This window comes from Entelurus aequoreus, linkage group LG07 (assembly GCF_033978785.1).
Source record: "Entelurus aequoreus isolate RoL-2023_Sb linkage group LG07, RoL_Eaeq_v1.1, whole genome shotgun sequence".
Lineage (NCBI taxonomy): Eukaryota > Metazoa > Chordata > Actinopteri > Syngnathiformes > Syngnathidae > Entelurus > Entelurus aequoreus.
This window is the reverse complement of record NC_084737.1, coordinates 33,151,242-33,216,859: the sequence shown is the minus strand read 5'-3', so window position 1 is coordinate 33,216,859 and position 65,618 is coordinate 33,151,242. Positions and strand designations below refer to the sequence as shown.

Here is a 65,618-nt window from a genome sequence, read left to right as displayed (position 1 = left end):
GAGCCAGGAAGCTCTTGGTGACCTTTGAAGCGCAAGGGAGAGACTGATATCAAACAAACACCAAACAAACAAACAGTAAAACCTTTCACAGTTGCGCATTATGTATTTCAAGTCAGTATTTTGACAGTGTGCCAAGTGACAAACACAAAGATCATTGCAGTATGGAACTGCAACTTGTCTAAGGCAAACATGGCACAAACAGACCATGTCTCACTGGGAATTGAGATGTTGGACCAACATTTTTTTGGTAGTTTGTCTACGATTGATTTCTTAAATATTACTGTTCAATTTGTAACTATAACATAAAAATGCTATAACAGGTTGTATTGTTGCATTACACTGGTGGCATGAGACATCAGGTTTTTGTCAATTAGCACTCAATCATTCAACAAATATGGGTTAGGTGCACAAGTAGAATTACATTAGCTCTTAAAAAAGAGCACCTCTCCAAAAGGGGCCACAAAATAAATGTTCCACTAGAAAAACATTACTTGTATTTATTAGAATTTGAAAAGACCAAACTTTTAGCAACCCACCACAGTGGGAAAAAATACAACCGGTATATAATGTAAAAAACAACAAAAAGTCAAGAACAGTCTGCTCTGGAACTGGGAGAGGAACATGCTTGGTCTATTTGTTGAATAACTGAGTGCTGCCATGGCTACTGTAAACACAGGGGCCCTGGGTCTGTGTTTATGTGCAAACATATCTTCCTTCTGGAACAATTTACCATTAACCAGGTGGTGCGATAAACGGCCGTGTCAGGTAGTACAATGCACAAGGAGGCTTTTATGTGTACAGCTTGGGAGTGCTTGAGTCAAAAGCTAAGCAGCATAAACAAAAGTAAATAAAGTAAGCAAACAGATAGTGTTAGCAGATGACAAGCTCACATAAAACAGGCCGCAATGCCTGAAGGAGATTTTCAAGGTTCAAAAACGTATAAATCATACAATGAAAACAATCATTAGAATACGCCAATATTTTGTGCACCCCAGACTCCAAAGACCTTCACTGGTTCACTGGTATGATTATTTAGTTACCTTGAAGTTATACAGTACAGGTGCACTTAAGAAACAATACAAAAGTGCATTTCCTGCATGAGATGTATGTGTCAGAGCAGTATTATTCATAACACGGATATTGCAAAGACGGTTTCAAAAAAAAAAAGTGAAGTGATTCCTGCAAAGGAGAGCCTATCTAAATCATATCCGGCATTTGCAGGCGAGGTGTCCATTATTTTGTTCACGCTTTCAGGATCAGAGTTACTACTTCTAAAGACAAAGAGCTGTGTTTCCTGTTGTCATGTCTGAAGACGTAGGGGCGGGAGTCAACTTTCTGCTTGTAGAAACAGGGTTAATTATTGAAAATTCTGCACATTACTATTGTGCAATAAAAAAAAAAAAGTATCCAATGCATTTTGCTGAATAGATTAGATACTAAACCCGTGCTGGTGTGACGCATATCGATGAAATTACAATAACAATAGATAGTGTACTTATAGCACGTTGCTTCAACTTTCTCACTGCTGCAATGAGAACTAATGTTTAAATGTACGGTCTGCATTGCTCTGACAATCGATTCATGCTTAAGTGCGATTGTTCTGATCGGGCATTCTTATTCGTCGATGTTGAGTCTAGTTTCGCAAAAAAAAAAAAAAAAAAAAAAATCGGGAGCAAATTTCGGAAGTTGACTTGACTCTGAGCACCCAATGTCTGGCAACCAAATGGCCACAGCTCCAATTTAAATAAGCTTGATGAGATTCCATGCTATGTGTCGCCACTATTAATAGCAGTGCGATATGTTGCACACAAAATGAATGGACTCGACATCCGCTGAGAGCAGCCATTGCTGGTTCCTACTCGGACCCGAACCCCGAGCTATGTAGGCTTTAACAAATGAGGAACTCGGAGTTAGCATATTCGATGTTATTCAAATGTTATACTGACTCTCTCCGTGACGAGTCGCAATATGAACATGCGTGATCAAACTAACAACCTTGTATAGCACTACTAGCAATGGGACAACAAAAGCTAGCCGCTAACTGGAACAATCGTCTATTTCTCCCTAATGCCAATTGTGATAATTCGGTAAATAGGACCAATAGGTCAGCATTTGTATAGAGGTTTATGTGTACGCGGATAAATCAACTTTAACTCACCAGGTTGAGTACGCGTAGACAGTGTTGGACTCGGGGTGGTGGCTGGCGAATGAACCTCCGTGTGGCTGCGTTGGTAGCCGGGCTAGCCACAAGTTGCTAACAGAGGGCGTGGCTTCGGTAAAAGTAAACAATGGTGACGTCATGTCCACACGCGGGACCCGTCTTCCATCGCCATGGGGGGGAAAAATATATATTTTAATGTTAAGGACTTGTAAACCTATAGGCAAACGATATTATTATAATTAATTCATATTATTGAATTAACAGACCATAAGTAAAGCCTTAATAAATCCAATATAAGAGACAATCTGTATGATCTTCCTAAAATTCAAACATATAATATTGTAAATGTATAAATTATCATGTTGTATATAGTAAACTACTTTGCCACTGCAACCCAATGTACAGACATCAACAATTATAATAATAATAATAATACATGCACTAAGTAATAAACACAGCCTCAGTACATATGCTGCTGCTAGAATCCTGACTAGAACCAGGAAATATGAGCATATTAGTCCAGTGCACTGAGTTCCTGGTGCTCAGAGAATCGACTTTAAAACAACTCTGCTTGTCCCAAAGTACTTCTCTGACATGTTAGAGCTATATGAAAGCAAACCATTTCTCAAAGATCTTTGAGAACTATCACCGCTGCCACAGTTATCAAAGATCTTAGAGAAATGGTTTGCTTTCAGGTTAAATAAATGTATTAAAATGTATAACATTTTAAGTAGTAGTCAATACGGGTTTCGTCCCAATCACTCAACAACAACAGCAATAATTGATTTGGTAGAAGAATTTTCAACTGCAACAGATAGATAACAATATTTAGTAAGTATTTTTGTAGACCTTCAAAAGCATTTGATACGCTCGATCATAAGTTATTATTGGACAAACTGTACAAATATGGAACAAGAGGAGTGGCTGCTGAGTGGGTCAAAAGTTACCTGAAGGACAGAAAACAGTTTGTGGAAGTTAACAATTGGAAGTCTGCCTTACATAATATTAGTTGTGGAGTACCACAAGGATCAGTCCTTGGTCCAATACCGTTTCTTCTGTACATCAATGATATTACCATGTTTTCCAAACTGTTTAAATGTATTTTATTGGCGGACGACACAACCTTATTTTATTCAGGAAAAAATATTACAGATGTGTTAGAGGTGGTGGAAAATTAATTAATCAAAGTTAAAAGATGGTTTGATGTAAATAGATTATCCTTGAATACTAGTAAAACGAAATTTATGATTTTTTGCAGTAGTAGGAAAAGTGTGGATGGCTCATTATATGTCGAAGGAGTTGAGATTCAAAGCACACGCAACAATTATACCAAACAACATTCTAAACAGATTTGTAAAAAGAGAAAGTAATTATAATCTGAATGGAACTGAGATCTTTAGTAAATCTAGATTTAGAACAGTGATAATGGAAATAAGTATTTCAATCAGAGTTGTTAGTTTATGGAACAATCTTGACAGTGGCATACAACAATGTAAATCTCTTTCTGTATTAAAAAAAAAAGTAAAAAATCATGATAATGAAAAGATATGACTGAGTAGAATTATTTCTTCATTATTGGTTTAAAGGCCTACTGAAACCCACTACTACCGACCACGCAGTCTGATAGTTTATATATCAATGATGAAATCTTAACATAGCAACACATGCCAATACGGCCGGGTTAACTTATAAAGTGCAATTTTAAATTTCCTGCGAAACTTCCGGCTGAAAACGTCTTTGGATGATAATGAATGATAAATGGGTTATACTTGTATAGCGCTTTTCTACCTTCAAGGTACTCAAAGCGCTTTGACAGTATTTCCACATTCACCCATTCACACACACATTCACACACTGATGGCGGGAGCTGCCAAGCAAGGCGCTAACCAGCAGCCATCAGGGGCAAGGGTGAAGTGTCTTGCCCAACGACACAACGGACATGACTAGGATGGTAGAAGGTGGGGATTGAACCCCAGTAACCAGCAACCCTCCGATTGCTGACACGGCCACTCTACCAACTTTGCCACGCCGCCCCGTATGCGCGTGACGTAACCAGTGAAACAGAAGTATCGGTACCCCATTGTATCCAATACAAAATAGCTCTGTTTTCATCTCATAATTCCACAGTATTCTGGACATCTGTGTTGGTGAATCTTTTGCAATTTGTTTAATGAACAATGAAGACTGCAAAGAAGAAAGTTGTAGGTGGGATCGGTGTATTAGCGGCGGACTACAGCAACACAAGACTTTGACTCGGATAGCAGACGCGCTAGCCGACGCTAGCCACCGACCGCATCTATGATCGTGGTGAAGTCCTTCGTCCTTCCGTCGATCACTGGAACGCAGGTGAGCACGGGTGTTGATGAACAGATGAGGGCTGGCTGGCGTAGGTGGAGCGCTAATGTTTTTATCATAGCTCTGTGAGGTCCCGTTACTAAGTTAGCTTCAATGGCGTCGTTAGCAACAGCATTTTTAAGCTTCGCCAAGCTGGAAAGCATTAACCGTGTATTTACATGTTCATGGTTTAATAGTATTGTTGATTTTCTGTCTATCCTTCCAGTCAGGGGTTTATGTATTTTGTTTCTATCTGCATTTGAGCCCGATGCTATCACGTTAGCTCCCTAGCTAAGTTAGCTTCAATGGCGTCATTAGCAACAGCATTGTTAACCTTCGCCAGGCTGGAAAGCATTAACCGTGTATTTACATGTCCATGGTTTAATAGTATTGTTGATCTTCTGTCTATCCTTCCAGTCAGGGATTTATTTATTTTGTTTCTATATGCAGTTAAGCACGATGGGTTCACGCTGTGAACCTGTTTTTATGTTTTTATATTTTATTTATTTATTTTTTATCGTGTTCTGTTTGTGTTGTGTTGTGTTTGCTCGGTCTCGTATTATTTTTAACCTGCCCATTGTACAGCACTTTGGCTACCCCTGTGGTAAATTTTAAATGTGCTTTATAAATAAAGTTGATTTGATTTGATTTGATGCTATCACGTTAGCTCCGTAGCTAAAGTGTTTCCTCAATGTATTGTCGTGGAGATAAAAGTCACTGTGAATGTCCATTTCGCGTTCTCGACTCTCATTTTCAAGAGGATATAGTATCCGAGGTGGTTTAAAATACAAATCCGTGATCCACAATAGAAAAAGGAGAGAGTGTGGAATCCAATGAGCCAGCTTGTACCTAAGTTACAGTCAGAGCGAAAAAAGATATGTCTTGCACTGCATTCTAGTCCGTCACTCTAACGTTCCTCATCCACTAATCTTTCATCCTCGCTCAAATTAATGGGGTAATCGTCGCTTTCTCGGTTCGAATCGCTCTAGCTGCATTGAAAACAATAGGAAAATATGAGGAGGCGATCAACTGACTACGTCACGCTACTTCCGGTAGAGGCAAGGCTTTTTTTTTATCAGAGACCAAAAGTTGCAAACTTTATCGTCGTTGTTCTATACTAAATCCTTTCAGCAAAAATATGGCAATATCGCGAAATTATCAAGTATGACATAGAATGGATCTGCTATCCCCGTTTAAATAATAAAAAAAAAAATTTAGTAGGCCTTTAATTGTTGTAAAAAGAAAATATGGCTTTGTAGTCGCCAACTTTGAAATGTAACTGTTGTATTTGTGAAAATAGGGGGCAGATATAAGTTTTAAACTTATTTCTATTACTTTTCATTCATATTTTACTTTAATGTTATGTTCATTTATTTTAATTGTATTCCTTTGATTTTTTTATGAATGAAATAAATACATGAACTGAAACTGAACCATCTCAAGCTCTTAGAACATCAGAGAGTGGTCTCCTGCTGGTGCCCAGAGTCAGGACCAAACATGGTGAGACTGTGCTTCTGGAATAGTCTTCCTAAAGATGTGAGATAGGCCTCAACATTGGCAATGTTCAAATCCAAGCTGAAAACACTCCTTTTTAATTGTGCTTATGCAGCTAAATGTATTATATCTACACCCTTTGATTTGAATTATATTTTTTTATGATGATTTTATTTGTCTTTAATTTAAATTATAAATGTTTTAAATGTTGCCTTCTGTTATTTTGCTCTATAAATAAACTTGCCTGGCCTACGTATTACCAACTTTTGTATCAATGTTGTATAAAAATAATAATAATTGTTATATTAAATCATGCGTAATATTTTACAGAAATAATGAGGTGGCGACTTGTCCAGGGTGTACCCCGCCTTCCGCCCAATTGTAGCTGAGATAGGCTCCAGCGCCCCCCGCGACCCCGAAGGGAATAAGCGGTAGAAAAAGGATGGATGGATGGACATCTAGTGTGTGTGTGACAATCATTGGTAGTTTAATCTTTAAAAATAAAAAAATACAAAATGTTTTTATATTATTAATCACAGCCACAAGATGGTGACATTTTCCTTTGGTCCGCATTTCTCTAGTAGCAGGTGATATTCATTGATCATAAAGGGAAAATTGAGGGTTGATGTGGCCAGGCAACCTAATGACAAATGAATCCTGGAGACATGAGAAGTCACGTGTATTTTGGAAAGTTTTGCACTTTATTTTTCAAACACAGCTCAGACAAACAGACATGCAGAGCATATGACTACTAACATTCTTGTTTGCTGGTAAACACAAAGTACAGTCCAAGATCAACAGTTACAAAGGTCTGAGATCTTAAGAGTGAAAGGTCATCTGCATTTGTGCAAACATATGAAATTTCATCCTTGGAGATGTGAAAATAATATTTTTTTTAATTCTCATTTCAAAATCAAAGTGTCTTTAGTGTGATAGCCGTTGATTCTGCAATTAAACACATTCTAAAATGATTTAATGATCATACTAAAAAACCTGCAAAATGTTATATTAGAAGCAATCATGCTACATTCTAGGTTACAGAAAAGAAAGATTAATCTACCACAGTAAAACATACTGAGATTGTGCTTTAAAGTGTGTATTCAATCAGTAACTTTTAAAAGTTGTACAAAAACAAACATAATATAAAAACAGCACTGCCCTTTGTCAAAAAGTATGGTTTAGTTTGATCAGTTAAAGATAGTCTGACTAAAAACAAAAAAGTGCTTATTTAGGGCAGAGATTTAAACATTTCAACTAAGATCACATTTTTTTCATGTATTTTATTTTTTTGTAAATAGACTACAAATGATTGCACAATCATATTCTTTAGGAACTAGTATGTGTTGTACAGTATGTACTGAGGTCAGTGTAACAAGAACACACATATTTTTCATTCCTTATTTAACCAAAAGACGATTAAAAAAAACCCTGTGCAGTTAAAATCTGCTAAAGTTGTAGCGGTTAAGTATACCTGACTGCATTCAGTATAAAGAACATTACTTTGGCCTTATGGGAAACAAATGTGATTTTATCTTAGCTTTGTATGGGGTCCAGAAAATACACTGAACATACCACAACAAATAAAATCCCATACCTATACAAATGCTGTGATGTTTCGGTTACATTTTTGCACAGATGTTCAATATCAAAAGAAGTTACTAATAAACTAGGTGAATAAAGCAAGCAAAATATATGCAGACATAAATAATAACAGTAGTTTGGATGAGCAATACATTAGTGCCTACATTTTGATGACATTAAAACTACAGTAATACCTCAACTTACAAGCTCAATTTGTTCTATGACTGACCACTTAACTGGATACACTTTACATTATTATTATATTACTTTATAAAACTACTGTAGTTGTTTGTACTACTATTGTATTGTTTTTTTAAACAAAATGTATGAACTGGAAATGTGTTGTTCTTTTTAAAAGGCATAATACTTGTTAACATTTTGGTGTTTTTGGGCGGGCCAAGCAACGATTAAGTTGATTTCAATAAATTTCAATGGGCAGGGATGATTTAAAATTTGAGTGTTTTGAGTCACGAGCCTGGTCGTAGAACCAATACAGCTCATACGTTGAGGTACTACTGTACTGATGGGGCTCCTAACTGGAAATACCTGTATCTCAAATCAACGTCACCCATTGAAATCAATTTAATTGGCAATTGTCCACCCGTCCCCCATAAAACGCAACCTTTTGACATGTAAGATGCCTTTTAAAATTAAAAAAAACGTTTTTAAATAAGAAATATTGTATAAAAACAATACAATAGAATGCACTACAAACAATATAAAGTAAGGTAATGTGTCACATTTTCCTTGGAGAGTTGGCTTCTACAAGATACAAGGATTTATTTATAGTCAACCCATCCAACAGGACAAGGGGCAGATGGGTGACCACAATATTTGCTTCCAACTGTTTCTCCATTAAACACATCATCAGCAGCTTTTCCAAAATTTCATGGATAAATGTCCGCCGTTTAGATGATGTTCTAACATTGTTGGCTGGCGCTAGACTCATTTTGCTTCAGTATGATGCAGACTTGCTGTCATAGTCTGAAATTGCTTCGCCAGATTTGCTACACCTTTAGTCATGTTTTTGAAGATTTTTTTTCTTCTAAGATCTGTCCTTCACACTTAGTTTCTCACTTGGGACGGTATAGCTCGGTTGGTAGAGCGGCCGTGCCAGCAACTTGAGGGTTGCAGGTTCGATCCCCGCTTCCGCCATCCTAGTCACTGCCGTTGTGTCCTTGGGCAAAACACTTTACCCACCTGCTCCCAGTGCCACCCACGCTGGTTTAAATGTAACTTAGATATTGGGTTTCACTATGTAAAGCGCTTTGAGTCACTTGAGAAAAAGCGCTATATAAATGTAATTCACTTCACTTTACTTCACTACTTCCCATGGTTGAAAAAAAAAGTCATGTTCATCTCTAGCTATGAGCTAATGCTTATACACGAGATGTTTTGGGCGGATCTTGCTGGGTTCACTATGACGTTTACAACGCCAACTTATGGTGGAGATGTGTGTATCTCAAATTTTTGCTGGCAATTTAAACCATAACAATAAGCCGAGACAGTTGTTATCTCAAAACACTCTAAAGTTGTAATTGTAAGTTGAGGTACTCTTAAGTTGAAGTACCACGGTATATGAGATTCTGCTCAACTGCTTTCAAATGTGCCCAAGTATTATAATCCACAAATGTGCTTTAAAGTGTAAAATGTGCTAGTATCTTGATCGACCTCCTTCAAAAGCGTGATGCTCCTGATGAGCTGCAATGAAAGCATTTGTCAGCATTATTTACATGTATAAGCTCGACATCATTGTTGAAACACAAAATGGAAATACTCACGTTTGTAAAACACTGCTTTAAATTGCGTCTGTGGTAGGAGCTTGTGGATCCTCCCTAAAATGTTGGACTCATCAGCACGGGAAGCATTTCCATTCCAGACCTGAACGACATCTTCTCTGTCTCTTACACTGACGCTGACCCCGACCACTTCATCGTCTGTGAGTCACAGCGAATAAATTGAATATTGACTGCAGATTATTTTTGCCCTACGGCCACAGTTGTTTAAACAAAACATTTACTAATGAAGAACTTCACCTGCAGCACAATAATCGCTAAACTGTTCCCCAATAGTGGCCAAGAGCAATTCCTTCCACACGGCAGCCTGAAAACATGAAAGCAATGTTATTACCCTCTACAGACAATGGGAGTTATTTCATCATTTTATTAATTACATTACTCACAGTGCACTCTTTTGGTACTTTCAACCTCCAAACCCCACCTTTAGCATTGCTTTCTTCTTCCCTGCAGACAACATTGTAAATACGTAAATATAAGTATTCACTCCATAAATTTATAGTTAATTGTACACACCAGAGTGGTTTTCTTTCACCTCTCATAAGGTGATAGCTGCACCTCAGAGGCAAGATGGCGACACTGGGTATGTTGTTGAAAACTCTCCAAAAGTTCTAGAGGAAACAAATATTTTATTTGGCCCGTTTACTGGTCAAGGAAGTAGAAATCGTGTCAGCTTGTTAATATTTCACATTTTATTGTGTGGAAATCCCAGCTACAGGATTTTATTGTGCTTTATTGCACTGGGAACTTGGAATCTAAAAGATTATACTATTAATATATTTAGTCCTGGTTAGGGGTATTCAGATGAGGGATTTACAATGCGCTGCCTATTCTGATCATCCATGATACCAATACTGATCACATGTATTAACAGTGCATTTATCAACATACTTATGGTGAGTGCTATTGGCAATTTAACAATTTATCAGCACAATATTTGAAATAGTTTCTTATTCTGTTTTGTTACATACATTTGGTTGTTTGAGGAAAATAAATCAATAGTACACAATAACTAAACAAAACCAAAAACAACTATTACCCATTGAAATCATGTATGCCCTCAAAGCCCAGGGAATTATTTTCTGAATTTGTAAATATTAACAAAAATGATTAAAAAAAATATTTTGAAAAATTCTACATATTGATCTAATCATTCTAGTATCAATTACTGTTTATACTGATATTACTCTTTGTGTTGACACCATTAATTTATGGATCGATCCACCCTCCTTGTGTGTAGTGTACTGACTGTGACAATGCTGACACAGCAGCAGTTGTTATTCTATTATCCTCTTTCTATACCAGAGGTGTCCAAAGTGCGGCCCGGGGACATTTGCGGCACCCAGCTTGTTTTTTATTGGCATGAAACATATTTTAAAGACAGAACATTAATTGCACACACAAAAAAGAATATGCAATTTTGGGAGAAACTGCGTTTGAATGCTGAAATGTGTAAGCAGCTGAAATGCGCGAGTCAAACTTAAATGCTAACATTAGCATGTTAACAGTTGGAATGTATCATGTACTAGGTCATATGACTATGAAGCATACGCATGTAAAATTAGCTATAAAAGTTAGCGTGTCAAGTACCAAGTGATATGACTCTGAGGTGATCGGCTGCAAAATTACCTAAAATAGTTAGAATGCTGATGTTAGTATGCTAGAATGTTAACGTTAACATTTTAACAGTTAGCATATGTCAAGTACCAAGTTATATTACTCTGAGGTGTTCGACTTAAAAAATGGCTAGAAAAATTAGTATGCTCGAATGCTAATGTAGCATGTGTCAAGTACCAAATTAAATAAGTCTGAGGCTTTCGGATGCAAAATTGGCTAAAAACAGTTAGCACACTGTTAGCATGCTAGCATTCTAATAGCCTGTGTCAAGTACCAAGTTACACACTGGAAAAATGTCCCTCTTTAAAAGAGTATATAAAAAAAGAAGTCATTTTTGCTTGTTATGAGTAAAACAAATCTGTTAATGGAACAAGTCAAAATTTTGTTGGTAAGATTTCTTGAAATAAAACAATATATTTAAGCTTTAAAAAATTAAAAGTGATCTTGAAAAAAGCAACTAAAACTTATTATTAGCTATACATACCGTAATAGTATTGTGAAGTTTTGTGTCTTAAAACAAACTTGTGATGCTCAAAAGTAGTATTTTTTCCTCCGATGATCTATTGCCAAAAAACAATTCCTTACGTCGCACTGAAAAAATACTCTTCAAGGGATTGTGACTTGTATTAAGTTTGTTTAGATATTTTGACTAGAAATTAGAAATATATACAGTACTTGGAGAGATTATAATTATTTTTCAGGGTATGAGTCTTAGGCGTTCTGTTGCAAAACTGGCTAAAAAGTTAGCATGCTAATGTTAGTAACGCTGCCGGAGGCTGAGCCAATCATTGGCCACAATACTGAACAGCGCGGTCTGATTGTTTTGGTCTCGTCTAGTGGCCGATATAACTGTAACATTGATGTTTTTACTTCATTTAGCAATTTTTATGCTTAACAATGCTTAATGTAGGGCACAATTACCTAGAATATGCATTGTTACCGATAACACAAAGTTGTGTTTAGATAGTTTAGCATATTGAACGATATTGTATTGGTTTTAGTATCTTTAATGTACAATATGTATGGTGTACCCCGCCTTCCGCCCGGTTGTAGTTGAGATAGGCTCCAGCGCCCCCGCGACCCCGAAGGGAATAAGCTGTAGAAAATGGATGGATGGATGTATCAAAGTGGCCCCCGCATCCTTCAATTTTGATTTTAGCGGCACTAGCTGAAAAAAGTTTGGAAACGCCTGCTTTAGACTCATCTACTTGAAAGATTCCTGTTACCGGCAATAGCTTCTTACTTTCTGCTGTAAAGTTAAAGTCCCAATGATAGTCACACACACACTAGGTGTGGTGAAATTATCCTCTGCATTTGACACATCCCCTTGTTCATCCCCTGGGAGGTGAGGGGAGCAGTGAGCAGCAGCGAGCACCGCGCTCGGGAATCATTTTGGTGATTTAACCCCCAATTCCAATCCTTGATGCTGAGGGAGGCAATTTTTATAGTCTTTGGTATGACTCGGCCGGGGTTTGAACTCACGACCTTCCAGTCTCAGGGCGGACACTCTAACCACAAGGCCACTGAGCAGGTAAAGCAGTTCCATCTACATTTTTCAAAATGTACTAAGCACTTATTTCTTCTGTTGTTTCCATCTAGCTAACACTACATATTAGCCTACCTGCTCCTGCTTGCTCTCGGTGTGTAACATGTTTAGCCTCGTCCTAATACCTGATGATGATACTTAAGATACAAACAAAAAAAAAAGTGCTTTTTTTTTTTTTCAGTAATGGAGGTGATTATTATTAGTTTAGTGGAGCGGCGCCACACTGTGTATGGAGGTACACAATTAGCTGCTAGCTGTCAGCCAGGAGACTTAAAATATATACAATAATAGCCAGTAAGTGATCCCCATTGCCTTTAAATGGCGATCACATACTTTTTCATGAAAATCAGCAAATACTAATCGGTGGCCAATGACCTGCACATCCCTAGTCCTACTGCTTATACAATATGGACATGATGGTACGTTTGTAAATAGAGAAAGTGATCTCTTGTTGTGGTGCTGTAAACAGTGCTCATGATGGAGCCGGTTACTATAAAATGTTCTAAATCTTGCCTGGACGGTCCCCACTGTGTAGATTTTCTTCAGATTGGATTCACATTCAGCTGCTGTAGTTCCTGGTAGAGATCTGAAAAAAAATAGAGATTTATTAAATACCTTATGCATCTAAGACTAAATCACTTTGTTGACAGGGCGTGAGACACATGAACGGGCTATCAAAGAGACGGCGTGGCGGTGGGAATCAGATGACAAAACAGCAAGTAAACAACACTGACCTCATTAGACCACAGCAACCTCTAACATGTACATGACAGGGCTTGTGCAACACTTGCTGTTATTCAACATATTCGCTCTGAAATGACACGTTGACGTAGAAGTGGGGCCTAATAAGTGATCTTAAAGCATCACTACCCGGGAGTTCACCAAGTTTGCAACAATACAAAGTGATCCTAAGCAACAATAAAACGTGATCCTTAGCAATAATAAAAAAGTGATCCTAAACTAACATGTGAAGTGATAAATTATAATACCTAATCGCCTTAAATCAGGTCTAATGTGGCTGTGCTTTTATTTTTTCAGAATCCTAACAAGCAGGTGTCTTGTGAAAGTAGGTCAAAGAGAAAACCACACTCAAAGCATTTAGTTTCAATGTAATTTGTACACAGCATATTGGTAGGGTGTATTTGTTTCTTTTTAAGAAGTATCACATTTGTACGATTCAACATGTATGAAAAGGAGTAGGAAGAAGCAGATCTTATTTATCCTAGCCTTTCTCCATAATGTTTACAAATGTTGTTCATGTCCTATATGTACAAACAAATTAAGCAAAAAGGAGTTGTACAAATAAAAGGTTTATTAAGAAAAAAAAGGAATACAATGTAAATACATGTTGGTAGGATAAAAAATGAACATTGTCAGTAATAAATAGAAAATAAATAAGTTAGAACAGGCGGAGACATGTAATAAAAACAAGGAGATAATTTCAACAAAAGGCTGTTGCTATCTGTGTCATCCCCTGTCTTTGTTCTCAAATGGATAATGGCTGAATAATAACTTTAGCTTACTTGTCCAGCCAGAAGGTCCAAGCAGAATGCAAAGGTAGACTGTCGTTTTCTTTATTGTCTGAGCAACATCTCAAATCTGCTTCTCTGCCTCCGCTGTGAATGTTGGGCTCCAGGAGACTAACCGGGCTTGATGGAGAAGTCAAATGTAGCGTGGCAACGGGTACTGCTGCCATTGTTGCCTCTGTGAGAACTCCCGAGGTCTTTGTAACAACAAGACAATCACACACACAAAAAAGCAGGCAGTCTTCTAGTGACGTTGTTTCCAGCGCAGCTCCCGTGTTGCATGTGCAGGTTGTTGGGTTCAAATATCAGATGATCAGCTGCTGACTAATTGGCCGCTTTCCCCAGGTTTGTGCGTGTACAACAACAACAACAAAATATGTGAATACGCCAAACTAGAGAATTCCACGCCTGGCTTCCACAGAAAACCATACGTCGTGTACAATGTTGTGGTTGTTTCTAGTTCCAGTCCGAGTTTTCCCATTTAAAAAAAGGGCTATTTTGGACACATTGACACTTTCGTAAATGTATGACGTCACTGCGGACATGCGCAGTCTTCACCTAGGCCAGCTTTGTTGCGTTGCTACTTGCTATTGCTAACTAGCAAGTATTTCCTTCCTGTGAGCGGAGGCAGCGATGGACGCCGAAGCCTTGTCGAAAGCGTTTCAAGGCAAACTTTCCAGTTCCTACAAATACGTGATGATGATGCATTCGTGAGATTTTTTTTTTTACATTTATTTTGATACGTTCAACGGACGCGCTAATGGTTGCTAACTACGTGATCGCAACTTAGCTTACAAGCAGGCAGCAAGTGCACTGTGCACTATTCACACCCAGCAAGTTGACTCCCCCTTATTATGTGTCAGACGAATTATTGGAGACTTGACAGCAAATGGTTGTGCAAATTATAATAACAGATATGCACGCTACCAATGCAACAACTTTCAATTGAACCGCTAGTGTTTGCAATAGGTGTGTGACGATGTTATGGTGTGACGTTTACTTGTTTTTAACCCTGCCAGTCGACTCATCTTGGCCAGATCATAGTGTAAGACCACCAGTTGCCGCAAACAAGCATTTCAGCTATTTTTATTCGCACTGATTGTGTCCTAGCTGAACATCCAGTAAGAGTATTGTGGGCTTCAGTTAGAATTATAACATTTTCGAATATTGTAATTTGCAGATTTTGAGAAGAAAGCGAAAAGGGATGCCATGCCCGTGTTGGAGCAATTCATGTGTCAAGTTGCCAAGACGGGGGAATCAATGTGAGTTACTACGACCAACACTAATTTAATGTTGACAGTTTGACACATTTAGTTTCAGTTGTGTAAACAATCGGCCAGCTAGTCCAGTTTGCCATTATTCTTGTGCATTCTTCACCGGAGCAAATCTGTTCTGATCTCTCCTAGGATCCCATGGTCACAGTTCAAATCCTACTTCATGTTTAAATTAGAGAAGGTCATAGATGATTTTCATACATCCACGCCGGAGCAGAGAAACCCACACAATCCCAATGTAGAACACATTCCTTTCGAGGAGATGAAGAACAGGATCTTAAAAATTGTTGACAGCTACAATGGGTGAGTGAGGCTGCCGGATGATTGCCATTACTGTATGTTACACCCAAGTGTAACATGTGACAGGCTATACGGTATATTTTTATTTTATGGTCCTGTGATTCCACCTAAAACGATTATTACTTACAGGGTTCATATTATGTTTTTTTTCTAAATGTAAAATACCTCCTTGTGGTCTACATCAGTGGTCCCCAACCACCGGGCCATGGCCCGGTACCGGTCCGTGGATTAATTGGTACTGGGCCGCACAAGAAATGAAATTAAAAAAAAATAATAATGATTTATTTTTTTAAATTTTTTTTATTAAATCAACATAAAAAACACAAGATACACTTACAATTAGTGCACCAACCCAAAAAACCTCCCTCCCCATTTACACTCATTCACACTCATTCGCACAAAAGGGTTGTTTCTTTCTGTTATTAATATTTCTGGTTCTTACATTATATATCAATATAGATCAATACAATCTGCAGGGATACAGTCCGTAAGCACACATGATTGTATTTTTTTTAATGACAAAACAAGGTTTAAGCATTAGATACCATTTTACCTGTACGCTGCCTCCCGCTGTTGTCGAGTATTACAAATAGGTGAAATTACATCATCTCCCACGGCACACCAGACTGTATCTCACGGCACACTAGTGTGCGGCCCAGTGGTTGAAAAACACTGGTCTACATAACATGTAATGGTGGTTCTTTGGTCAAAATTTTGTATAGATTATGTTTTACAGACCATCTTCAAGCTGCTTTCTGACCGTCTCTTCAGGATGAGCCGTTTTGTAGGTGGTCTTATTCACGTGCCTCCACTTCAACTGCGCCTTTTCCCCGTCAGCCCTGTTGTAGTTTTTAGCGCTTCTATATCAAGTCCACTGACAGATATAATTTAGAACTACACACTACTTTGTATTAGAAATGGCAACAGCGGAGGATGCATGTGCATGTACGAGACAGTCTGCCCTAGAGGTGGGGGAAATAATAAATGTTTAGATGCATTGCAATTCGGACATAGACGATTACAAAATCGATTAGCAATTGTCAATAATCGATATTCGATGTATTTATTATAAATAAAGTAATGCAGACAGTTCTAAAATTTGGCTGACTGCAGCGAGCCACCTCACTGTGAGAGCTGACCAGCTCCTTTATTTTATGGCATTTATGTACCAGTTTTGCACACATTTCCATTAATTTAGTAAATATGAGAAATACTGTTTTTTATTACAAATGCACTGTTTTTTAAAGTTGCAAATGATGATCGCTTATATGGTGAAACGAAAAGAAATGTTAAACTGCATCAATATGTAGAAATTATTGATCCATCAATAATCGTTTTTTAATGGAATCATAGTTCCTAAATCATAATCGAATCGCGAGGTGCCCAAAGATTCCCACCTCTTGAGGATAGCGAAAAAGAAGGAGCTTATTGACTGCAGCGCAGAATACAATATTAGATGTGCGCAAGGCACTCTGGGTACATTTATACCATACATGGCTAATTTGCTGACTGTTCCAAACAGCTGGTTTGGATGAAGTATGAAGGAAGGCAATATTTTTTTTATGAATATCTTTGCAATGTCTCCCTGGTTTGATTTCAAATTTTCGGGACTTATGCATATCCCAAATACACAAAAACAGATACCAACCAACAGGTAAGAACATTTAGTTTTTCATGATAGAGCATAGCAGGGTTACTATTATGCAAAACCAACTTTTCTTACCTGTTGGTACCTATTTTTGTGTATTTGGGACCTCATAAGTCACGGAAATGTTACATCAAACCATGGAGGCATGGCGATTATAACAATACAACGATCTTGCTTTCTTCCAAATTTGAGACGATCGTGACATATTTGACCTTAGTTACATTAGCAGATAGCTCCATATATGGTCGAGGTTTACCGGAAGAGCTTTGAGTGAGTCTGCCATTTTTATTCAGTTGTATAGTCAATAAGCTCCTTTTTTTCTTCTCTATCTTCTTGCTGTGGGGCAGAATGGCTCGTAAATGCACATCCATGTTAAAATCCTACACTGTTGCCATTTCTAACAAAAAGTAGCATATCATTCTAACTCCATACTGAAGCGCTAAAAATTACATAATGGCGGACATGCAGAAGACTCAGTCGAAAAGGGGACTTGGCCTGGATGAGGGCTTCGACATGTAAATAAGACCACCCACAAAATGGCGCATTCTGAAGAGAAAGTCAGAAAGCGGCTTGAAGATGGTCTGTAAAACACAATCTATGCAAAGTTTTGTCCAAAGCACCACTAGTACGTCTTATGTATCCACAAAAAACTGTTTTAAATAGCACATTCATCCATCCATCCATTTTCTACCGCTTGTCGGGGAAGCTGGAGCCTATCTCATTCAGTCAAATGTAAACCCGTTTTTAACAAGATCATTATTATACTTTTAACACTGTATGTGTGACTAACGAGACAAGTGCAGTGTGTATGTTTGTGCATACAGGTTTGGCGACATTTACATCCTGTTTCGATGATGGAGATTAGATCATGGGTGTCAAACTCATTTTAGCTCAAAATCTTGGCATAATAACCTAGAAATACAACTACAACAACTTCAGATTGTTTTTTTGTTTTGCTTTTGGCCAAAATAGAACAAGCACATTCTGAAAATGTACATATCACAAATACCGGTAACCCTCTTCACAAAACACTTCAAGTTAGTTGATAATTCTCAGGAAAAAAATCAAGAATACAATCAACTTAGACTTTGTCCCATGTATCTACAAAGCCATTAAACTGTAAGTCAGTGTCTATCTGGGATTCAACACAATACTAAATAAATAATAAATAAAAACTCTTCTAGGTATCAAATACACCATTTGTCGTTTCCACGTATAATCCTGTGCAAACTTAACAAACCATACAATGATAGAATCTAGTCAAGATCGGTTCAGTTTCTCCCTGCCTCGTAGGCATCACTGTGTATTGATAGAAAAATAAAAGCTGTGCAATGCATAAACAATTTCAACAAACCAAACGTATTAACTTAAAAGACTGACAGTATTGCAGTAAATCACACATCGTTCACTTTCTTTAAATTTCCACACAAGACAATCGTTTTCACAGATCTATATCGAGGTGCAGTGTCTCATGCAGCGTTTTAAGTAAGGTTTCCAATTGTTTATTTTAGTCTTGAAACCTGGCATGTTTTAGCTTTCACAAAGGCATCTTTATCAGGTGTCACATCTTGAGTGGCAGACCATTTCAGGATGTTACGTCCCACTGGGGTGAGTTTTTCCTTGCCCGTATGTGGGCTCTGTACCGAGGATGTCGTTGTGGCTTGTACAGCCCTTTGAGACACTTGTGATTTAGGGCTATATAAATAAACATTGATTGATTGATTGAAGTGCTTGTGTGTGAGCCTTGAGCTTAGCTTTGTTTGATTGGTGTTCATTAAAGAGAAAACTTGCTCATGAAGATATGTGGTTTCCCATCCACTTCCATAAATAGGAGAATTATATTTTTTCTTGGAACACTCTGCGTCCACTTTTCTCTTTTTTAACAGAGACATTTTGTGGAAAATGAGGGTGCCAAAGCACGATTTGTTCAAAGCAGGTTTTTATGTTGGGTAGAGGGGGAGGAGCGCAGACCCGCTTTACTGTGTACCTAACAGAATTGATTTGCGACATCCAGTGGACACATTGAGAACAGCAGTTTATTTCATTTAAAAATGAAGCAAATTTTTACACCTATCAAATCCATCTCGCGGGCCGGATTAAACTGGTGAGCGGGCCAGGCCGCATGTTTGACATCCCTGGGTTAGAGGTTGTGACTTTTTTTTTCTTTCTAAACATATCTCTTGGTAACTTTCCCAGAATCCCATTCACCATTCAGCGTCTGTGTGAACTGCTCACTGACCCCAAGAGAAACTATTCTGGAACAGACAAGTTTCTCAGGGGTATTGAAAAGGTTGGTTTCAGTGCAGGTATCATTGATAAGTAGATGTGTATTAAGGTTCCTTTTTCTCCTCTAATTTACAGAATGTAATGGTGGTAAGCTGTGTGTACTCTACATCAGAGTAAGTACATCAGCTTTCGTGCATCACATTTCTGTTGAGCATTTGTGGCTAAACTGACAATTGTTTTGTTCCTTTGACATTTAAAGGAAAAATAGGGCATCCAGTTCAACCAGAATGAATGGAGTGATGTTTCCTGGCAACTCTTCTCTATGCTCAGACAGGTGGGAGCCATTAATAGAAGCTCCAAAACGTCCTCCATATAGTAGCAATAGGAACAATTGGTCACTATTTGTGAAATCATTTCATACTTCTCCATGTGTAATAATTGCTTTTTCTTTTGCAGTCGAAATGTAAATGGACCAGGCACGCCAAAACTGCTCAACAGGCCAAAGCTTTCATTATCGCCATCACTTTCCACCAATGGGCTACCTGAGTGTGAAGTCAGCAAGGAGTCAGAACCCATGGAAGAGGAAGAGACGGAGCACCGCATCAGGTAGGATGTTAGTGAAAGGCGATATGGCCTAAAATCTATATTACAATATATATTGTAGCCTTCTGCGATAACGATATATATCACAACATATTACAGGTGAATCTCAAAACATTTGAATATCATGCAAAAGTCTGTTAATGTCAGCAATTAAAGATAAAATATGAAACTAATAAAACTAATATGTGGTATAAGCCACATTTTTCATCACATTTATAATCAGACACAAAAACTAGATTGGATTTCATTGTACCAATATCAATTAAATGATTTCCTACTGTTGCTCTGATTTAAATAATTTGTTTTTTGCCCTTCAAGCCCTCCTGTGTCCAAGGACTTTTTCTGAGTTTGTAAACAATATAAAAAACGACAAAATATTTTTTGATAATGAGAATTATCATTCTGGGCGATTACATGATTAATTTGAGTTAGATCACGGTGATCAACTGTCTGCATATTTCCTTGATTAAATATGGCGGACATGTCTGTTAGAAGTTACCACAACAGGGAAGCCACGATGCTTGGTATAATCCTGCATGGAACAATCCACTATTATTGACCGTGATCCTATGCGTGTCTGTGAATGTGTGTGTTAGTGTACCTTTTGTGTGAAAGTGTGTCCGTGTGCGCAACCATCTCGTTCCACTGTCGTGAAAGTCAGTCTCCTCACGACGTAATCGTGTTGTGCCTCTTCCCCTTACCCAGCTGGAATTGCAGCCTAGAAGAACAAAATAAAGAAATATGACTAACACTAGCATAGAAGTTGAAACACAAAATTTATAAGGAGCAGCAACTTTAGTTTTACTATCTGCTGCAGCTCACCAGTAATCCGCCCCGAATGCGAACTTGCAGGCACTCAGACATCGTTTATGTCAGTGGTCCCCAACCACCTGGCCGCGGCTCGGTACCGGTCCGTGGATCGATTGGTACCGGACCGCACAAGACATAAAAAAGAAAAAAAATATATATATATAAATATATATTTTATTTTTTATTAAATCAACATAAAAACACAAGATACACTTACAATTAGTGCACCAACCCAAAAAACCTCCCTCCCCCATTCACACTCATTCACACTCATTCGCACAAAAGGGTTGTTTCTTTCTGTTATTAATATTTCTGGTTCCTACATTATATATCAATATAGATCAATACAGTCTGCAGGGATACAGTCCGTAAGCACACATGATTGTATTTTTTTATGACAAAAAAAAAAAAAAAAAAAACATACCCCCCTCCCGGTCCGTGGGACAAATTTTCAAGTGTTAACCGGTCCGCAGTTACAAAAAGGTTGGTAACCACTGGTCTATGTGACTGTATTGGTCCCGACTGGGAGAATCAACACACCCACTAATTTATTCAGAAAAGGCATTTTTATATTTTTATATTTTATTCAGACTTTTTGTTTGTGTCTGCAAAGATTCCACTGTTCTGATGTAACATGTACTAAAAAATGTATCCCTGCTGTTGAAGTAACAAGCACAATAGTAAGGCTGCAGCTAACGATTATTTTTCTATCGATTAATCTATAGATTATTTTTTTTTTCGATTAATTGGTTAATCTATAGATTATTTTTTTCGATTGATCTATAGATTATTTTTCCTTTTACCGATTATTTTTTTATTCAAAATGAAGATGAAAAAATAAATGTAGGCCAGTTTTTTCAAAAGGCATGGCTTTTATTTACAAAAAAAAAGAAGTATGGCCACTCAGTCAACATTGACAACAACATGACTAAATATTCTGTAACATTGTAAACATTTAAAACTTTTAACATTTAACAAAATTAAAAGTAGCTTATTTGCTTTTTAATGTGCAAATATAAAAGTCAACATCCAGTGCAAATCTTAATATTCTGCAATAGTATAAGCATTTCAAAAGTAAAAGTATTGCTTATTTTGCTTTAAAATGTGCAAAAATAAAGATAAACATCCAATACAAAAAAGTGCAAAACGAAATATTCTGTAACAACAGTGTAAACATTTCAACAAAAGTGAAAGTATTGCTTATTCGCTAAAATGTGCAAAAATAAAGATAACCATCCAACACAAAAAAGTGCCAATCTAAATATTCTGGAGCACTGTAAACATTAAGTATTGCTTTTAAAATGTGCAAAATAAAAATCCAGTCCAACACAGTAGACAATAACCAATTCTACTCATTCCAGTGAGTGTCTAACAGTTGTAATGAAGAAAGGTTAGCATGTCTACATGCTCTGGTTCTTTTCTTGTTTACAATATTCCCAGCAGCTGAAAATAGGCGCTCAGAAGGGGTCGATGTGGCTGGAACTGAGAGGTAATAAGCCTTCACCTCAAGCCAGGACTCCGAGTGAGCTGAGCTGCAGTTTATATTCCTAGAAGGTCAACGGGCTCATAGTGATGTTACTAGTAGTTGAGTGGGAGGTGTTTATTATCATTTGGGGAGAGTCCGCTGCCTGATGCTCACCTGCTAAACACCTATCTGCTCGACGCTGAAGCGCTGACTACATGCGCTCTGAATACGCACTGCTGATTGGCTGGTAACGTTTTGAATACGCACTGCTGATTGGCTGATAATGCTTTGTGTGTACCAATCAGATGGTTGTGTGGGTGGGACAATGCTGCGTGCTGAGACAGAGGCAGAAAGAGCAAAGCAGCTTGTTAAGACTTTAGCTTTAGCTTAGAAACTCGTTCGGTACACCCCTGTACCGAACCGAAAGCCCCGTACCGAAACGGTTCAATACAAAACACTAAGGCTGCAGCTAACGATTATTTTTCTATCGATTAATCTAGATTTTTTTCGATTAATCGGTTAATCTATAGATGCTTTTTTTTTCGATTAATCTATAGATTATTTTTCCTTTTACCGATTATTTTTTTATTCAAAATGAAGATGAAAAAATAAATGTAGGCCCGTTTTTTCAAAAGGCATGGCTTTTATTTACAAAAAAAAAGAAGTATGGCCACTCAGTCAACATTGACAACAACATGACTAAATATTCTGTAACAATGTATACATTTAAAACTTTTAACATTTAACAAAATTAAAAGTAGCTTATTTGCTTTTTAATGTGCAAAAATAAAGATAAACATCCAATACAAAAAAGTGCCAATCTAAATATTCTGGAGCACTGTAAACATTAAGTATTGCTTTTAAAATGTGCAAAATAAACATCCAGTCCAACACAGTACACAATAACCAATTCTACTCATTCCAGTGAGTGACTAACAGTTGTAATGAAGAAAGGTTAGCATGTGTACATGCTCTGCTTCTTTTCATGTTTACAATATTCCCAGCAGCTGAAAATAGGCGCTCAAAAGGGGTCGATGTGGCTGGAACTGAGAGGTAATTAGCCTTCACCTCAAGCCAGGACTGCGAGTGAGCTGAGCTGCAGTTTATATTTCTAGAAGGTCAACAGGCTCATAGTGATGTTACTAGTAGTTGACTGGGAGGTGTTTATTATCATTTGGGGAGAGTCCGCTGCCTGATGCTCACCTGCTAAACACCTATCTACTCCACGCTGAAGCGCTGACTACATGCGCTCTGAATATGATTGGCTGGTAATGCTATGTGTGTACCAATCAGATGGTTGTGTGGGTGGGACAATGCTGCGTGCTGAGACAGAGGCAGAAGGAGCAATGCAGCTTGTTAAGGCTTTAGCTTTAGCTTAGAAACTCGTTCGGTACACCCCCGTACCGAACCGAAAGCCCCGTACCGAAACGGTTCAATACAAAACACGTACCGTTACACCCCTAGCAGATACAAATGACACATTCATGTTTTTGTGTAATGATGACAACGCATGCTCGCGCGGATCGTCTGCTTTGATCGTCTGCTTTGCGCTTCGCCGTGACAGTAGTGTGACGTAAATATGCGACGCGTCGACGCACAAAAACGGCGTCGACGTATTTACGTAACCGATGACGTCGACTATGTCGACGTCTCGTTTCAGCCTTACAAAACACGTACCGTTACACCCCTAGCAGATACAAATGACACATTCATGTTTTTGTGTAATGATGACAACGTATGCTCGCGCGGACGATTGACTAGTTGATGGTTGATGGTTTTCTTTTCAAATGTTCGTTCATAGCCGTTGTGCTGCTATGATAGGCCATTTCCGCTCGACACAGTGTGCATACAACAACATTATTAGGCCGTTTATTGAAATACTCCCACACTTTTGACGACTTTTGGCGTGCTTTTTCCCCCTCGCTCGCACCGCTCGCATCGTCTGCTTTGATCGTCTGCTTTGATCGTCTGCTTTGAAAGTCTGCTTTGGGCTTCGCCATGACGGTTGTGTGACGTAAATATGTGACGCGTCGACGCACAAAAACGGCGTCGACGTATTTACGTAACCGATGACGTCGACTACGTCGACGCGTCGTTTCAGCCTTACACAATAGTACCGGTGTATATATAAAAAAAACCTCTGCAGACAGACACTTTGTTTTGTTTTTGTTTGTTTGTGGATGAAAAACGGTAAAAGTTTGTTTCATATAAGGAACATGTCTAGACCTTTTCTATATATGAGAAGGTATCCTTAAATTACTTGAAGGGGCTGTTTGCAACATTTACACAGATGCCTAGAGGGCGCTAATAGTTTTCCAATAAAGTTAAGTTAAAGTACCAATGATTGTAACACACACACTAGATGTGGCAAAATTATTTGTATTTTACACCGTAAATCCCACCCTCTTATGGCTTCTGGAACTATTGACTCGGGATGGGAATTGATAATATTTTTCTGGTTCCAATTCCACTTTCGATTCTGCTTAACGAACGATTTGGTTCTATAACGGTTCTCTTATCGATTTTTATTTGGTAAAAAAAAGAAAGCAAAAAGGTAGATTAGCATCAATTGTGTTTAGTTTAGATCTAACATGACTTTACAAAGCTAACAGTAAGGTCTTAAGAGGTACATAGCATTGAAAAAAATCACATTTTAAATAAATATTCTTCTGTAGAATTTAAAAAAATAAAACGTGGAAAATACTCAAGAATGTAACATATATTTGAATTTTTTTTTTTAATATTTAGTAATTTTTTGTCATCTCCCTAGACAATATATTGGTCAATTTAAAATATTACAATGGATTGTTTAGATTTACAAGATGAAACTATAATATATATAACATGCAACACAAGATATTGCAAGCCTTCTTTTGATTTAATTTTGATGATTATGGCTTACAGTTTATGAAAACCTTAAATTGAAAATCTCAGAAAATGGGGGGTCTTTAAAAGCTGTAAGCCATGATGATCAGTTATAATAAATACAAGCTTGACATATCTCACTTTGAATGCAATGAGATAATATCACATATTAGTTTCACATTTGAAGTTAAACTGCTGACATGAATTAACTTACATGATATTCTAATTTCATGAGTTTCACCTGAATAATGGAAATGACTAAGTGAAAATGTGGTTGCAGAAAAACATGCAACCTTTCGCCGACTACAATTGGAAAATTAACTTCTTGAAAATCAGTGGCACTGTGGCAAATGAGTGCAAGCTTTAACATACCAGTAGAGTATAAAAACAAGTTCCTTCTATATTGAAGCTATTATCATATGCAGGTATATCTGATGTATGACACCGAAAGACTTATGAAGTTTGCGAGTAAATATATATGATCAAAATAGTATCAATCTCAGAGATTCCCGAGCCATTTTGAGAGAGAATAAGCTAGCCAGTCACGTGGTCGAGAGACATAAAGGTAGGAATCGCAGATCCCATCAACATCAACAACAACAACATCAATGCTAATCATACAGACTCTGTGGGAGCCAATAACAATTACTTCTGGACAAATGACGGTCCTTATACTTTTATCCTGAATACAAGGAGGGTGAGCTACAAATTTTAGAAGCTGTGCCAAACAGATCCAACTTTAGTGAAACACTAAGCATCATGTAGCAGTATTGCTAAGTGCTAAACAGGAAATACAAACTACCAACATAATAAAACGATAGCTTACTGTACGATGTCTGCTTTCACTGTGATGACGACTGATAGGATATCCATATCTCCCCGTTTAGATGAAAAATGTATTTTAATCCACACAACAAAGCGTTAAAAAAGTTGCTGCAGAGTTGACAGTGTCTTCTGTTGTAGTGTGTTTGTGTCCTTCTCCGCGTGTTAACTGAATGTCATGGATGAAAAACTTTTAATTCATGGCTAAATCCTTGTAATATTCAGATGAGAGGCATAATCTAGAATAACATTGACAAGCCGAGACGCGATGATGCAGGAGCAGAAACGGCAACAAACAAGACATCGTGTTGCTCAGTGTTGCATAAGATTCTTCTTTACAGTTTTATGGCAGTTTGCATTACTGCCATTTTCAGTTTCATTTTATAATTACATTAAAGTCTCTAATTGAGCCCAGTACAGCATAAACGATAGTTAGCGCTCGGTTATCAATGCTAAAAATACTTTGTCTGCGTTAGCGCTTATAATAACAACATTACTAATATTTGATTGATATTTAGGTCACGAGAGGTAAATAGAGTACGGTATTGTTTGCAGGGTTGGAATGGTTATTTAGAGAGTTTTGTGGGTGAAATAGAGAGCCGTAGACTCCATTATTAGCAGACTTTTTGTTGATTATTTATTTACGACTTAGAATGCATAAAAAAACAAAGACATATGTGTACATGTCTTATATAAGGATTGTGAATGATAGATAGCAATTCTCTGTCTATTTTTGGCGTATTTCCAGTATGACTGATCTGATACTATGGTCAGAGTGCAGAAGCGTTACTACAGTGACGTCTATCTCCGTAAATAGCCGAAGGTACCGTATTTTTCGGAGTATAAGTCGCTCCAAAGTATAAGTCGCACCGGCCAAAAACGCATAATAAAGAACGAAAAAAACATATATAAGTCGCACTGGAGTATAAGTCGCATTTTTTGGGGAAATTTATTTGATAAAACCCAACACCAAGAATAGACAATTGAAAGGCAATTGAAAATAAATAAAGAATAGTGAACAACAGGCTGAATAAGTGTACGTTATATGACGCATAAATAACCAACTGAGAACGTGCCTGGTATGTTAACGTAACATATTATGGTAAGAGTCATTCAAATAACTATAACATATAGAACATGCTATACGTTTACCAAACAATCTGTCACTCCTAATCGCTAAATCCGATGAAATCTTATACGTCTAGTCTTTTACGTGAATGAACTAAATAATATTATTTGATATTTTACGGTAATGTGTTAATCATTTCACACATAAGTCGCTCCTGAGTATAAGTCGCACCCCCGGCCAAACTATGAAAAAAAACTGCAACTTATAGTCCGAAAAATACGGTATTCAGAGCGCAATATTCAAAATGGCTGACTGAATTTGTGGCATTTTGTGTATTTGCACATACTTTGCGCATTGTAAATACAATTAGATATGGTTCAATGGATACAATGAAAAATAATTAAGCATGTAAAGGTAACTTTTTTTCCCCACTCTACTGGTACTTTAAACCACAAACTTAGTCACTGCTTGTAAGTTGCCTGTTGCGATAAAAGGAGACGCTATAGCGCTGGGCGGCAGACATGAATATGGAGCTAGTACTTTCTGCCCACCACGGAGCCAATGAGAATCTGTCTCTCGTCTTGCTCATCTAAATGAGAAGGCATTCATTTAAATTTAACAGTTAATAGCACTAACATTATAGGCGGTGAGTTAGTACCTCTCGTATTTACAACAGATGACATGCTAGCGCTATTACTGCTGTGACGAGATCGACGCGGTTCAAAAACGCAACATTCATTTATAATTATTGCATGCTATGTGTTCAAATACTACAGCATATTGCTCGTATGTCCTGCCGCCCTTGATGAAGTACCAACCACGTAACATGTGCACGCGTATTAACTTTGGGTGTTGTTAGCTAATGATAGTGATTTGGAAAGCTAGTGTTAGCTGTTATTGAATGTATATTCTGTCATAACAACAACATAACTGCAAATTGTTAGTTGATTGTCTTGGATTGCTTTTGTGTGTGTGCACGTCCTCCCTGCGCATACATGTTGACGAGACAGGGTGAATGACCGTAAACACCCATTATTTTGTTCGGGCGGGTAAAATGTTTAAAAAAAAAAATTAACTTAGTAATTTTGAAAAATATAGACAATTTTAAAACAAAATAGTTCTGTTAAACCACTAATGATAACATAAGACAGCCAATGGTGATCATGCTGTATTTTTTGCTTTGAAAAATTTTACTGTGAGCATGGTGCAAACGGCCCCCTTAAGTGTAGCTATAGACAAAAATAAAAAAGTAATATTGAAATAGCTAGGGATGTGCCAATCAATCGGCCACCAATTTATGTTAACAAGTATGTGACAAGCGGCCAGTAGCTAATTATGAGCCTTATGAGCCCAATTACCTCCATTACGGCTAAAAAAACCTGCATTTGTTAGTATCTAAAGCAGGGGTCACCAATGTGGTGCCCGCGGGCACCAGGTCGCCCGTAAGGACCAGATGAGTCGCCCGCGGGCCTGTTCTAAAAAAAAATAAAAAAAAAAAAAAAAATTTTTTTTTTAAACTTTTTTTAAAAAAATTAAATCTACATAGAAAAAACACAAGATACACTTTCAATCAGTGCATCAACCCAAACAACCTCCCCCATGCACACTCATCCACACCCACTCACACAAAAGGGGTTATTTCTTTCTGCTACCAATATTCTGGTTCCCACAACATAGACAACACATCTGCAAGGGACACAGTCCCTGAAGCACACATGATTGTATAGGCTGCTGGTCCACTAACATTTTCATTAATTACTATTTTTTATGTAATTATTTTTATATTGTTTTACTTTCTTTTTTTATCCAAGAAAATGTTTTTTTAATTTATTTATCTTTTTTTTTAAAAAAAGGGCCTTATCTTCAACAGACCAGGTTGTCAATGAAATTAGATTTGTTTAAAGGGTTTTTTAAACTAGGCCCAGTCCAGATAATGTCCAAGTAGGACTCAGCAACACACACCTTCATTCATGTACACAGAAAAAAATTAGGGAACACAACAGATTGCATATAATTTATAAACAAAATTACATTTTCAAAATAAGCATTTATGTACAGTCCAGATTATGTCCAGGTCACTCAAATTAGGGAACACAACAACAGATATCATATAATCTATAAACATAATTATACTTTCAAAATAAGCCTTTGAGGACTTCTCATCTTTTTTTTTATGTTTTTTGGCATCATTATCGTTTTCAACCATGTAACTTTCTAAAGTTAGAAAATACTGAATAAATGTTTTAAAGAAAGTAATACTAAGTGAATATCTGTTTTTGGCCTTAAAAATAAACATTTTACCGAGTACTATAATTAAATTGACTAAATCATGATTGTCAATGAACTCTCCTAAAATAACAGAAACCACATTAAGCTTCATAAACAAACCAATCCTTAAACACATTTTTTCAACTTCCACCCAAAACAAAGACACAATATGACAATACCAAAACAAATGCAGGGTGGATTCAGGTTCCTGACAACAAAATCGGCAATCATCTGACTCTGTCATATTCCATAATTTTAACATTTTCCCTGTGGGTAAGAAGTTATAAATCATTTTAATTTGAAAATAACGATTTTGCACATCGATAGTGGTTTTATAGATTAGTTTGAATATGGCATCCCATGGCAACGGGCAGTCAAAAAAGTCCTCCCATTTTCCATTTGTGTTGTATGAGGCAGCCTTCAAAGATTTCTTTATTAAATAAAAATTATATATTTTTCTATTTATTTTAGTTCCTTTTTGCCAACTAGAATTTCGTATTAGAGGTTTACAAACTAATAATTTAGTAGTTCCATAATTAATTATTTGTTTCCATCTTTTCCCAATTACTCCAGTTAGTTGATAAAATGAAAAGCTTGAGCAAGCATCACCATACATAGCTCTAAATTCATCATACTTCATAATTTTACCATTCTCATTGATAATATCATTGCCAAAAATGATTCCTCTTTCAAACATATTTTTCCAAAAGAAAGGCTTTCCATCTATTACAATATTAGAGTTCATCCATATTAACTGCTGCAAAATATCGTCTCTTTTTTCTGGCACATAAAATTGAAAACACCACTATGAGTGGATTGTTTCCTTTATGAACCCCACCATGTTTCCCAGCAGACTCTCTGGGAGGGGATCACTTGTAAAAAAGGATACAATTTCTTTTGATACAGTACATGTTTTTTGTCCAACAGGACATTTGTGTACCACTCAATGTTTAAATACATCTTTGGAACAATTGATGCTTTTAAACACAGACACATAGCTTCAAGATTGAGAAGTTTCAGGCCCCCATATTCATACTCTTTGTACAAAACCTTTCTTTTAATCTTTTCTGGTTTGCCGTTCCAGACAAAATCGAAGACCCTCCGCTCATAAATCTTAAAAAAGTTTTGTGATGGAGCTGGTAATGACAAAAACAAATAAATAAATTGAGGAATAATTAACGAGTTGGCAATAGACATTTTACCATACAAGGTTAGGGATTTCCCTTTCCATAATTGCATAATTTTGTCCAGCTTTCTTAGTCGATTATCATAATTTACTGAGCCTAGATCTTCCAGATTTTCTGGGACAACAACACCAAGTATGTTAACTGGTCCATCTGTCCACAAAACAGGCACTTTGCATTCCATTCGAAAGGACGTTCTCGTTAGATTTCCGATCCTTAACATTTTACATTTATCATAATTAAGCTTAAGGCCAGATTGCTGTGAAAATATGTCCAAAAGATTAAGAAGGTTCCGCAAACAATGAGGAAAAATCTTATCTTTGTGAATCAGCCTTTTCTGACATGAACTTAATCAAGAACAAACACAGAACACGCCTCACTGATGCACATCTGCAAGACTCACTCAGAGTTGCAGTGTCAAGTTACACACCAGAGTACAACACACTAGTTAACAGCATGCAATGCCAGGCTTCCCACTAACTGACAAAGAAACAGATAACAGATTTGGTGTCCAGTTCAAAGTGTGACATGATTTAAAAATTTGAGAGTTTACTTTTGTATTTTACATGAGTTATTATTTGTACAAACATGGTGCAAAGTAATTCATGATTTGTTAAAAAATGTTAGTGGCTAGCTAGTTAAAATGGGATATTGTGATTTCACAAGACTGTCTTAGAAGTGATCATTTGAAAATGTTCAATTTGAAAAATGTGCACTTAGAGAAAATATAAAAATAAAGTGTTGCATATTGATATTTATCTGTTTCTATATATATTTATTGTGAGAAATCATTAAGATGATCAGTGTTTCCACAAAGATAAATATAATTAATTATTAATAATAACAGAGTTAAAGGTAAATTGAGCAAATTGGCTACTTCTGGCAATTTATTTAAGTGTGTATCTAACTAGTAGCCCTTCGCATTAATCAGTACCCAAGAAGTAGCCCTTGGTTTCAAAAAGGTTGGTGACCCCTGATCTAAAGTATCAATATCACGTACCATTATCACTGGAGGATGAGGCGAAACATGTTACTCACCGAGAGCAAGCCAGGAGCAGGCATGCTAATAGCTAGGCTAACTACTAAATAAGCAATAAGTGCTTAGTAAAGTTTAAGACGTGTAGATGGAACCACATTGAATCAGAAAGAGTCTAGAGAGAGGATAAAATAACAACAACTGTCGCTGTGTCAGCACTGTAGCAGTCAAGAGAAGTAGTATCAGTATATAATCGATACAAGAGTAAATAGATACATATTTTTAATTTCTCAGTAATTGTTTTGTCATTTTTGTTTATGTTTATAAATTCAGGTAATTAATTGCCTGGACACAGCAGGACTTTGAGGACAAAAAAACTAATAATTTAAATGAATAGTACATAGTAGTTTTTGCTTTTGTTTAGTTATTGTATACTATTGACTTTTTTTATTGACTTTTTTTTGGCCAAACAAAAAAAATACACAGTAATAAAAAAAACTAGGAACTAATATTGTGCTGATATTGTTAAACTGTCAATAGTACTCACCATACATATTTGGAACAATTTACAGTTAATACATGTTATTGGTATCGACTGATCTCACTCATAGATGATCGGTTTCAGAATTGGCAGCATAAAACCCTGATCGGAACATCCTTAATGATAGCATGAACTTCTTGGGCCGGTGTGGCAACCCTCCTAATGTATTGGTAGGGGAAACACTGGAAGTAATTATTTAATCTTGTACAATCTTTTTCTTAATTTACCCTTTGAGAAAGACAATTAAAGTCAGTGTTTTTATGGAATGTTTATTTTAACTGAGAGAGACTGAATATGAAGAAACAAACACAAACATTTCAGAATCAAAATCAGAATAGTTTTATTGCCGGATTCACAAACTAGGAATTTTTCTTGGTGCAATCGTGCAACATAAAACACATATAACACATATTTTGTAATAAAAAAGAGCTGTAACTGAGCTATCAGATCTTGTTAAAGACTTAGAAGAATTTATAACTTAAATACAAAACTGCACTTTTCTTGTATATTTTTTATGTATGATTTAAAAGCTGGTATTTCCAATTACTTTATTTTTTTAATCCAATAGCAATTCACATCACATTAAAATTTGTAATGACGTGTGAAGACTTTAGGTTGCTCTAGTTGTATCAAAACAGTGTACAATCAGGAATCCATCATATCGATATTTTGTCCCAAGCTTGGCGTAGTTTCACCTCGATATGGAGGTTAATTTGTGTCTTTATTACAAAAGCTTTTTTGACACTGGATTTATGTAACTGAATTTTTCGTGTTTGAATTTTGTGAACTGAATTTTTTTATATCAAATTATGCTAACAATTTCATTGAACAAAAATTTGCAAAATGTGTGTGTTTAAAAAATGTGTTCATAAAAATTAAGTGTAAAAAGTTCAGTGCAGAAAAATTTGCTGCTTCAAAATGCAATACTCACTTTAAGACAGAAGCAAGCAATACTGTCTCAGAACCATCCAATGAGGTGTCGAGTTTGTAGTCACGTGACACGGGTTTTGCAAAGCAGCATTAAAAAGGCATTTACCTGGGTGGGCTACCTGGGCATAGTACAACAAAATATACATTTAAATGTGGCCCGCTGGAATAAATCATTTCAAAGGTTAAAATATGCACTTTTGAGTGACATACGGGTTACAATGGTAACCATAGGAACTTTGTCACAACAGCTCCATACAGACCAGGCATAAAGCAAAGTAGGCAGGGTTTGTTTACACAGCAACAAGGCCAAGACGCGAATGACAGATGGAGGCATATTTTCCGCAACAAAGTTCCACAGAAAAGTGATATTATATCTAGTATGTGGATATTTTTTACACTTTGAGTTTAGTTTCGCCATGTTTGTTGCATCTTTGTTGTTATTGCTTGATTATTAGAGATGTCGATCAAGGAGGTGGTCCAGCTAGGAAGTAGAGGAGCATCGTTCATATATTGTCAATATTCACTGTTTAATTTTTCATAGTTAATATTGTAAATCCTACATTCTGTATTTTCATGTACTTATTGAGTGTTTTGTTTAGTAAAAAAATTTGAAATTCATTCTGTTTTTGAGATGGTCTGTTATAACGTTTTTAGTATCAATCGTTATTGTGTGTTTGTACCATCATGTGATCCAGTTTTATCTTTTTTTGTGCAATATTAGGATTTTTTCACTAATGCACAGCAATCTCCAGTTTAAAGTGTTCACAAAAGGCACATTTATTTGTATACCGCATTTCTTACTCAAGGCAGCTCAATGTGCTTTTTACATTATCTAAAAGAGTAACAGAAAAAACATTACAATCAACATTAAAGTCATTTAAAATAGTCAATAAACACATTTTATCAACATGAACAAAAATCTCCCTCTCAATCATACACAGTAGAAAGTCTTTAGCTTTAAATTTTCATACAGCAGATTACATGGCCCGGCCGCCGCATGTAGTGCTGCATTACCTGCCTTTTTGTAAGATCTGTGTCACGTGACTTTAAACAGGACACCTCAGTGGCTGGTTCTGAGGCAGGATCGATTGCTTTAGCCTTAATTCACTGGAAGTGAATTTTGAAGCATCAATTTTTTTCTACACTGAATTTCAAAACACTGAAATCCTAAACACTGAATTCTTACACACTAAATTTTAAAACACATGCATTTTGCAAATTTGATGTTTAAAAAAAAATCAGTTCACAAACTTCAAAAGCAAAAAAATTCAGTTACACAAAATCAGTGTGGAAAAAAAACTTTTGTAATAAGACACCAATGAACCCCCATACTTGACGTACATGCCTGTACGTTAGGAAATATGTTACATTTATCTCGACTCACATATTTATTTTTACAGCAGTGAAGTTTCACTCATGGGAGGTGAAATAACTCCACGCAGCGGGATAAAGCATAAACACCTTGAGGAGGAGGAAGAGGACGAGGTGGACTCTGATGCTGAGAAGCACAGCAGCAAGAGACTAAAGGTTGACAAAAACCATGAGGAGGGTGACACAAAATGTGAAAACAAGGAATACTCTTGTAAAGGCACAGAGGACATATCGGCGATGAAATCTTCCGAAGACGCTTGCAGTCAGAAGAACAAAAGTGAAACATCTTGTGGTACGCAGTCCATCCTCGAAGACCCAGGTAAGTGTTCAAGAACTTTGCATACTCTGATTTCAACACAATTCTCCCATTACAATTATAAAAAAACATCTAACTGTGTTAAGTAAGATTTTAACTGTCATACAATAGTAACCACCATATGTGTAATACATCTAAAATATAATTATAAAGCATTTGACACAGAAGAAGTAATGGATTTTGCTCTTAGCTAAAATGTCTCAAAATTGATTTCAAACACACCTGAAAGATTATTTTAATGTGTACAAACTGCACAGACAGGGCAGTTTGCAGAACGATACTGCCACCTAACGACTACTATGTATTACTGAAATAAAATTGTGAGTTCAAATACAACTTTACAAGGCACAGCACACACTCAAGGTAACTGTCACTTTGGTTGGTGTACACCAGGGGTGACCACACTTTTGCTGCAGGCAAGCTACTTTTCAATTGACCAAGTCGAGGGGATCTACCTCATTCATTTATATATAATTTATATTTATTTATTTATGAAAGAGACGTTTTTGTTAACAAGTTGAATGATAATACAAGCATGTTTAACACATATAGATTCCTTTCTTTCATGAAGACAAGAATATAAGTTGGTGTATTACCTTATTCTGATGACTTGCATTGATTGGAATCAGACAGTAGTGCTGATAACATCCACATTTTTGAATGGAGGAGACAAAAAGTATTCATTTCTGTCCAATACCCCATGAAAGTGGTTGTTTTTTGGTATCTTATTTGTTCAGCTTCCATACTCGTATTTATACACTTTACAAGAAATACATTGGCGGCAAACTCCGTAGCTTGCTAGCTTATGCATGCCAGCTTTCTGAAACTCTTATTTTGTTAGCGCAGGCAGGTTGAAGCAGAGCTTTTATTGGAAAGATAAGAACTGTGCAGTCGGTCTTTAGAGTTTTGACAGCAGGTTTGTTGAAATAAAAAGTGTTTCTCCCCTTCCTGTCGGTATTTTTTTCTTAATAATGATCTCGCAGCAGCCAGCATCATCTCACAGGACGCTCATGTCTCAATGTCAATCAAGTGACAAAAGTGACGTCTTGGAGAAGATTCATGATTGCTAATTTTTAGGTCTATTTTTTTAATGCCTGGCTGGCGATCGACTGACACACCCTCCGCGATCGACCGGTAGCTCGCGATCGACATAATGTGCACCCCTGGTGTACACTGTTGGAGAAATTGATGCTCAACTGTGTTGCTTGCAAAATAAATAGAGAATAGTTTTCCTTAAAATACTTTTGTTTTTGTTATTCTTTCCCTGTCGTCTGTAGAACTTTAATGACATTTAAGGGTTGCTAAACACGAAAGCTGTGTGCAAACCTTAAATTACACTGGTGGGGAAGAAAAAACAAATATATATGAAGTAATTTTAAGCTTAATAAATTAAATAACTTGGGTTTGGAGCTTCATAGTATGATTTTTTTTTTAAAGAAATCCTATTATAGTACGTGTTCAATTCCTCTTCTTCAGGGCCCAGCAGCCCACTGACAGAATCGCCTGAAAAAGAGGCGGCCAAAACAGAGGAGGTCCACTTTAACCAACCTGAGCGACCACTAAAAGAGAATGCACACTCCGAGCAAGACACTGAGGACAGCAGCAGCAGCAGCAGCAGCAGCAGGAGTGGAGACTGTCCGCCCAGTGTCTCTTCTGGTAATTCACTTGACTTGTCAACAGAGGGCGATGCAGACAATTCCGATTGCACAAATACAGAAACAGAGCCTGGGCAAAATGACTAACACCAGCCTGACCGCACAATTGACTGTTGACACTGTATAATACCACACCGAGGGATACTGTAGCACTGTGAAACTCTGGGCTCCAGGATAAGAAGAAATGAGGGACCTCACAGAAGGAACTTTTTCCCCTTCAGTTTCAGCTGGCAAATGGACCCACGTCAGCTGGCCTTAGCGCTGGGCGATCATGGAGGCAGTGTTTTGAACGTTTACTGTTTTCTAAGCTCCTCCCCAAATGTTAAAATCAGACCCTGATAATTTAATGTAGCCCCTATGTGTTCAATAACATCATCATTGGCATACACTTCCAAAATTTTCTAACCATAGTTGTTTTGACAGGAAAAATTATTTACGGAATGTCTCCAAATGATCATTTATGTCTGCATCACCTTTTAATTGTTTTTTTCTATGAAAAACATAACATCAAGAGTAAATGTGTATTAACATTGCACTAATTCCTAAAAGTATATTGGACATTAAACCATTGACTTTGCTTAAGTTGATAATTTTCTTGTTGTAACCTGGCAGTTTTAGAGTGTTAGTTCCGTTTCAGTAAAGTCATTTCAGCTTTGCATTCTGTAAATGTTACAGATGTTCGCCTCGAATCACAACCCATGCATCCTTTTTCATAGGTTAGATTTTTACAACACATGCCTGTGAATCCATTTTTGTAGACTTGTTATACACGTTCACTTGAAAAAGTTAAAATTGTTGGAAAATTAATGCTCCTCTTTGTATTCATGTAAAGCAATAAATCCTGACAAAAACACTGAGATAAGTTTTGTTTTGTACCACTTTTAAGAGTTAAGTCTTGATTTCAGTTTGATTCAGACACTAGTATGCAGTGCCTCGGAAATCTTAAGACTACATGTCAAACACATCTAAACAAATACACACAATTAACCCTTTGAGTACATTCGATTTTAGTTATCTTCAAAGCCAAACAGGACATAAAAGTGCTTAAGTTTTTGAAAGGTGTAAAAACATTTTGGAGTCATTATTTTTTTTGTTACTTATGCTCAAACTTCAGTCCTAATGTATTTTTTTAAACCCTTGGAAGGCCTTTTAATAATACTGTAAGATGTCACAGTTTTCCAATAGTATTAAACACTCGCGACCCTGAAAGGGACAAGCGGTAGAAAATGGATGGATGGATGGACAATTTATTTATTAATACTACTAATCTAGTTAACTAATGCATAATGTATAATGCATATGTTCCTTGACTGCACTTAAATGTAGAGTATATGTAGTATATGTAGAATATACTTATATTATTTATATATTATATATAATATATATAATATATTATATTATTTATTATTATTCTTGTCTATTGTGAGCGAACTGTGGTGCTGAATTTCCCCCAGGGATCAATACAGTACTTTCTATTCTATTCTATAATACAAGTTGTGACATTATCTGATTTAAAGACATTCAAAAGGGTCAACGTCAAAAATATATGTTAGATATTCCAATTGGGTCAGACGTTTATTGAGAAACTTAAGAAAAAACAAAAACACCCAAATATTTACTAAAAGGACAAACAAGTCAGCCTTTGTCCCCTAAGGGTTAGGACAAACACAACAACGTAAAGTTGCAGGAACCTCCTATGGAAATAGGCTTTTTATTAACATTATTGAATAATCAAACTATTAATAGCTAAGGCTTTTATCATACCCACGGTTTTCTTTACAGTGTGACTACTTTGAAAAATGTAATTAAAAAGTATTCTAAACTTTGCAGTCATTTGCAGTATTTATACTGTAATTTGGTTGTTTATTTTTTACATCTATATATCAGTACCATATGCCATATAACATCTGTTATGGCTTTGACATTTGTTTAGCTAAGATTAACACAATCCCTTTTGTAAGCAGGTGCATAGGGACAGGTAAAGTAGGCATGCGTTCATCTCTAAACAATGGCTTGTGTATTCAGTATTGCCTTTGTTATTGATCATTTCAGTTGCTTGACAGTGTTTTTTTACACTTTACACGACAAATCAGGGCTGTTAAGAACATTTTTATTTTCCAGCTATAATCAGAAACAATCAGAATCAGAAGTACTTTATTAGCCAAACCTTTTGTAAAGTCTAAGTGTATATGATTTTGGAAACATGACTTTTAGAGAGAGCTTCACAGAGACATAAAGTGTAGCCAAGCTGGTGCGTGAAGGTCACAGCTAATGTGGATAACAGAGACTGGAACCAAGATGAGTCATCAGGAATCTTCCGTCTTGGGAAAGATTACTGAATGAAGATTTTCTAATTCCTGAACATATTTTTATAAGGACTTATGAGAGTGCTTGATAAATTAAAGTAGCAGTGTCACAGACCTACCTTTCTGATTTCATGGATTACGTTTAACATCCCTGCACTGACACTTCTGACAAACTAAACGAGGGTGAGAGGGACAAGCGGTAGAAAATGGGTGGATAGATGGGTCTCTGTTATAAAAGTCAAATCATCAATATAACTAATGACAAGATGGGAAAACGTTAATACCGTACATGTATTTTCAGTACTCTCAACAATGTGACAAAGCAGCGGCACACAGCAATCCCCTCATGATGTGCCTGTGGACCAATTGATTTTGACAAGTGGACATTTCTAATCCACTCATGTGAGCCATAACAACCTCTGTCTCATCTTCACATTCAGACCACAATAGGGAGCCTCATAACAATGCAGCTAATTGGCTAGATTACTATAGTGTCTTTAACTGAAATTCAAGTCAAATAGTTTAAATGTGATGTAATTATTGAAGTATTCAGGGCATTTTGATATTATTTCTAAAATGGGTCAGCGCCTGAGTGAGGATAGTGACCCGGACAAAGAAATAGATGTGGCCGAGCTGCAGGAATGGTACAAAAAGTTTGTTGTGGAATGCCCAAGTGGAACTCTGTTCATGCACGAGTTCAAGAGTTTTTTTGGGGTCGCCGATAACAAGGAGGCCTCAGATTACATTGAAAGCATGTTTCGAGCCTTCGACAAGAATGGAGTAAGTGATCACCTTATTTTGCACATGTGCAAATGTGAACTGATCTCTGTATTGTGTGCTTTTAACATGCTACGATTTTTGTGTACACAGGACAACACCATTGATTTTCTCGAGTATGTTGCAGCCTTGAACTTGGTCCTGAGGGGTAAATTGGAGCACAAGCTTAAATGGACATTCAAAATGTATGATAAAGATGGAAGCGGGTGTATTGATAAAACAGAGCTTCTAGAAATTGTGGAGGTAATGTGTGATTTCAGTTATTAATCATTTTACATTTGAAAATTTGATCTGTATTTTTTTGCTTCGATTAATCGTTTAATGAGTGTAACTAAAAAAATCCAGGCCACATGTGGTTCTTGGAACTTTAAATTTGCGAACATATTTTCTGCACGGCCACTGCAATAGACCGCACGTGATAACGGTGGTGAGTGGGTGCCTGATCTGTGTGGTGTTTCTTTCTTTTTTTCTTTTTTTTAACTTTTTTTTTTCAATAATGCACACATGTTAAAAATTAAATTTCAACTATTCAACTTATTTAAACAATTTTCCTTAAAATACACATTTAGGCTATAAAGTGTGTTTTATCAAATTACTCGATTAATCTAACTAAGTAATCGATAAATTGTTTGATTAATAAAATAATTGATATAAATGCAGGCACAGTCCATACTGTACATTAGGTGTTTTTAATATGCAGTCATTCCTTGCTATATTGTGCTTCAAATATTGTTTCTTCATCACATGGCAGATTTTTTGTGGAACATTTCTTATTTTTAAAGTTTATTCCACAATTTATTGGGGCAAAATGAAGCATTTTGAAGCATTAAAACGGCTAAATAAACAAACTATCAAAACTACAGCAGTATTGGCCATTAGAAAAGACTAAAGCTGTTCGGTATCGTGGCCACTGATAGACCTTAAGCTGCATTACTATATCGGATTAAAAGAGTATAAACTAGACTAGATGGTGTTACTTCATGTCTAGAGGGCTCTTATAATGGTGGAAAACTTTTTAGAAGGTTGTAAACTGTTTTTTTACACTCTAGCTCAGTGGTTCTTAACCTGGGTTCGATCGAACTTTAAGGGTTCGGTGAGTCGGCCTCAGGGGTTCGGCAGAGGTCAAAACACACCCGACTCATCGTGTAAATACAAACTTCTCCCTATCGGCGTATTACGGATACGGCAACATTTGACTGATTTGCAGGTGTGTAATTTGTTGTGAGTTTATGCACTATGTTGGTTTTGTTGTTTGAACAAGGTGATGTTCATGCACAGTTCATTTTGTGCACCAGTAAAAGTTAGTTGCTTATTAACATGCAAATTAGTAACATATTGGCTCTTAACTAGTCATTATTAAGTACTTATTAATGCCTTACTTGGCATGGCCTCATTATAACCCTAACCCTCTAACCCTGACCTGAACCCTAACCAAATAACTCTAAATTAAGTCTTTGTTATTTAGAATATGTTCCCCATAAACATATAACTTTGTCTTAAATTTGAAAACATTTTTTTTTTTTTTTTTTCAATAAAGAAGGGTTCGGTAAATGCGCACATGAAACTGGTGGGGTTCGGTACCTCCAACAAGGTTAAGAACCACTGCTCTAGCTATTCAAATATTAAATTATAATTAATGATTTATACTTTGCGAAAATGTGTTTATCGCGGTCATGTCTGGAACCAATTAACAGTGATAAATGAGGGACGACTTACTGTATATATGGATGTATTCAACTTGATACTTACTGAAGCATCCTTTGCTGTCACTCCCAGTCTATTTATCGGCTGAAGAAAGCCTGTCACGGAGAGCTGGATGGAAAATGCAATCTGCTGACCCCGGACCAAGTAGTGGACAGGATATTTGAGCTGGTTGATGAAAATGGAGACGGTAAGTTTTTGTCTCAGTTTTCTGACAGCTTAAAACACTTTGTGGATGATTATTTTAATTTTCCTGAGGGAACTCTCCTGAAGGAATCAATAAAGTACTATCTATTAAGGAGCTCTGTGTTAGACCACTTTTAATGGCTTTGAGGAGAGTTAATGGAAAAGCTTAGATGTGCTCATCATGCCCTGGTTACACTGGATGTTAATGTGGGTTTTAGCTCTGTATACTATATACGACTAACCTGGAGCCTCAATCCCCTTTTTTACTTAGGTGAACTCTCCCTGGATGAATTCATTGATGGAGCACGGAGGGACAAGTGGGTGATGAAGATGCTGCAGATGGATGTCAACCCTGGGGACTGGATCAATGAACAAAGACGCAGTGCGAACTTGTAAGGCTGCAGCATAGACTGTCGTCTGTCACACAGCCTTTGTGTATAGTCTTGTGTATAGTCTCACTCAGTGCGCATGCATGTAAATGCAACATTTCACGCAGAATAGCATATGTAATGTTTTTCAGTGAAACATTTTCACTCAAAATAAAGAAAGATATATACTTTGATCATTTAATGTTTTCATTTGTTTTGATGCAGAGTTCCTTGTCGAGCCTTTGAAAAAATTATGAAATTAGTTTCAACTATGTGGTACCTTATTTAATTGATTCATACCATAAATCAAAGGACAAGTGCCTAATAATACTTATTCAATAAGAAATAGTAGACACTTGTCTAATTAATAATGAATAATTATTAGTTATGTAATTAATTATTAGTTAATCAAGTGTCTATAAATTTTGGTTGTGAGACTACTTCCATTGCTTGTCCCTTTTGGGGTCGCAGGGGGTGCTGGAGCCTATCTCAGCTGCATTCGGGCAGTAGGCGGGGCACACCATGGACAAGTCGCCATCTCATCACAGGGCCAACATTTAGTTTTTAATCATTGGGAAGTCATTTTCTGGGGTTCGAAAGTTATATTTTTTCACAAAGTCAGAATAACCGTACATATTGCCCTTTGATGAGTTGAAATCTGCAAAATATCCTTTTCAAACCTTCTTGTTTTTTAGTTTTACAAATTCGTTGATCCAGAAGACCAGTTGAGTTTTTGCAGGTCACGCCAGGAAACTACGGTTTGTTTGTGAAATTGAGATACTTTAAGTGGAAGCAGGATCATAATTGCATGTTAATAAAAAATGAATGCCAATAACTTCTTCAAAAATAATATTTATGATACCAAAGCTTGTACTTGTTATGTATATATTTCTTTTTTTTTTTTAGCCAGGATGGTACGAATGCAGCTGAGATAGGCTCCAGGACCCCCGCGACCACAAACGGGACAAGCGGTAGATCCACATTCACCCCATTGAATGCACAAGACATATTTTTCTGACCATTACGATATTTTTTCCTCCATACAAAATAAAACAAATAAATGAAGTGGTTCGTTTGAAAAATTAACATTTAACAAAAACTGACTCGTTGCGTACATTCAGTACAATGGCAGTCCAGTGAAAGTGACTGAAATTGGGCCGATAATTCTACGATTTTTAAAAAAATCTTACACCTTGTTCATTTTCATATCATTTTAAATTTTCCTATTATGTGTGATTTTTTTTGTATTAAAAAAACCCCCAAAACCTTCAATTATTTCAACATGTGAAGCTCCTGAGAAAATATAACGAGTGAAGGAAGTGACGTCACGTAGCCTCTGAGCATGCCTAAAATGCTCGAGTCCATGTCCGCCATCAAAGTATCTTGAAAATGTCTAATTTGAATATTTAAACTGACAACCACGCCAATATTCACCGCTAAGCACCACTTCTTAAGGGACGACATACATCGCACGTGGCATTTTAGCCTGTAAATCTGCTCAAAATCGGTCATATCCACGCCGCTGCTTCCATTTGTGCTGTAAAGTCTCGAAGCTGTTGGCAGTAACTGAGTTGGAGAGCCCATCTGTCACCGATGTCCTCTCAAGCAGGCATTACGGACACAACAATGGTAAATAATTGCATTTAATTTATTATAATTCTACTTAAACAGCGTGTGCCTTTTAAAGCAACGGACACTTTTTTTTTTTTTTTTTAAACCTACCGTTCTCCAACGGTGCTATGTCACCACCTGGCGGCAAGATGGCGACTAACAAGTGGAGACTGAAACACGTCACGGGGGACCTGTTCTCGTGTCCCGCGGATGAGGCTCTGGCCCACTGCATCAGTGAGGACTGCCGCATGGGGGCAGGCATTGCACTGATGTTCAAGCAGAAGTTCAGAGGAGTCGAAGAGCTAAAGGGACAGAGTGAGTCAGCCCTCTTTATTAAATAAAAAAAAGTCTTAGTCTGCAGAGTGCTGACAATGTTTCCTGAATCATTTACCTCATGTATTTTCCCCCCTGTGTGTTTTATCCAACCAGAGAAGCTGGTAGGACAGTGTGCTGTACTGAAAAGAGACGGACGTTTGGTTTATTATCTGGTAAGCATACTTACAAAGTAGGACCAAAGAGATGTAGGTCCCACTGCCCTTTTGCAAGACACTGTCACTCACCGCTTCTGTGTGGTGTCATACGGTAGACCCGCACCTAATAACATTTCAGAAAATGTGCATTTTTGGTAATATCTGCCTTTTTTTTCATTTGTTCCTGCTTGAAGTTGTCGACGTATTTGTTTAATCTGGAGCCAGAAGATGTTTAAAGAGGACACGATGCGTAAACTTAAAATCAGAAGTATTTATTCCCTATTGCAGTATTTTTCAACCACTAGTGTGCCGTGAGATACAGTCTGGTGTACCGTGGGAGTAGGGATGATACTCGAAACCGGTTTTCCCGGTTGTTCGATAAGAAAAGAACCAAGTCCTCGGACTCGAATCCCTTTTTGAGAACCGGTACCCGTTATCGAGACCACTATAGTAAAGAAAAATAGTTGCTTCTTTATTCGAATCCCTGGGACCAATCCCTTCCCGACCAGAAATGCGCCGTGAGACATCACAAGAAATGACGTCACGTACCTCAGTCAATAGACGCAGATAGCAAAAGCAGAAAAAAAATGCACTGGAAAAAGCGCTCCAAGGTGTAATAAAGTTCAAAACAAAAGGTATAATCCAATGAATAGCTTTACTGAGAGATTTGAGCAGGGTACAAACACATGACGAACACTTTTACGACCAACCGAAAACGTAGCAACCAGGCTAGCAACGCACCTCCTTTACGGCAGCTGTCGCAACGTTCTTAAAGCAACTGCAGCACATACATATATGACATCTCCCTTTTTTAACTTTTGTTATTCTTTCCTTGTAAACAAAACAAAATCACACTGTATATGTGTGTTCTGTCTAATTATAAATAATGCAGGCGAGGCGTGTTGGCTGAGTTCTTCAATCAATCAATCAATGTTTATTTATATAGCCCTAAATCACAAGTGTCTCAAAGGGCTGTACAAGCCACAACGACATCCTCGGTACAGAGCCCACATACGGGCAAGGAAAACTCACCCCAGTGGGACGTCAATGTGAATGACTATGAGAAACCTTGGAGAGGACCGCATATGTGGGTAACCCCCCCCCCCCCCCCCCCCCTCTAGGGGAGACCGAAAACAATGGATGTCGAGTGGGTCTGACATAATATTGTGAAAGTCCAACACATCAGCGAAAGTCCAGTCCATAGTGGGGCCAGCAGGAACCATCCCGAGTGGAGACGGGTCAGCAGCGTAGAGATGTCCCCATCTGATGGACAGGCTAGCGGTCCACCCCGGGTTGGGAGCAGAGTAGAAAAGAAAAGAAAAGAAACGGCAGATCAACTGGTCTAAAAAGGGAGTCTATTTAAAGGCTAGAGTATACAAATTAGTTTTAAGATGAGACTTAAATGCTTCTACTGAGGTAGCATCTCTAACTTTTACCGGGAGGGCATTCCATAGTATTGGAGCCCGAATAGAAAACGCTCTATAGCCCGCAGACTTTTTTTGGGCTCTGGGAATCACTAATAAGTCGGAGTTCTTTGAACGCAGATTTCTTGCCGGGACATATGGTACAATACAATCGTCAAGATAGGCAGGAGCTTGACCGTGTAATATTTTATACGTAAGTAGTAAAACCTTAAAGTCGCATCTTAGGTGCACAGGAAGCCAGTGCAGGTGAGCCAGTATAGGCGTAATATGATCAAACTTTCTTGTTTTTGTCAAAAGTCTAGCAGCCGCATTTTGTACCATCTGTAATCTTTTAATGCTAAACATAGGGAGGCCCGAAAACAAAACGTTACAGTAATCGAGACGAGATGTAACGAACGCATGGATAATGATCTCAGCATCGCTTGTGGACAAAATGGAACGAATTTTAGCAATATTACGGAGATGAAAGAAGGCCGTTTTAGTAACACTCTTAATGTGTGACTCAAACGAGAGAGTTGGGTCGAAGATAATACCCAGATTCTTTACCGAGTCGCATTGTGTAATTGTTTGGTTGTCAAATGTTAAGGTGGTATTATTAAATAGATGTCGGTGTTGAGCAGGACCAATAATCAGCATTTCCGTTTTCTTAGCGTTGAGTTGCAAAAAGTTAGCGGACATCCATTGTTTAATTTCATTAAGACACGCCTCCAGCTGACTACAATCCAGCGTGTTGGTCAGCTTTAGGGGCATGTAGAGTTGGGTGTCATCAGCATAACAGTGAAAGCTAACACCGTATTTGCGTATGATGTCACCTAGCGGCAGCATGTAAATACTAAAGAGTGCAGGGCCAAGAACCGAACCCTGGGGAACTCCGCACGTTACCTTAACATAGTCCGAGGTCACATTGTTATGGGAGACACACTGCATCCTGTCAGTAAGATAAGAGTTAAACCAAGACAAGGCTAAGTCTGTCATCCCAATACGCGTTTTGATACGCTCTAATAAAATATTATGATCAACAGTATCGAAAGCGGCGCTAAGATCAAGAAGCAGCAACATAGATGAAGCATCAGAATCCATCGTTAGCAATAGATCATTAGTCATTTTTGCGAGGGCTGAGTGATTTGCCCTGAAACCGGATTGAAAAGGTTCACAGAGATTGTTAGACGCTAAGTGTTCATTTAGCTGCTGTGCTACAATTTTTTCGAGGATTTTCGAGATAAACGGAAGGTGGGACACCGGCCGGTAGTTTACCAGGAGATCAGGATCGAGGTTAGGTCTTTTGAGTAGAGGATGAATAACCGCTTTTTTGAATGCTAGGGGAACAGTGCCAGAGGAAAGTGATAAGTTTATAATATTTAACACTGATGGACCTAATAATACAAAAAGCTCCTTGATAAGTTTCCCAGGAATTGGGTCAAGTAAACATGTTGTTTGTTTTGTCCCATTTACACATTTTGACAATTCCTCCAATGTTATTTCATCAAAGAGAGAGAAACTATTTTGGAGGGCGGTATCCGTCGTATATACAGTCGTATTTGTGTTAATAGAACCCAGTTGTAGCTGAGATGCGTTGTCTTTAATCTCTTTTCTAATGACTTCAATTTTCTTATTAAAGAAATTCATAAAGTCATCTGCTGAGTGGGTGGAGCTACTGGGAGGAGTCCCTTGTTGGGTCAGCGATGCTACTGTACTAAACAGAAATTTAGGATCATTTTTGTTGAGGTGGATGAGATTTGAGTAATATTTAGCTTTAGCTGAGGTAAGCATGCGTTTATAAGTTATTAAACTATCACACCATGCTTGATGGAAAACCTCAAGTTTAGTCGCACGCCATTTGCGTTCCAGCTTTCTACATGATCATTTCTGGGCTTTATTTCTTCTGTAAACCATGGGGTACGCCTTTTAGGGGCCATTTTTAGCTTTAGCGGTGCTACACTATCAATGGTGTCGCGCAGGGCGTCATTAAAGTTGTTAGTGAGGTTATCAATAGAGCCCACATAATTTGGGAATGGTGCCATTACCGAAGGCAGTAGGTCAGTAAGAGTCGTCGTTGTGGCAGCATTAATGTTGCGGCTGCTATAGTAGTTATTATTATTATTATTAGTTTGTTGACAATGAGTCAGAACTTCGAATTTTATAAGGTAATGATCGGACATTACTTTAGTGTATGGGAGTATCGTAACTTTAGAGGTGGTGACACCCCTGACAAGCACCAGATCTATCGTATTACCGTTGCGATGCGTGGGTTAATTTATTATTTGTGTAAGACCACAGCTATCAATTATAGTCTGGAGCGCCACGCATGGAGGGTCCGATGGGGTATTCATATGGATGTTAAAGTCCCCCATTATGATTATATTGTCGGCGTGCGTCACTAGATCAGCAACAAACTCTGAGAATTCACTGATGAAGTCCGAATAGGGCCCAGGGGGGCGGTAGATAACAGCCAGGTGGAGAGGCAGCGGTGTGACAAACCTCAAAGTGAGCACCTCAAACGAGTTATATTTATTATTTAGGTTAGGTGTAAGATTATAGTTTTCATTGTATATTAGTGCGACACCCCCTCCCCTTTTAAGAGGTCGGGCAACATGTGTATTGGTATAGTTAGGAGGAGATGCCTCATTTAGCGCAAAAAAATCGTCTGGTTTGAGCCAGGTCTCGGCGAGACCAACGACGTCAAGTTTGTTGTCTCTAATGACTTCATTAACTAATAACGTTTTGGAAGATAATGATCTTATGTTTAAAAAGCCCCTATTATAAGTAGTGGGCTGTTTTGAGGATTGTTTGTTGAAATTATCCGAAGTAGCAATATTAATAATGTTGCGTTTATTATGCGTATTGCACTTTAAATAGTTTCGACCATATCTAGGAATTGATACGACGGGGATATTCAGATTGTTTGCTTGATGTTGCGATAAACTGAACGCATCATAGTTAGCTACCTCAGTACAATGTAGGTCTGCCTCTGACACGGTCACAAAATAAAAAACATTATGTGAGTTGTGTTTTATTCTAAGAGAATTGCTATGTGTGTAGGGATTATCCAGCCTGACGCCGGCTAGTTCTAGTTTAAATGTCTTCTTACCCGGAGACTCCACGCTTCTTTGGTTAGCTTTTCTCTTTGTTGTTAGCCCCGCTCGGCATCCCCGCTTCTGCTTCCGCTCGCACCGCTTACGTCGTCTCCATTGGCGGTCACCGCTAGCACTTGACTCCGCTGCTATAAAGGCCGCTCGATGTAGCCCGCGAAGTATTCCCATGCTAGCGAGGAGGTCCACCGTACATGCATCTTTCAGTCTATAACGACCCGATCCATCCACATCCAGAATTGTCTGTCGGTCGTATGTGATCACAGAGTGTTCACGCTTTGAGCCAGCCATGAAATTGACAGAAATGACGGGTGTTTTTTGCCAAATCGCTCTACACTCCCAAGAGCGTTAGCATAGCCGCAGCATAGCCATGCGCCGCCATCTGGTTCTTGACGTTTACTTTAACAGCGTGCTCATAACCTCATTCTTAGCTGCCGGTTGACGACATGCAACAACACTTTTCGGGGCTACCGCGCATGCTCGTCACTCCCGTTGCATGCTGGGTAGTGTAGTTGTTATATTCCTAGCTCAGAACATCACTTCTTTCCCCCTATAAAGAAATAATGTTAACTCAAAGTGTATTTCTTTTTTTAGCTTTAACTTTTAATTTTTTAGCATTGTAACCATATTTGCAAACAACTTTTCTCTTCATAGAATTTTCTTTCAATATAGAAATAAAGTTCAAAAATGTCAAAGCATCATAACAAACAGTTATGTCAAATAGCAGCAGAAGGGCACTTTTTGGAGAGCTGTATTTTCAGTTTTTTTTTACACCTATAGTGATCACATAGACAGGTTGTTTTTGTGTTACTGTATATATTTGTTTTACTTAAAAATCCCACTTAATATACTTTGGGTAACAACAGTCTATATTTATTTATTTTATTTTATTTTTTTAGGGGGGTAACAGTCAATATTTATTTATTTATTAGATTTGATTTTTTTCTTATATAATAAAAGTGAGCTTTTGTTAAACCAAATATTGTTTTTTTCCATATACAACAACCTATCTGGACTCGATAAGAGAATCGATAAGGAATCGGTTCGATAAGAGGATTCGATAATAGGCTCGAACTCGATAATGTCTTATCAAACATCATCCCTACGTGGGAGATTATCTAATTTCACCTATTTGGGTTAAAAATATTATTTAGCAAACCAGTAATTATAGTCTGCAAAGTATGTGTTGTTGAGTGTCGGTGCTGTCTGGAGCTCGGCAGAGTAACCGTGTAATACTCTTCCATATCAGTAGGTGGCAGCAGTGTCAGGTTCAAACACTGATGACATCTATTAAACAGACGAGAAGCAAGGAAACATGCAGAGACAGAGTTAAATTTGGCTCAATTGAGGAGACACGTTTTTTAGGCTGTACTGTAGTTACAGATCCAAACTACGTTGTGAAGTGAATTATATTTATATAGCGCTTTTCTCTAGTGACTCAAAATGCTTTTACATAGTGAAACCCAATATCTAAGTTACATTTAAACCAGTGTGGGTGGCACTGGGAGCTGGTGGGTAAAGTGTCTTACAGGCAGTCACTAGGATGGCGGAAGCGGGGATCGAACCTGGAACCCTCAAGTTGCTGACACAGACACTCTACCAACTGAGCTATACCGCCCCCGTTCTAAAGTCTAGCTCACGTGCTTCCGCTATTTATTTGGGAGGTCCCTGTTTACATCCCTGAAGCTGTCGCTGAGGGAAGGGTGGTAATCTCGACAGCTCCAGTTAGACACAATATATGATTATACAAGAAATGCAAATGTGTAGACACTGGTGATATTGTCTTGTCTCTGCTCTGTCTGCGTCACGGCGGTGTTTGGCCTTGGCAGTCAGCAGGCCGTTCCTGGACACAGACACTGATAAGAGACTGGCTTGCAATCTTTTGGTTTGCCAGCTTTGGACAGACAATGAAAAATACCACTTCAGCAAAATGTATAATAACTATAGCAACGGCCCTTAGGCATAAGAGTTGTGTGATAACATATACATAATTATTTTAACAAGCAGGTAGCTAATTGCTTTGTAGAAGTGGGAAACAGCGGGAGGCAGTGTGCAGGTAAAAAGGTATCTAATGCTTAAACCAAAAATAAACAAAAAGTGAGTGCCTTTAAGAAAAGGCATTGAAGCTTAGGGAAGGCTATGCAGAACGAAACTAAAACTGAACTGGCTACAAAGTAAACAAAAACAGAATGCTGGGCGACAGCAAAGACTTACTGTGGAGCAAAGACGGCGTCCACAATGTACATCCGAACATGACATGACAATCAACAATGTCCACACAAAGAAGGATAAAAACAACTGAACTATTCTTGATTGCTAAAACAAAGTGGATACGGGAAATATCGCTCGAAGGAAGACATGAAACTGCTACAGGAAAATAACAAAAAAGGAGAAAAAGCCACAAAAATAGGAGCGCAAGACAAGAACTAAAACTATACGCACGGGAAAACAGCAAAAAACTCAAAATAAGTCAGAGCGTGGTGTGACAGGTCGTGACAGTACACCTACTTTGAGTCAAGAGCTATATTGATGCATGTTTGGTTATGGTTTAAAGTCATATCCAACAATTGCGACAACAGCTTTTTACTGCCAACTGAGTTTCTTTTTTTAATGATTTCTGCTGGTGGTTTGCCTTCGGATTTTTTCAACGCAAAAAATGTGCCTTGGCTCAAAAAAGGTTGAAAAAATACTGCCCTATTGGATACAATTCTAATACAATTTGTCTGAGCGCTATCTGTCCCTAGTAGCATTCAACACGGCGTCTGTCCGGACGCGCCCTTCCCCTCGCGCTCTTACAATATATATCACAATTTATGAATATGCAATGAGGTGTCTACTTGCAGGCGTGGAATCTTCCTCTGCCTTCTCCTTCCTGGACCTCGGCAAAAAAGCCACATCAACAGTGGCAAGAATGTGGGCGATAAGAGTGAATGTGCGTAAGCATGAACTTGGACCCAGTTTCAACAGAAACTCAGAACACATGATTAGTTGCACGGCCTATTCTAAGCATATTTAAACTAAACATTTCTTAATCACTTCATCCTTCATTATCTTAATTATATCCCAATCATAGTGTATCCCAACAAAGTGTTCTAATTTCAGACTGAGAAGTCCATTAATGTGTCAGGAATGGTGATTGGATGAACGTGGTAAGACTAGGAGAAGATCTTTGTGTGCTGCTTTCAGAGAGGCGGCTGTGGATTGGTTGTTCGTTTTAATAAAGTGATTGATGATCAACCCCCTCCTATCTTTTTAACATCCGGCCAGAAGCTACAGTATTTTATTTGCCCCCAAAAGAATCACGATGGAGATTTGTAACTTAAGTCAGGATGTTGCTAAAAAAGGGGAAGAGTTGGCAAATCTGAGGAGGTGTTTCCCATCATGCTTTGCTGTAGTTGGAGGAAAATCGATTCGGGATCGCAGGCCCAAAATGTAGATCATGACACTTACCACTTTTGACTGTGACCTTGCATCTTACTTTGTCATATTGTAGGCGTGCTCAAAAAATTTATTCACATCAAATCGCAATTTTTATTTAATCTGATTCTAAATCGATTCATAATTTTCGAGAACCAATTTAAGAAATAATAGAATCATTTTTTGTTGCAATTTTTTGTTTTTGATTACATTTTTTAATTTAAAACAAACTATTATTGATGTCATTATTGTTATTGATAATTTTGCTTGTATTGATCTTTTCCCCCTTTTTTTGTATTATATTGATAACTGTGGACCAACTCTATACTCTTGGCAGGATCCTTGTGGGTGCATGGTAGTTTGCCCAAACAGTCTACATGTGTTTTGTGGACTTGGAGAAGGCTTTCAACCATGTCTCTTGGGTAGTCCTGTGGAGAGTGCTCAGAGAGTATGGTGTATCGCACCGCCTGATTGTGGTGGTCCAGTCCCTGTATGATCGGTGTCAGAGCTTGGTCCGCAGTAAGTCAGACCCGTTTCAAGTGAGGGTTAGACTCCGCCCTTTGTCACCAATTTTGTTCACAATATTTATGGATAGAGTCTCTAGGCGCAGTCAGGGCGTTGAGGTTATCCGGTTTGGTGGCTTCAGGATTAGGTCACTGCTTTTTGTGGAGGATGTGGTCCTGCTGGCTTCATCTGGCCAGGATCTTTAGCTCTCACTGGATCGTTTCGCAGCTGAGTTTGAAGCGACTTGGATGAAAATCAGCACTTTCAAGTTTGCCATGGTTCTTGCCCGAAAAAGATTGGTGTGCCATCTACGGGTTAGGGAGGAGATCCTGCCCCAAGTGGAGGAGTATAAATACCATTGGAAAGACTGGATCGTGAAATAGACAGGCGGATCGGTGTGTCGTTGGCAGTGATGCAGACCCTGCATCGGTCCGTCGTGGTGAAAAAGGAGCTGAGCTGGAAGGCAAAGCTCTCGATCTACGTCCCTATCCTCACCTATGGGGACGGTGTGGCGAAGTTGGTAGAGTGGCCGTGCCAGCAATCGGAGGGTTGCTGGTTACTGGGGTTCAATCCCCACCTTCTACCATCCTAGTCACGTCCGTTGTGTCCTTGGGCAAGACACTTCACCCTTGCTCCTGATGGGTGCTGGTAGCGCCTTGCATGGCAGCTCCCTCCATCAGTGTGTGAATGTGTGTGTGAATGGGTGAATGTGGAAATACTGTCAAAGCGCTTTGAGTACCTTGAAGGTAGAAAAGCGCTATACAAGTATAACCCATTTATCATTTATTTATTATGGTCATGAGCTTTGGGTTATGACTGAAAGGACAAGATCTCGGGTACAAACGGCTGAAATGAGTATCCTCTGTCGGGTGGTGGGGCACTCCCTTAGAGATAGGGTGAGAAGCTCTGTCATTCGGGAGGAGCTCAGAGTAAAGCCACTGCTCCTCCACACAGAGGAGCTAGATGAGGTGGTTCGGGCATCTGGTCAGAATGCCTCCCGAACGGCTCCCTGGGAAAATGTTGAGGGCCCATCCGACTGTTTTTTTACAGTATTGAATGGCATTATGTCTTTGGCGATGTATTCAACCACACTTTTTGTGAGCGCACGTTTTGCACTGTTGTGTGAACACACTGACATTTTTTTACTGGGTGGTTGTGTTTCAAGTGAGTGTGCAGGTTTGTCGTATTCGAACACATTATCCAAACTGTCTCCTCGATGTTGATAGGCTCATCTTGTTCCAAAGGTTTAAACTGAAATATTCCCATACTGGTGCAGTGGCATTTGGTTTTTGTGATAATTTTGTCCAGGTGAACTTGTTGCACCGTGTATGATGCTGGCGGGCCAGCGGTCCTGCCTCTTCGCACAGAGTCAAAGACACTTAATGAAGAACAAGAGAATTCACTTTTTTTTTCATCCCGCACAAACACGCGCAACTGTTGAAACCAACAAAAAGCGTGAATACTTTTGAAGCATGCACACAGCGATTTATAAACGTTGGAAAACTTACTGACCTAATTTTCATTTATTTTTGGTTCATTGAAATATTGGCCCAGGCTACCTGTTCTCTCAATCATCTTTTCATTATTATTCATTCACTGTACATTTTATAATAAAAATTGTGTGTAATAAGTCTGTGAGGTATGTTATAGGGCTTGGAGTGTCAAAAAGAGGCATTTATATGGGTGCTTCCATTATTTGCGTTTTTGTTGCTCTTCGAATAGAGGGAATCTTCTCTTCATTAGACGCTGTATGTGTGTATATATATATATATATATATATATATATATATATATATACAGGTAAAAGCCAGTAAATTAGAATATTTTGAAAAACTTGATTTATTTCAGTAATTGCATTCAAAAGGTGTAACTTGTACATTATATTTATTCATTGCACACAGACTGATGCATTCAAATGTTTATTTCATTTAATTTTGATGATTTGAAGTGGCAACAAATGAAAATCCAAAATTCCGTGTGTCACAAAATTAGAATATTACTTAAGGCTAATACAAAAAAGGGATTTTTAGAAATGTTGGCCAACTGAAAAGTATGAAAATGAAAAATATGAGCATGTACAATACTCAATACTTGGTTGGAGCTCCTTTTGCCTCAATTACTGCGTTAATGCGGCGTGGCATGGAGTCGATGAGTTTCTGGCACTGCTCAGGTGTTATGAGAGCCCAGGTTGCTCTGATAGTGGCCTTCAACTCTTCTGCGTTTTTGGGTCTGGCATTCTGCATCTTCCTTTTCACAATACCCCACAGATTTTCTATGGGGCTAAGGTCAGGGGAGTTGGCGGGCCAATTTAGAACAGAAATACCATGGTCCGTAAACCAGGCACGGGTAGATTTTGCGCTGTGTGCAGGCGCCAAGTCCTGTTGGAACTTGAAATCTCCATCTCCATAGAGCAGGTCAGCAGCAGGAAGCATGAAGTGCTCTAAAACTTGATGGTAGACGGCTGCGTTGACCCTGGAAAAAAGAGCTGGACTGCTGCTGAGTGGTCCAAAGTCATGTTTTCTGACGACAGCAAATTTTGCATTTCCTTTGGAAATCAAGGTCCCAGAGTCTGGAGGAAGACAGGAGAGGCACAGGATCCACGTTGCCTGAAGTCTAGTGTAAAGTTTCCACCATCAGTGATGGTTTGGGGTGCCATGTCATCTGCTGGTGTCGGTCCACTCTGTTTCCTGAGATCCAGGGTCAACGCAGCCGTCTACCATCAAGTTTTAGAGCACTTCATGCTTCCTGCTGCTGACCTGCTCTATGGAGATGGAGATTTCAAGTTCCAACAGGACTTGGCGCCTGCACACAGCGCAAAATCTACCCGTGCCTGGTTTACGGACCATGGTATTTCTGTTCTAAATTGGCCCGCCAACTCCCCTGACCTTAGCCCCATAGAAAATCTGTGGGGTATTGTGAAAAGGAAGATGCAGAATGCCAGACCCAAAAACGCAGAAGAGTTGAAGGCCACTATCAGAGCAACCTGGGCTCTCATAACACCTGAGCAGTGCCAGAAACTCATCGACTCCATGCCACGCCGCATTAACGCAGTAATTGAGGCAAAAGGAGCTCCAACCAAGTATTGAGTATTGTACATGCTCATATTTTCATTTTCATACTTTTCAGTTGGCCAACATTTCTAAAAATCCCTTTTTTGTATTAGCCTTAAGTAATATTCTAATTTTGTGACACACGGAATTTTGGATTTTCATTTGTTGCCACTTCAAATCATCAAAATTAAATGAAATAAACATTTGAATGCATCAGTCTGTGTGCAATGAATAAATATAATGTACAAGTTACACCTTTTGAATGCAATTACTGAAATAAATCAAGTTTTTCAAAATATTCTAATTTACTGGCTTTTACCTGTATGTATGTATGTATATATATATATATATATATATATATATATATATATATATATATATATATATATATATATATATATATATATATATATATATATATATATATATATATATATATATATCAGAAACAGAATAGTTTTATTGCCATTGTTTGAGAACGGGTTCACAAACTAGGAATTTTTCTTGGTGCAAACGTGCGACATATAACACATATTTGGTAATAAAAAGAGCTGTAACTAAGCTATCAGATAGACTTAGAAGGAATTCAAGGAATTCAAGGAGCTGCTGTTAGGAGTTATTGTTCATTTGCCTGATGGCCGAGGGGAAAAAACTGTTCAGGTGGCGGGAGGTGTGGGTCTGGATGGAGCGTAGTCTCCTGCCTGAGGGGAGAGGGGAGAATAGTGTGTGTCCAGGGTGAGAAGAGTCAGCTGTGATCCGACCCACACGCCTCCTGGTCCTGGAGGAAAACAAGTCCTGGAGGGATGGGAGCTTGCAGCCAATCACCTTCTCAGCAGCACGTACGATGCGCTGCAGTCTATTCTTATCCTGGACTGTGGCGCCGGGGAACCACACTGTGATGGAGGAGGTCAGGATGGACTCTATGATGGCTGAGTAAAACTGCACCAGCATCTCGGTCGGCACCTTAAGTTTCCTCAGCTGCCGCAGGAAGTACATCCTCTGCTGGGCCTTCTTGATGAGGGAGCTGATGGTCAGCTCCCACTTGAGGTCCTGGGTGATGGCGGTGCCCAAGAAACGGAAGGAGTCCACAATGGGGACGGGGGTGGTAGAGTCAATCAGGGTGAGGGGGGGATGGTGGGGCTGTGACTTTCCTGAAGTCCATGATCATCTCCACTGTTTTCTGGGCGTTCAGCTCCAGGTTGTTGAGGCTGCACCAGGACGTCAGCCGGTCCACCTCTCTCCTGTAGGCGGACTCATCGCCATTCGAGATGTGCCCGATGAGGGTGGTGTCATCCGCAAACTTGAGCAGTTTTACGGATTGGTGACTGGAGGTGCAGCAGTTTGTATACAGGGAGAAGAGCCAGGGGGAGAGTACACAGCCCTGAGGAGTACCAGTGTTTGTGGTTCGACTGTCCGAGACACTCTTCCCCAGCCGTACGTGCTGTCTTCGGTCTGTCAGGAAGTCATTAATCCAACTGCAGAGGGAGTCGGGCACGCTGAGCTGGTAGAGCTTGTCTCGTAGCAGTCCAGGGAGGATGGTGTTGAAGGCAGAGCTGAAGTCCACAAACAGGATCCTAGCGTAGGTTCCTGGGGAGTCCAGATGCTCTAGGATACAGATTACCTTACTAGCCTATATAAATCAACCATTTATAAATACACATTAGTAGGCTAAATTAACCTCTTCAACATATCCAGGATGAAGTGGAGGGCCAGGTTCACTGCATCATCCACAGACCTGTTGGCTCTGTAGGCGAACTGCAGTGGGTCCAGGAGGGGGGCGGTGATGTCCTTGAGGTGGGGCAGGACCAAGCGCTCAAATGACTTCATGACCACAGACATCAGCGCGACCGGCCTGTAGTCATTTCGTCCTGTGATCCGTGCTTTCTTGGGGACAGGGACAATGGTAGAGGTCTTAAAGCAGGACGGCACGCGGCATAGCTCCAGAGAGGTGTTAAAAATGTCAGAGAAGACAGGAGCCAGCTGGTCCGCACAGTGTCTGAGAGTGGAGGGGGAGACACCATCCGGCCCGGGGGCCTTCCGCGTATTCAGCTTCAAGAACTGCCGGCGTACATCCTCTTGTTTGATGGAGAGGGTCTTTACAGTCTTATGATGTTTTTGGAGTCCTTTGAGTCCTTTAACTCCTTTAATGAAGTGCTGGCATTGGTGGGGAGGGTGATGGTGGGGGGAGCATGGCTTTGATGAGCTGAAGGCCGTTCATGACGACAGTAATGTGTGTTGAGGCCCTGAGCGAGAGTCCGGTCATTCAGGGCCTGGGGGGTTTTGGGCTTATAGTTCGTAAGGGCCCTTAGACCTCTCCAAACTGCCGCAGAATCATTGGAGCGGAACTGTTCCTGTAGACGGTCCATCTTGTTGGCAAGTGAGCGGACGTTGGAGAGGAAGATGCCTGGTAGAGGCGTGCGTAATCCCCGTCCGCGAAGACGGACAAGTGCGCCCGCTCTCTTTCCTCTTCGATGCGGTTTCCCTCTTTTGATCACAGAATGGACCAAATCCGCTGCTGACGCTAAGATGACTGGTAACAAGTCCATAGGGATGATGGATCTGATGTTCAGTAGCTCTTCACGGGTGTAAGAGCACCCGGAAACACAATTTATGTACAAAAACAAACAAAACAGAGCGCACGAGAGCACAGAGGCAGCCTTCATCGGCGCCATGATGATGACGATATATATATATATATATATATATATATATATATATATATATATATATATATATATATATATATATATATATATATGTTAAGGCTGAAACGACGCGTCGACGTAGTCGACGTCATCAGTTACGTAAATACGTCGATGCCGTTTTTGTGCGTCGTCGCGTCGCATAATGACGTCACACTACCGTCATGGCGAAGCGCAAAGCAGACGATCAAAGAAGACGATGCGAGCGGTGCGAGCGAGGGGGGAAAAGCATGCCAAAAGTGGTCAAAAGTGTGGGAGTATTTCAATAAACGGCCTATTAATGTTGTTGTATGCACACTGTGTCGAGCGGAAATGGCCTATCATAGCAGCTATGAACGAACATTTGAAAAGAAAACCATCAACTAGTCAATCGTCCGCGTCAGCATACGTTGTCATCATTACACAAAAACATGAATGTGTCATTTGTATCTGCTAGGGGTGTAACGGTACGTGTTTTGTATTGAACCGTTTCGGTACGGGGCTTTCGGTTCGGTACGGGGGTGTACCGAACGAGTTTCTAAGCTAAAGCTAAAGTCTTAACAAGCTGCTTTGCTCAGTCTGCCTCTGTCTCAGCACGCAGCATTGTCCCACCCACACAACCATCTGATTGGTACACACGCAGCATTGTCCCACCCACACAACCATCTGATTGGTACACACGAAGCATTATCAGCCAATCAGCAGTGCGTATTCAGAGCGCATGTAGTCAGCGCTTCAGCGTGGAGCAGATAGGTGTTTAGCAGGTGAGCATCAGGCAGCGGACTCTCCCCAAATGATAATAAACACCTCCCAGTCAACTACTAGTAACATCACTATGAGCCCGTTGACCTTCTAGAAACTTAAACTGCAGCTCAGCTCACTCGCAATCCTGGCTTGAGGTGAAGGCTAATTAGCACTCAGTTCCAGCCACATCGACCCCTTCTGAGCGCCTATTTTCAGCTGCTGGGAATATTGTAAACAAGAAAAGAACCAAAGCATGTAGACATGCTAACCTTTCTTCATTACAACTGTTAGACACTCACTGGAATGAGTAGAATTGGTTATTGTGTACTGTGTTGGACTGGATGTTTATTTTGCACATTTTAAAAGCAATACTTAATGTTTACAGTGCTCCAGAATATTTAGATTGGCACTTTTTTGTATTGGATGTTTATCTTTATTTTTGCACATTTTAGCAAATAAGCAATACTTTCACTTTTGTTGAAATGTTTACACTGTTGTTACAGAATATTTCGTTTTGCACTTTTTTGTATTGGATGTTTATCTTTATTTTTGCACATTTTAAAGCAAAATTAGCAATACTTTTACTTTTGAAATGCTTATACTATTGCAGAATATTAAGATTTGCACTGGATGTTGACTTTTATATTTGCACATTAAAAAGCAAATAAGCTACTTTTAATTTTGTTAAATGTTAAAAGTTTTAAATGTTTACATTGTTACAGAATATTTAGTCATGTTGTTGTCAATGTTGACTGAGTGGCCATACTTCTTTTTTTTTGTAAATAAAAGCCATGCCTTTTGAAAAAACGGGCCTACATTTATTTTTTCATCTTCATTTTGAATAAAAAAATAATCGGTAAAAGGAAAAATAATCTATAGATTAATCGAAAAAAATAATCTATAGATTAACCGATTAAGCGAAAAAAATAATCTATAGATTATTCGATAGAAAAATAATCGTTAGCTGCAGCCTTAATATATGTATGTATGTATGTATATATATATATATATATATATATATATATATATATATATATATATATATATATATATATATATATATATATATATATATATATATATATATTTATATATATATATATATATATATCAGTGTTTCCCATAAACTGCCAAGATACCTGTGACGGTGGGGCGTGGCTATGGGCGTGGTCACCATGACATCGAGTAATTTGCATAATTTACTGCAATGATATGACTTTCTCTAAAAAGGCTAAAAAATGTATACTTATTAATAATAACAGTTTTGTTTTAAACGTCCATCCATCCATCCATCCATCAATTTTACATTATGAATACACAAAAGATAACTACTACAGTATCAAATTAGTATTAGTATCTGAAGCACCGTCTCCACGTGTGTTTATTGACAATAGGGTTATAACCTGGACACGTTAGCTCGTGGGTATGGTAACAGGTGACTATTACTGCGTGCGTCTGCCCCGGCCCCCGAGTCAAACAGCGAGCGGCGGTCTTAATGAAGCAGTGTCAGGCTGCTCACCGTCAGTGAAACGCTCGGTGAAATCGCGGATTAACGTTAAATATATGACGAGCCGCGAGCGATGCAGATATAACCTATCTCACCTGGTAGAGCACTCGCTGCGGCGACCCAGTTCGATCCCACCTGACAGTCGCTCTGCTCCGCGTCAATCCCCCCTCTCACACTCTCTCCCCCCTCCCCCGTCTCTCTCCAGCTGTCCTTTCAAAATAAATGCATTCAAATCCCGAAAATAAAAATAAAAATTAAGAAAATCCGAGTCGTGGCGGACGTAATTCTTTTGTGGCGTGCCGCCACAAATAAATGAATGTGTGGGAAACACTGTATATTGTATATATATATACTGTATATATATGTGTATGTATCAGTGGCGTGCAGTCACTAGAGGCAGGGGAGGCACGGCCTCACCTGCCATCATGGAAAGAAAAAAAAAAGTAAAAAGAAAAAAATAATAATTAAATTGTTATATGTATCCAGTGATTATACTAAAGTTATTTTCCATTTAACTTCACCAGTTTTAGATTATTTTTATTTTTATTTTCACATTTGCCGTTCAAATACTGAGAAGAAACGGTGCGGTGATCAGCAGCCAGTTGAGGCACGTCACTGCGTTGTGCCTCAACATGGATTGTGCGCAATAACTCGGCTAAATGCTGGCCTGCTGTGCAGTGAGACCGTATTGCTATATGAATTATATTATACATTTCCATAGTTTAGTTAGCTGAGGTATATAATGTCCAGTGTATTTTGTCAACAACTGTATGTGTGTAACGTATTTCTTCTGCTGAGCGATCATAAATCTGCTGCGAAGACGCACTGTGAGAGGCTCGTCTCATAACCCCGCCTCCTGAAGCCAAGAGACAGGAGAGAAGACTCAGGAGCAGGGGTCACCAACCTTTTTGAAACCAAGAGCTACTTCTTGGGTACTGATTAATGCGAAGGGCTACCAGTTTGATACACACTTAAATCAATTGCCAGAAGTAGCCAATTTGCTCAATTTACCTTTAACTCTGTTATTATTAATAATTAATGATATTTATCTTTGTGGAAACACTGATCATCTTAATGATTTCTCACAATAAATATATATAGAAACAGATAAATATCAATATGCAACACTTTATTTTTATATTTTCTCTTAAGTGCACATTTTTCAAATTGAACATTTTCAAATGATCACTTCTAAGACAGTCTTGTGAAATCACAATATCCCATTTTAACTAGCTAGCCACTAACATTTTTTAACAAATCATGAATTACTTTGCACCATGTTTGTACAAGTAATAACTCATATAAAATACAAAAGTCAAATCTCAAATTTTTAAATAAATCATGGCACACTTTGAACTGGACACCAAATCTGTTATCTGTTTCTTTGTCAGTTAGTTGAAGACCAAGTCTTTAAAATATTTTCTTGCATTTTCAAATTCTATTTGAGTTTTGTCTCTCTTAGAATTAAAAATGTCGAGCAAAGCGAGACCAGCTTGCTAGTAAATAAATAAAATGTAAAAAATAGAGGCAGGTCGCTGGTAAGTGCTGCTATTTGAGCTATTTTTAGAACAGGCCAGTGGGCTACTCATCTGGTCCTTACGGGCTACCTGGTGCCCGCGGGCACCGCGTTGGTGACCCCTGCTCAGGAGGAATACACCTACGGTTGCCGTTTCCACCACCACCACCACATTTACATGCCCTACCTGCAGTAGGGTTTGTTTATCCAGGATAGGGCTATTCAGCCACCAACGAACTCACCGATAGAAGTGGATGTCGTCATCGGACTCGATGAACAACCATAAGCAAGTAAGCAAGCATATATATATATATATATATATATATATATATATATATATATATATATATATATATATATATATATATATATCTATATATATATAGATATATATATATGTGTGTATATATATAGATATATAGATATATATATATATATAGATATATGTGTGTATATATATACGTATATATATGTGTGTGTGTATATATATGTGTATATATATATATATATATATATATATATATATATATATATATATATATATATATATATATATATATATGTATGTGTATATATGTGTGTGTATGTGTGTGTATATATAAATATATATATATGTGTGTGTATATATATATGTGTGTGTATATATATATATATATATATATATATATATATATATATGTGTGTGTGTGTGTGTGTGTGTGTGTGTGTGTGTGTGTGTGTGTGTGTGTATATATATATATATATATATATATATATATATATATATATATATATATTTACGTATACAAAAATAAAAAAAATACATTTTAAATGCAGTATGTAGCCATACGTTTTTATTTATTTATTTTATATTAATATTTATCCATTATTTTTTTTTCAAATGTTCTGAACTACGCTTTTGTTTGGTGTGGTTAGCTTTCATTGTTTTTACATTCTATTTACACTACACAATTTATTCTATTATGATTTGTTCTATTAAATTCATAGTCTATTCCAATTAAAGTATGCTATGTATGACTTACTCCTTATAGATCATACTCTATTTAATTTGTTATGCACATTCTCTTTATCTTGGGGTACTCATTGGGCTTGAATCTGGGACCTTGGGTCTAAATTATGTGCCATCTCATGTGTGCTGGTATGACAATAAAGTTCCCTGAATGTTTGAATCCCTAATCTCATTTAGGTCACGGGTGAGCTGGAGCCTGTCCCAGCTGTCTTCCGACGAGAGGCCACTAGTCAATCACAGGACACATAGATAAACTACCATTCACACCTTTGGACAATTCAGTGTTCTCAATTCGCCAAATTTTGCAAGCTTTAGGATTGTGGGAGGAAGCTGGAGTACTCAGAGTAAAAAAAAAACAAACAAGCACAGAAGTTTCCTTGCTGTGAAGGCAGATATGCTAACCACTATGCCACTCAGCTGTTTTTAAAACGGCACACTTTATCAAAATTAACAATGTTTATTATTTTCCTATCATTACCTTTTAGATCACAAAGAAGAAGGCAAGCCAAAAACCAACCTATGACAGTTTAAGACATAGCTTGGAGGACATGAAAGTGCACTGTATCAAAAACGGAGTCACACGAATTTCAATGCCTCGGTTCGTATGGTTTCCAAGTCCCAAGTACAAAACCCAAAACCTGTGAAGTTGGCACGTTGTGTAAATCGTAAATAAAAACAGAATACAATGATTTGTAAATCCTTTTCAACCTATATTCAATTGAATAGACGGCAAAGACAAGATACTTAACATTCAAACTGGTAAACTTTTTTTGTTGTTGTTGCAAATATTAGCTCATTTGGAATTTGATGCCTGCAACATGTTTCAAAAAAGCTGGCTCAAGTGGCAAAAAAGACAGAGAAAGTTAAGGAATGCTCATCAAACACTTATTTGGAACATCCCACAGGTGAACAGGCTAATTTGGAACAGGTGGGTGCCATGATTGGGTATACAAGCAGCTTCCATGAAATGCTCAGTCATTCACAAACAAGGATGGAGAAAGGGTCACCACTTTGTGAACAAATGCATGAGCAAATTGTCGAACAGTTTAAGAACAACATTTCTCAACAAGCTATTGCAAGGAATTTAGGGATTTCACTATCTACGGTACATAATATGATCAAAAGGTTCAGAGAATCCCAAACGTTTACTGAGTGTTGTTAAAAGGAAAGGCCATGTAACACAGTGGTAAAAATGCCCCTGTGCCAACTTTTTTGCAAAGTGTTGCTGCCATTAAATTCTAAGTTAATGATTATTTGCCAAAAACAAAAAGTTTCTCAATTCGAACATTAAATATCTTGTCTTTGCAGTCTATTCAATTGAATATAAGTTGAAAAGGATTTGCAAACCATTGTATTCTGTTTTTATTTACGATTTACACAACGTGCCAACTTCACTGGTTTTGGGTTTTGTACAACTACTTCTCTCTTCAAATGTGTTTTAAGTTTTGCATCAGCGGTATGTTTATTTGTCCTTTGGCAGTATTGGCTGTGGTCTGGATCGGTTGAATTGGGAAAGAGTTTCAGAGATGTTGGAAGAGATCTTTGAGTCCACAGACGTCTCCGTCACTGTCTACAGCCTTCCTGTGACTGCTGAAACCACGGTGATGAAGGAACACATGCGCAGATGATTATCAAAAATGTGCGCTAGTGGCAATAGTTACTTTTTGCGCACGTTTGTTAGATTGTACCTTTTTTTTTTAACAATATGTGGTTCTGACACATGTCATTGAATAATAAAGTGTCTTTTTCTTTTGCACACTAACCAACTGAGCTTCTGTCGGTGAGGTATCAAAAGTAGTTGTCCTCGCTCGCTACACAAACACTGGCAAGCCTAAACCTTAGATACACCACACAGTCTAAATTCTGCTTTTGCAGAGATACTAACGATCAATTCTAACAAACTGGCTTTTAACATTATGAATATTGTAGTCATAGTTTTCAATAGTGTTAAATTACACCGCAGCATATTGACAGTTGTTACCTTATTTAGCTACATGCAAGGGGCACAAGTTTAACTGCAGTTCTATACACAAGAACAACCACAATCTTATACATCGTTGATAAATACATATTCAACTGTGTAAATCAGGTTTGAAAACTTAAGCCCCCATGGCCTGCATCATTCTATTGAGAACCTGAAAATTATATGCGCTAATAAAATACTGTATGTTTTCTGTGTTCTTTCTGTTTTGACAGAAAAAACACATGTACCGCACACAAATGCATATCTTTTAAACTTTAACATTATCTAATGTAAATATATTAGTATGCCTTCCAAATGTTTAAAAATATAATCAATACTTAAATATCTGCTTGAAGTATGATTTTAAACCAAGTTCTCCATCAAAATGTACACTGTAAAAACAAAGAGTAGATTTTTCTGCTAAACACTGGCAGCTTAGTTGGCAGAATTGTACCTCAAAACGTTTGTTGCATTGATGTAAAAAAACAACATACATTTTACAGTAAAATTAAAGCAATTATTACTGCTAACTGAGCAGTTAGTTTATGACAGCAATATTTGCAGATTAGTTTACAGTGTCCTCCCCAAAAAAAGGTTAATCAAATGAATAGGCAATCGTGTAATAAACATATACTGTATATATATGTAATATCATGAGTCAAATCTTTTTATATTTATAATTAATATGTTATTCAATGTCACAAATGGCCCTCTAAGGGCAGCCATAACAGCAATGTGCTTGGCCCTCAATAAAGACAAAATTGACACCCCTGGTGTAAATAAATTGTCCTCAAAATTTTACACACTATACCCCATAATGATAATGTGAAAATGTTTTTTTTATTTAGAATTTTTTTGCAAAATTATATATATGTATATGTATATGTATATATATATATATATATATATATATATAT

General features: G+C 38.0%; 4 protein-coding genes across 7 annotated transcripts; 3 read left to right on the top strand and 1 right to left on the bottom strand.

The window, feature by feature from the left end:
• Positions 1 to 6,681: 6,681 nt before the first annotated feature.
• On the bottom strand, positions 6,682 to 14,607 carry LOC133653696 (eukaryotic translation initiation factor 4E type 3-like). Its single transcript, XM_062053267.1, has 7 exons — positions 14,053 to 14,607; positions 13,043 to 13,115; positions 9,883 to 9,977; positions 9,753 to 9,813; positions 9,607 to 9,673; positions 9,352 to 9,507; positions 6,682 to 9,271 (listed from the first exon to the last, which is right to left on the bottom strand). The coding sequence occupies exons 1-7, from the start codon at positions 14,223 to 14,225 to the stop codon at positions 9,225 to 9,227; spliced, it is 672 nt and encodes a 223-aa protein (XP_061909251.1). The 5' UTR covers positions 14,226 to 14,607; the 3' UTR covers positions 6,682 to 9,224.
• On the top strand, positions 14,568 to 37,218 carry LOC133653695 (serine/threonine-protein phosphatase 4 regulatory subunit 2-like). Of its 4 annotated transcripts, none has more exons than XM_062053263.1 (9): positions 14,568 to 14,722; positions 15,236 to 15,317; positions 15,462 to 15,632; positions 19,474 to 19,567; positions 19,639 to 19,676; positions 19,763 to 19,837; positions 19,960 to 20,109; positions 34,440 to 34,726; positions 36,200 to 37,218. In XM_062053263.1, exons 1-9 carry the CDS (start codon positions 14,689 to 14,691, stop codon positions 36,463 to 36,465), a joined length of 1,197 nt encoding a protein of 398 aa, XP_061909247.1. In that variant the 5' UTR covers positions 14,568 to 14,688; the 3' UTR covers positions 36,466 to 37,218. The 4 variants fall into 4 exon arrangements, with proteins under 4 accessions (XP_061909247.1, XP_061909246.1, XP_061909249.1 ...); XM_062053262.1 differs by having other exon boundaries at positions 34,437 to 34,726; XM_062053265.1 differs by having other exon boundaries at positions 14,616 to 14,765; positions 34,437 to 34,726.
• Positions 37,219 to 38,939: 1,721 nt separating this feature from the next.
• LOC133653692 (guanylyl cyclase-activating protein 2-like) lies at positions 38,940 to 41,910 on the top strand. The gene is made up of 4 exons (XM_062053260.1): positions 38,940 to 39,464; positions 39,555 to 39,704; positions 41,238 to 41,352; positions 41,620 to 41,910. The coding sequence occupies exons 1-4, from the start codon at positions 39,261 to 39,263 to the stop codon at positions 41,742 to 41,744; spliced, it is 594 nt and encodes a 197-aa protein (XP_061909244.1). The 5' UTR covers positions 38,940 to 39,260; the 3' UTR covers positions 41,745 to 41,910.
• A 724-nt stretch (positions 41,911 to 42,634) lies between these two features.
• LOC133653694 (ADP-ribose glycohydrolase OARD1-like) lies at positions 42,635 to 64,498 on the top strand. Its single transcript, XM_062053261.1, has 5 exons — positions 42,635 to 43,345; positions 43,477 to 43,642; positions 43,757 to 43,815; positions 63,224 to 63,336; positions 64,219 to 64,498. Exons 1-5 carry the CDS (start codon positions 43,310 to 43,312, stop codon positions 64,364 to 64,366), a joined length of 522 nt encoding a protein of 173 aa, XP_061909245.1. The 5' UTR covers positions 42,635 to 43,309; the 3' UTR covers positions 64,367 to 64,498.
• Positions 64,499 to 65,618: the final 1,120 nt, after the last annotated feature.

What these genes read in the sequence shown, in the direction of transcription:
- LOC133653696 (XM_062053267.1), bottom strand. Translation starts at nt 14,225, where the DNA reads ATGGCAGCAGTACCCGTTGCCACGCTACATTTGACTTCTCCATCAAGC. An exon ending in ACACAGTGGGGACCGTCCAG is followed by an intron (nt 9,978 to 13,042) that starts GCAAGATTTAGA and finishes TGTTTCCTCTAG; the next exon opens with AACTTTTGGAGAGTTTTCAA. An exon ending in AAGTACCAAAAGAGTGCACT is followed by an intron (nt 9,674 to 9,752) that starts GTGAGTAATGTA and finishes TCATGTTTTCAG; the next exon opens with GCTGCCGTGTGGAAGGAATT.
- LOC133653695 (XM_062053262.1), top strand. Translation starts at nt 14,689, where the DNA reads ATGGACGCCGAAGCCTTGTCGAAAGCGTTTCAAG. An exon ending in GCCAAGACGGGGGAATCAAT is followed by an intron (nt 15,318 to 15,461) that starts GTGAGTTACTAC and finishes GATCTCTCCTAG; the next exon opens with GATCCCATGGTCACAGTTCA. An exon ending in TGTGTGTACTCTACATCAGA is followed by an intron (nt 19,677 to 19,762) that starts GTAAGTACATCA and finishes TGACATTTAAAG; the next exon opens with GAAAAATAGGGCATCCAGTT.
- LOC133653692 (XM_062053260.1), top strand. Translation starts at nt 39,261, where the DNA reads ATGGGTCAGCGCCTGAGTGAGGATAGTGACCCGGACAAAGAAATAGAT. An exon ending in GAGCCTTCGACAAGAATGGA is followed by an intron (nt 39,465 to 39,554) that starts GTAAGTGATCAC and finishes TTGTGTACACAG; the next exon opens with GACAACACCATTGATTTTCT. An exon ending in AGCTTCTAGAAATTGTGGAG is followed by an intron (nt 39,705 to 41,237) that starts GTAATGTGTGAT and finishes TGTCACTCCCAG; the next exon opens with TCTATTTATCGGCTGAAGAA.
- LOC133653694 (XM_062053261.1), top strand. Translation starts at nt 43,310, where the DNA reads ATGTCCTCTCAAGCAGGCATTACGGACACAACAATG. An exon ending in CGAAGAGCTAAAGGGACAGA is followed by an intron (nt 43,643 to 43,756) that starts GTGAGTCAGCCC and finishes TTATCCAACCAG; the next exon opens with AGAAGCTGGTAGGACAGTGT. An exon ending in ACACGAATTTCAATGCCTCG is followed by an intron (nt 63,337 to 64,218) that starts GTTCGTATGGTT and finishes GTCCTTTGGCAG; the next exon opens with TATTGGCTGTGGTCTGGATC.